This window comes from Cryptomeria japonica, chromosome 9 (assembly GCF_030272615.1).
Source record: "Cryptomeria japonica chromosome 9, Sugi_1.0, whole genome shotgun sequence".
Lineage (NCBI taxonomy): Eukaryota > Viridiplantae > Streptophyta > Pinopsida > Cupressales > Cupressaceae > Cryptomeria > Cryptomeria japonica.
In genome coordinates, this window is record NC_081413.1 from 510,258,744 (window position 1) to 510,330,832 (window position 72,089).

Below are 72,089 nucleotides of genomic sequence, written 5' to 3' on the forward strand. Positions count from 1 at the left end.
ATATGATCTTGTTGATGTTGAAACTTGACTTTGTTGAGGGGTTTGATCTTGTTGATATTCATGTTGCAAAGACATAGTATCAAGCAAAGAAAACAATCTAAATTAAACAAAGAGAGCACTTGTTTAAAGGACTTTTTCAAATCCTCATGAATGTTGAGATCTTTTTCAAGACCCCATTTTGTTTTCGCTAGTATTTTGGCAATTCGATAACACATCAAGAAGACTCTCCTAAGGTCAAAAGGTCACAAGTATTATCACAACCCATAGCTTGATACTCCATCAGCTCAAACAACCCCATCACACCCTAGGGTGTGCTTGATTTTTTGCTTTTTAGGGGAAATTAGACCAAAGAAGATCGCTCCTCAATTTGCCAGTTATCCAGGGAGATATATGGTGAGTTTCTTAGGGGTGGATTCTTCCCCACCCTTGCACTATGATAATTCAAGTGTTTGGTTACTGACTCGGTTTGGCCTCTAGATCCTAAGGTTTTTAATCAAGCTTTCGTTCAAGTGGGCATAGATCCGGCAAATTTAATCATCGCTATGCCATTCCAGTACCCATTGCTTACAATTTTTATTACAAACACATTTATTTTAGATTGGCTCAGATTACTTGGCCTTATCCATTGCCACTTAAGGTCGTTCCCTCTCACTTGGTCTTATGGGAGCTACTTGGGAGGCAGGCCTTCTAAGGGTTTTATCCTAATGCAGAAAATGAAATAAAGCATAAAGAGGTGGGTCTAGCTTTTTTATCACCCAAAAGATGGGAGAAAATATACCTATTACCTCACAAACACGCAAAACAATGTTCTTTTTAACCCTAATTGCAAAATTGTCTAGTCTAAATGGAGATTTTGCTCCATAAAAACATGGTGTTAATTTTATCCTTCATAAAAATCGCGAAGCAAAAAGAAGATTTTTGTGGTTTATTTTATTTACACCAAGTTGAAGTGTTTCTAAGCTACCCCTGCAAGAAAATCAGAAAATGTTAGTTGATACATGGTGGGCTATACAACTTTTTTTTTTTTTTTTTTGGTTACAAATTTCAAAAATATCAAAAATATAATTTTCGGTATTTTCTACATTTTAGTAAACTACATTTTTGAAGGCCTTCGAGGCATTTTTAGCCCTCAAAACTTTGAATAGTCCTTTAAAGACATTGTCATAGGCTTGTCCAAAATGGATTGAAACTAGAGCTCTTGGAGATCTTTCCAATGGTGTAAGCAGTTTTCAATTTCGAGTTAGGAGTGAAAAGTTATGACTCTTCAAAGATGGTTACAGATTTGACCTCTTTGTTTTCAAAAATAGAGGCAATTATTGACAAAGAAAATAAATCAATTGAAACATAAGCATTTTACTCTATTCCTGCAAATGTGAATTACTATCTAATCAATTGTAAACTAATATAACATCAGTTGTGAACTAATAACTAATCAATTGCAAATTTATGTCAACGCAATTGCAAATTTCTGACAGAGCAATTGCGCATCAGTTATGCTAATTTTTTTTTATTATTTTAGACAAAAGGAAAAGATAGAAGATAGAAGTTTTTGATTTCTTTGATTTTCTTTTTCCTCCATCTGGCACCTAAAATCTTCAAAATTACCCTTCCTACCATTGGATTAGAGACATTTTATGCAAAAAAGATGAATTTTTCAGAATTAGAAATTTTTTATGGGTTAGGTGTGCAAGACCAATTAATTGAGAAACGACAAACAAAAATTGAATTTTGACCCTTTCTGGCAATTGTGAAGTAGTTTCAGAAATTGTGAGACATTTTGAAGGCAATTACAAGACATTATAACATCAATTGTGAATTTCTACACTGTCAATTGTGGATCTGCAAAATCAAATAAATCAGAAAACGAAGGTTAAATTTGTTGCTTCATGTTGGGTTCACCATTGTTTCCATGCTTGAAAATGTGTTGAAAATTGATTAGTGAAAAAGATGATCATGAATCTATCTAATCAAAACATACAAACATGTGCAATGAAAATAAATCTTAATGGAAATGGAAGAAATTAAACTAAATTAAGAAACTCCCTATTCCAAATGTTGCTTTCATTTTTCTTCTCCAAGTCGCTTTTTGATGGCTCTCAAGTATTGCACTGGGATTTCCTGCATAGATTAGCAACTATTTTGAAGACTGTGATTATCTTGAAAATGAGAAAAGAGATTGAATTTATAGATTTTCAACACAAAAAGGGGTGAGAATTTGAACTTAAGTGTTGAATGATAGATAGCTAAAATTGATTGATTAGTGAAATCAATAGATTGATCTGTTAACATAGTTGATTGATTTGTTAACTCATTTGATTAAAGAGTGAACTCAATTGATTAACTAGTTGACTGGACTGATTGGGGAGATGACTGATTAGATGGATTAGAAGATTGAATTGATTGATTAGTCAGAAAAAGTTCATTTTGAGTGAAAATGGGTGATTGAAGAGTTAACTGATTTGATTGATCGGTTTGATTTTCAACATGTGGTGTAACATTTTGAAGTTGAATTTGATTTTCATTTTCAATTTGGATTTGAATTTGGACTTTTGAATGCTGAAATGCACATGAAATTAATTGAAATTCAGATTTGGTGAAATGTGAATTTGATGATTTAGAATTAGATGAAATTAATTAAAATGAAGTGAAATTCAAATTTAGGGAAATATGAATTTGAGAGAAGTGATTAGATGAAATTATTTGAAATTCAAATTTGGGGAATGGGAGGAATAAGTTAATTAATTTAAATAATTTAAATTAAATTATTTAAACATTAAAAATAAAATTTAATTAAATAATAAAGATTATTTAACTAAGGAAAATGTCACAATTAATTAAATAATTAATATGTAGAAAAGTATTAACTGATTAAATTGATTTGATAATAGAAATTGAATAATTAGAAATGTTGAATGTGATGATCAGAAGAAATAATTAGTTTAATCAAATAATTAAAGAATTACTTAATTAATTAGATGAATAATTAGTGTGTGATTAATGACACATTTTTAGGTGTCTACAAGAAGCTAATCGATACTATAAAGGAGAAAATTCAATAATTTTGGCACTCTAACTCTAGAGTATCTTCCAATGTAAGGGATGCTTTAAAGTTAAGAATTGGCAATCGAGGCCAAACACCACATCCTAAACATTTATTGGATCTAAAACAAATATTGTTAAACATTTTTTTTGTAAAACACATCCAAATTTTCAAATCCCACAAAGGGCATTTGAATCTTGTAAGCCATTTTATTGTGTACCTATTAAAATCTACAATACTTGTTGCATGCTAAGTTTTCAATGCATCATGAACTTTTATGCTATATTTTTTCTACTTTACATACTAATGAAATGTTGCAAGAGTGTGGTACAATGCAATTTTCAAACTCATCTAGGGACTTGTTAGTTCTATTTTTATTTATTAGAGATGATGGATGCTCTAATGATTGTTTAAATAAGAAGTGTTCACAATGTGGTGTCTTGTCAAAGTTTGTTTCATGTTTTCATGAGAGTAGAAAATAGGAATTTGGAAATAAAATTATTGATAAAAAGAGATATGAAATGGTAAAATATAGTTTGATAAGTGGATGTGAAGGTTTTAGATGTGAGTTGGTTACAAGAGAAGTCAACGTTGCTAATTTTATTATAGATTTTAAGGAAAATATTTTCTACAAGTATGCACAATGCATAGCCACAAATCTTAGTGGTTGGATCAACAATTTAGGATGTGGAAGGACTCTTTCTCGATTGGCACTATTATATTAGTGGTTGATTTTGGAAAAAACTACACATTGAAACCACAAAATGAGATACAATCTCAGTATTACAATTCCATTTTGATTGTTATTTTACTCCACATCACATATAGACATGCCCTTGATAATACAGAAGAGGAGAGGAAGATAATCAGGGAGTAGAATTTTTACATGAGTGATGATATATCTCACTTTTTGGAGTATATGCAACATTGTTTTGATTTTTTTTTTTGAGTTCTTATAGGAAAAAGATATTGAATGGGTCGACATCTCATTTGGTTGAATAACTGCACGAGTCAATTCAATAATGCTCATATTTTTTATTAGTCGATTATAATGAATACAAAAATGAGTGTACCTCATATTTGGAGTTGTTTGAAGCTGGGCATGGGAAAGGGGAGCATGATGGAGAAGGTGCTTGTGTGAAGAGAGCTCTAGCTAAGGAGAAATTGAGGATTTCAGGTGCTACCTTCAGTGATGCATGTTCTATTATTGATTGGTGTACTATTTGAACATTGTCACAAGGAGGGACACTTGATTCAGAAGAGTGTAGGTTCTTTTGGTTGGGTGATGAGGGCTCAATAAGAGATAGGTTGGGTTGTCAGATAATAAAAGAATATTCAAAGATGCATTCATTTCAAAGCTCATATGCAAGTACATGAACCATTTGGACATGAGAGTTGGTTTGTTTTTGTTAGAATTGTATTTAGTGTGATTGAGATCAATGCAAGTCAAGTGAGTGGGTAGATACTTGGATTCCATAGTCTCTAACTTCTTTATCTCAAGAAATATCCTCTTTACATGTTGAGATGGAAAGTTCACTTAACTACAACTATCTTTCAGATCTTCTACAATCAAGACATATTTTTGTAGGTGTTGCACCACAGGGCAATGAAGAGATGCTAGGCTACTAGTTGGCACAATGTGTACAAGGAAAGAAAAATCTAACATAGATGATGATAGGTGATGATGGGTTCATGTATCTTATAGTTTTAGTTGTTGTTTTTGGAACTCGGTTACAAACATATATGATTAGAAAGCATACATATAGACATTTGAAGACTAAGAGAAACACAAAACTATCATGTATTTGCACCTTGTTATAACAACAAATGTTAAGTTATTGAAGCATCATGCTAAACCAAGGACAAAAGATCTATGCATAGTTAACAATGTTAATCATGAAATAATACTAGATACTCTCAAGCTAAGAGGTGACCCTTTAGGGACACTTGACTATCATATCTAGCTCATACCAAATGGGTCAAGTATGACAATTTTCACATGTAATGCCTTGCTAAGGAGCCCTAGAGGACAAAATCTAACTAAATAATTAAACATAGAAATAATTTTTAAAAAATTAAAAAATTACATAACATTATAAATTTAGCATGAAAATAAATATAGCATTTATCTAGGCAATAATGCAACAAACTAAGAGTGGGGGTGAATCAGTTTGCTCACAAACTCAGCACAATACAAACTTAAATTTAGATCTGATTATTTGCAATGAAAACATAAACCATCACCACATCAATAACACACATAACACTAATATTTTTGACGTGGAAAACCTGGTTAAGGGAAAAACAATAGTGTGAACCTACCCACTATGAGATAATGCCCTGTTAGGAGTAAATATAAATATTACAATGGGGAATGCACATGTATTTAGGCACATTGCCTAGATCTCACTGCTCAAATACAAGAAGGGCTACAACCCTGAGGAAGACAGACAACAATCCGGATTACATAAACTATGAAAATAACATCTCCATATGCCTGGTTACAGTTTCGGTTAAGCACATATACTCAAACTCTACTCTTTCCACTTCTTCACTCTTTTGCACTCTTTCACACTTCTCCTCTTCTACTAAAAGATCAAATCATTATTCACACTTGTAGATGCATCTCTCACATGAATATTACATTTATTTATATGAATCATCAACCTATATTTCAAGGTTGACGAAACCATCAACACAAATTACAAAATAATAACCTCACACGCTACAACAATACATGTGGACCAAAACAATGTCATCTAAGACATGGTTTGGACCCAAATCAATACCACAAATATGCAACACCTCCAACAATTATGCCTCAATCATCCACAACACGCCACAACCACCAAGAATGTCACATAACATGGAGAACACCACTAGATCAAGAAAATGATCAATAACACACACAAGGATCAATGTAGACCATCAACATAGATAGAACACGATCTAGAAACATCCACAAGAAACATGAATCGCACCAGAAATAAGTGCAATATCACCACTCACTAGAATCTCCACCATCATTATATCAAACCTCAAGAACACACGCTAGACTGACTAATAAATTGAAATATTCACTTGCGGACTTCCAAATCATGAACCATCTGAATTGAGGACACATGTGAATGTCCCAAATACTCTGCCTAATTTGCAAACTAAGATAATGCAATTCTAGAGCAATGCGGAGCACAAACCAGAATACCAAATAACATGAACAACTGAATAACCAACCATAATAACTAACCTCATAACTTGATCAATTCATCATGTGGATCACTGAAACTTCTACTAGATCAACTATAAATAAGTATCTCTAAACCCATTAAACCGCAACAACTCAACTGAAACACACTAACCAAACCAAGTCATTTAATCTGACTGCAACACAAGAATACACAGAAGAATATGTTGACATCAATGACAACACATCTATCTAGAAAACTTCTTAACAATATCCAACAATTTACACATGCAGAAGCTAATAATTCCCCTAACTTAGTCCTCTTGTGAGTTCTCTAACGTCACAACCTAAGCAACACTCTAAACAACATTAAAGAATCTAACATTATAATAAAATAACATAACATTACGAAATGCACATGAACGTAAATAAATGTCTCAAGATTCATTTTAAACACCAACCTAAGTGTTCCTATGTTAACCTTACATAGGACATAATGATAGATTGCATCAGGGGAAAAAAACTTCACATTCGGACACCTATTACTGCTAAATTGTAAGGAATTTGTAGATGACGTGAGCTAGTGATTTGTGGCATTTTGTGTTTCGATTCTAAATATATTTTTTTGAAATTTTTTGGAATCAATTTGTATCCATTTTTCTATCTCCCTCAAAAACTAGTTTTTTATAGTAAAAAACATTTTTAAAGAGTGATACTCATTTGGTAAGGCATAACTTTTATTCTAAAATAGATATGAATGTGATTCTTTCGAATTTAGATTTTTAGCATCCATATCTAATGTTTGAAATTGGTTTCATAACATTATCTTCAATAATTTATATTTTATTAAGTTTTGAAGTTGAGATAATTATAATTTTGACATATGTTCATTTGGTAGCTTGTAACTTGTTGTGTATGTATCAATTTTTTATTTTTTTTTGCCGGATAATTTTTAGAATTTTTTTTCACTTGTTTAAGTAGATATTTTTAGAATTTTTGGTCACTTGTTTACCATTTTTTCATAAGTGTTGAGCACAAAAGTTGATGTTCGATGTGAAACCTATGTTTAGTTAATCTAAAAACAATCATAATAAACTCAATATATATTAAAATAATAATAATTTGAAAGATTGCTTCCAGTACTACTATCATACATTTGGGTTTGTCAAGATTGACCCATTTGAGCCCCCAATTTGAGATTTGAAGGCTAAAAAATTTGTAGAAACTAGGAGAGTTTGGGGGGAGACCTCTAAAAAGGAGGTTCAATAGAACATATGTTTTATCGAAAGGGGTTCGATAGAATCTCCTAGGGTTTGATCGAACCCATATTGTATCGAAACCCATTGGCCCAAATTTTGTTGTAATGACCATGTTCTATCGAACATAGGCTATTTTAACTGCAAAAGTTCAATAGAAACCCATGTCAGCCAATTCTAATTATTTTTTTGCTATGGACAATTTCATATAAATATCACATTTGACGTATTTAAAGCATGTTTTTCACAAAGAAGGTATTTTGAAGTGAATTTTGTTTGGTGTGGAATTTTTTCAAAGGAAGGAGATGGAAAATAAAAGGACAAGGGTAGATAAGACTATGTGAAAGTATTCACCTGAAATGGTAAGAAGATGTTGTGAGTACTCTCTCTCTCTCTCCCCTTTTCTAAGACTTCAATCTAGGTGATTATTAATGATTTTTAGGATGTTTCTATCTCTTACTCTCCTACTCTCTTTATAGGTATTTTTAGTCTCTCCTCTTAATACTTTCTCTCTCTCTCTAGATCCTTTTAGTCCTCTTAGGTGATTAAATCTCTCCTTCTCTCTCTCTCTCTCTCTCTCTCTCTCTCTCTCTCTCTCTCTCTCTCTCTCTCCTTTTAGTCTTCTTAAAGGTTATTAAATATTTTTTGGATCTCTCTCTCTCCCCCCTTTTATTCAAGTCTTATGTGATTCAATATTTTCAGGATCTCTCTCTCTTACTTTCCTACTCTCTTTAGTTGTTTCTAGTATAGATACCCTTAAGGCTCTCTCTCTCTCTCTCTCTCTCTCTCTCTCTCTCCCCCTATACCCTATAATCTTCTTAGGTGATTTAAAAGTATGTTTAGTCTCTATATCTCTCTTCTTAATCACCTTAGTACTTTTAATATCTCCCCTTTAGACTCTCTCTCTCTTAAATCTAGGTGATTATTAAAGATTTTTAGGATCTTTCTCTCTTTTACTCTCCTACTCTATTTATAGGTCTTTATACTCTCTCTCTCTCTCTCTCTCTCTCTCTCTCTCTCTCTCTCTCTCTCTCCTCTTTTATTCAAGTCATGTGATTAAAGATTTTTATGGTCTCTCTCTATTATTCTCCTACTCTCTTTAGTTGTTTCTAGTATGTTGAATATCTGGGCAAATGAGAGGGGGGTGAATCAATTGACAACTTTAATAATTTTTTCAATGCTTTAACACATCCGAATTAACCAACAGACTTAATTAAAGTAGGTATAACATGAAGAACACATACACACAACACATCACAAAATGAACACAAGAGATGATGTGGAAAACCCAAGATGGGAAAAGCCACAAAGAATGTTAGTTCTTAAAATAAAACACAGGTTAAGGTGACACCAGTTAAGGTGATTTTTACAAAGGGTGGCTCACTACTAGAATGCTCACCACAAGAGAGCTCAGTGCCTACAAAAATGTTCACCGATGAAAAAAGAAAGAAAGAAAGAAAGGTAATCCACCACTGTAACACACACTGCAAAATCGGAACTGCTTCTGGTGCCTCAACATCAACATAGTTTGGACAACATCAATAATTAGATCCTTCATTCTCAATCTTGCATATCTTTAAGAACAATTCCACACTTTTTCCATACTAACACAATCAAATCATCCTCATATATATACTATCTTTTGGGAAGCATAATCTTCTAAGTCAGCCAAGATAGAGATCTAAAATAGGTCAACACTAAACATTCTGGTGGTGGGAAGTGTAGTATCCTAAATTGTACTCCCTTGCAATTTGGATTGCATTTAGGGCTCTCACCTTAGCGCCTGTATCTCTGCACTTTACAAAGATCTATTTATGCCCCCACCATGCAATAATGGTCATATTATATAATTTTATCTTACTAGACCCTTAACCTTGGCCCAATTATAGGGTAGGACCAGGGCGTGGCACCTTGGTCCTCACTAGTACCATGGCACCATGCCATGGTCCTCCCCAATTGGGGCCCATTTTGAACCCTTTGTCCTACCCAAATTTTGGGTAGGAATTCCCTCCCCATGTCGGCCTATGTCAGAAAATTAACATAATTAATGACGGGCAATTGCATAAAGAGGTCTTCCCCTCTTATTTGGATACAAAAGGCACAAGCGAATAATTGGGAGCATTATTTTAAATAATCTTTCTCCATTTAATTGAATCTAAAGTGTTCTTTTATTATTTCACAATTGGGCCCTTTATCCTAAGTGTGCCCCTTTTATTCCTTCAATTAATTAATACATCAAAAGCTCTAGTTATGTCCTATTTCGACCCTCAAGGCCTGATTTTGCATACCTAAACATCTTTACTCATTGCACCCACTTGGGAATCACCTTATAATCACAATCCCTTGCATCCCTAAAAATTTGGAAAAAATTTGGTCCAAAAGATGTGAATCACATCGGTCCCTACTTTTTCTCCCCAAATTTTGAGATCGTGATTTGGCGATATTATAATGTTCAAACCCGACTTGGTGTAAAAATATATCATTTCTAGGTTGTCCTATGATCAAAAGACAATGTTAGTATTTCATATATATAGCCTTTCCTTTCCTCATTTGAGGGACCCCAACAACTCTATCAAGAAAAGGAGCCTCTTGTGAAGTGAAAGTGCAAATTATGCGAAGTATTCTCAAGCATTCATCTCTAGTCTACATCAACCATTGTGGAGAAAAAATATGAATTTAATTTGCAAGCATGTGTGTGTGTTAGGGTTTTGTCATATTTATGCCATTTCATACAACATATGTGATTATATTCAAGAAGCAAAGCATCATTATCAATCATTGCAGATCTGAGGTATACCTTTCCATTATTTATTTCAAGCATTTGCAATATTTCATTCAAGGTTGTTTTCAAATTGGGGTTTTACTTAGACAACCCCCTATTCCCAACCCCTTTTCTCTTCTTTTTGTGTTCAGGAAACATGTATGAAGTTGTACTCTTCAAATTGAGCTTTATTCACAGAGATGAATCATCCCCCCCTTTGGTGTGTGAAAATTTTGGAGGACCAATGTGATGTGCCACGGTCCTGACACTTTTTGGACAATTTTGGGGAGAAGGTCCGATTCAGCTTATATTACTCAGTTCCAAGTGCATGCAAAAATCCTACTTCTGTAGCTCATTGTTTTCATGCTTTTTAGCTCAATTTTTCAGCATTTTACCTAGTTTCAGCATTTCAATTCACAAAAGAGGATACCTTTATCAACCCAAATTCACTTAGAATTCAATCTTCATTTGATTTATGATTGGATCTAGTGAATTTCTCATCAGCTTTTGAATGTAATGTGCCTAAGGGAAAAATCTAGCAGCTTCCATTCCTTTGGTGGAAACCCTAGAAAAATTTTCCACATTACATTTTGTTGAACCTGACTCCTTACACCTTTAATTATGATTTTTGTTCTCAGATCTATTTGTTTATGCAATTTAAAATTCAAATTTTCATTTGCAAGTTTGATTTCCATGCAAATTTCAAATATTTAGAGGTTAAATTCATTAAAACTCTAATTTTTATTCAAAATTAAATTTGTGAAAACTTTCTTTTCATTGTTTTTGGTTCTACTCCCTCTGTGGCGAGGAGGAAGAAGTAGAGATACAATAGCAGAAGCAAAGGTGGTGGAAGAAAGAGAGAAAATTCTAATTTCACCTACTTCATTGTTTAGTTGTATGCAACAATTGAAGTTAGATTTGGGAGAAGAAGCAGTGAGCGCACTGGAGCCAAAATTTTGGATTGCGATTTGAGAGAATTGGGAGCCTCGTGCAGCGGCATATTGCGATCGACATTGCAAACTCCATAGAGGCCTTTCACATTTTGAAGAATCCATTGAAGTAGCTCCAAATGCCCTTCCTTTGCAGCAAGTTTTCTGCTCATACAATCAAAACGCGAAGGAGGGGAAGATCATGCATTCAAATTTTAGCATCATCAAAAACCCTAATTTGACTATGAAATATATTTGGACTGCGAAATTTCGGACTGTGAATTCTGGAGCAGATTTTGGAGCGATATTTGGAGCAATTTTTTTTTCGAGCATTTGTTGTAGACTGTGTGCTCTCCAACATCACCAGTGTTGTCTGACATAGCCAACTCTGCGAGGATGTGGAGGAGTTAATCTCCTCCATGTGGTTTGCATCTTCTCTCTGTGCCCTTATTACTGTTTTGCATTTACTTTCTGCTCGGCACTTAATGTATTTTTTTTGCACGTTTACCTAACCATTAATCACACCTCTCGTCGCTCATGTGACTCCTTCATAACTCCCAATAGAGCCTAAGTCTAATGGCATTGCCATTAGTTCTCCTCAACCCACCAAGCAGGCTCATTCAAGCCAAACAAAAACATTTGCCGAGACTACTAAACCTTCTGAGCAGGCTCACTCAAACCGAAAGAAAACCTTTGTTGAGACCATTGCTCCATCTGCCCATGGAGTCCACCCTAGTGTGAGATTTTTTAAGACTCCTAGAGGTGAACAACTTGGTGAGGAAGGTAAGAGCCCTACCGTTCCCTTGAATTATTTCTGCATTTCACCAAATGATGAAATGTTGAAAGAAATTGTTTCCGAAAAAGCTAGGTTAAGCAATACTGCAATTTTTTTCACTTGTGTTAATATTGAGAAATACCCACCTAGGAAATTCCTAGATGATTGGTCTCATAATCTTTGGAATTTGAAGTTAGGGCTTAAGATTTCATTCTATAGGCAAGTCCAGAAAGGTCTTTATATTATCTTTTTTAATAATCATGAATCCCAAGTTGAAATTCTTAAAAGACAATACTGAACTATTGGGAACACCTCCTTTCATTCCCTAGCCTAATCTTCAAAGGCTGTCAATGAGGAAGTTTGTACGCTCTCAAGCCCTAGATGGGTCATCCTTAAGGATGTCCCTCCCTTCCTATGGCGTTTTCTTCCCTAGGTACTAGAAACATTTAGGAGAATAATTTGGGTTGATGAAACACACGTTTAGTCCCTAACCTTGATGCAAGAATACTTATATCCATTAAACCTAGGGTCGACATCCCTCCTCTGCTAAACCTTAACATTGGTGATGAAACATTTGTTTGCCCTATTGAAATACTTGGAGGATTGAACACCTATTTTTTGTGCAAAAAAGAAGGGCATCTTCCGAAGAACTGCCCTATCATCAACCGCAGGAAACAAAAAAATAACACTAACCTAGCAAGAACATCTGAAAACCCTAGCTCCAATAAGGAGCCAATCCCTAATCCAAGAAAAATTCATTCTATTGGAAACAATACCAACCCTAAAGATGATCCCTCCCTATGCTCGACTCCTAGTCTCATCCCTGTTGAATTAAATCTAAAGATTGTTGACACCACTACCGAACCCCTCAACCCTACTTTCGTTCCCTCCAAAATTTTTGAGGATTTTCCTTTTGATTGTTTTCAAATAGTCACATCAAGAAAGTGGAGATGAAAGAATGCCCAACAACTCGCCTTAAATCAAATTTGAGCTGGTGATCAAACTGCTAATCAGTTGACTACCAGTAGCAAATACCCATCACTATGAATGATGACATACTAAAAGCTTCACAAACTTCTACCACCTCCTTGGTTAAAAATATGGTTAAAAATTTAGAGAAGCTTGATCATAGTGCTGGTGATGCTAGCATGAGTGATAACCCTACAAAAATGGTGCTTAGGTCTAGGACCCCCAAACGATCTAAATTCACATTATTTGCAGAGGCTATCCCTGATGTTAACATCTCCAACCCCACGACTACATCTCTGCTAAATGAAATAGAGGACAACCATATTATTGAAGTCATTTATACTAATAAGGGACTAGAGGACATAAAGTCTAGCTCAATGCTCCTTGGCTTTCCAGGCTCCCAAGTGCCTGGGTCGAACATTGTAGAAACTGCAGATGGTAAAACTGAGCTAACTAAGCTTAGTGAGGAAGAGGATGACCTCATGAAAGGTTCCTCCATGACTAAAAAGAAAGGCAGGCCTTTTGGCTCCAAAAATAAGAAAAATTCTAGAGATCAAAATGGTCTCCCAAACAGTCTCTCTTAATCCCTTTTTCTCATGAAATACATCTCATGGAATATTAGAGGCTTGGAGTTGCCTGATAGAAATTTTGTTATTAAGAGGTTTCTGAATTGTCATAAACATCTAGATTTCTTTATGCTTCAAGAGCTTAAATCTATTGAGTTCTCCCTTGACACTGTGCTTGATTTTATTTGGAGAGATGCGATCAAAATATGCACCAATCATCCTAAGGGAAAGGGTGGAGTTGGTCTCCTCGTTAACCCTAAGTGGGCAAATCACATTAGGGATAGGGGCGTCTCCCCTTGTAATAGAGTGGCTTGGGCCTCCCTAGATATCAGAGGCTCCTATTTTGGGGTATGTTCTATATATGCACCTAATGATCATAGGGAAAGAGTGTCCCTCTGGAATTGGCTGGCAGCCCTTCCAAGTATCCCTTGGGTCATGGTTGGAGACTTTAACATGATTGAAAACCAAGATGATAAGACTGGGGGTATCCCTTTCGAATGGAAGTGCCAAGAGAAACCTCACTGGGATAGATTTAAACAACACATGTAGCTATTTGACCCCCTTGAGGGCAGAAAATTTGAATCCTCTGCGCTATGGTACACTTGGTGCAACTTTCAGCAAGGCCCCAGCCGAATTTACTCTAGATTAGATAGGTTCTATGATAATAAAAATTTCTTCTCCTTCTCCCCTAACCACTTGGGGAACTCGGTGGTTATTCTGCCAGTAACCTTTTCTGACCATTTCCCTATCATTATTGTCATCAATACTAGGAACTCCATCCCTAACAACAATCCTCTCAATAAGAAGTTTATCCTTAATACCTCCCTGCTAAACGATAAGGATGCCCTAACTGCCATTAAAATGGTTAGACTCTTTAACATGCACTCTCAACATCCCCAATCCCACACCCTCAGATGGAACAAAAATGTCTCCTCTTGGCAAAAAATATTCCAAACTATAGGCCAGAAGAAAGCCAAGGATCTCAGGCTTGTGGAAAAAACTCTCACTAATCAACTCCACTCCTTGGAGCATGAAATAAAATTACATCCTTCCTCCTCTGTCTTGGTGGAATGGGTAGCTTAGGCTAAAGACATTCTTAGGAAACATCAACAGGTCAAAATCAAGGGTGCCCTCATCAGACCACGTAATCATTGGCTCAAATTCGGAGATAAAGGCTCTAAAGTCTTCTTCAATCTCCTTAAACAAAAACAAAATAGAGAAAAAATTGATAGAATCATAGTTGAGGATAAGGAACTCCTCAACATCAATGAGATCAAAGATTCTTTTGAAATGTTTTATAAAACCCTATTTACCTCGAAAGATAGTGAAGCCTCAAAAGAGGCTAGAAATAGGTGCAGTAACATTATCCCAAAAACAATCTCGGAGGCTGAAGCTCTTCCTCTCAAGAACAAAATCTGTATGATAGAAATTGTTGATGCCATTAAAGCCCTCAAGGATGATAAGGCCCTAGGCCTTGATGGACTTCCTACTGAGTTTTACAAAACCAATATTGAGTGGGTCACCAAAGACCTTTATGACATATACATCGAAGCATTTGATAGTGGCACCCTTGGGGAGTCAATCAATAGGGGCATTGTTAAACTTATCCCAAAAGATGGGGACAAAGCCCAAATAAAAAACTAGAGGCAAATTACTCTCCTTAATGTTTCTTATAAAATCCTAGCCAAAGCCCTAGCCTCTCGCCTTGAGAAGATCCATCCCAAGTTCATCTGCTCTACCCAAACAGGATTCATTAAAGGAAGGTATATCTTGGAGAACCTTGTCACTAGCTCGGAATCTATGGAATGGGCCAAAACTTCAAATCAAGATACTGTCATGTTCCTTGTAGACTTTGAGAAGGCCTATGATAGGGTGGAATGGGACTTCATCCTCATGATGCTGAAAGCCTTTGGTTTCCCTAGCGAGTTCTATAAATATGTCCAAATTCTCCTCAAAGATGCCTCCGCCCTGGTTGAAGTTAATGGATCACTTTCCCAGTCTATTCCTCTTGCTAGATCCATTAGATAGGGCTGCCCCCTTGCCCTTGCTCTATTTGTCATTGCCTCAGATGCCCTCTTTTACCTCCTAAGAGATGATACCCTATCCCCTAAAGTTCATGGCATTAAGATGCCAATTGACTTTGAATTGCTCAACATACAATTTGTTGATGACACTGCGCTCTTCTTGGAGTTCTCTAGGCATAACATTGACTCCCTCAATCAAAAGCTTGCAACCTTTGGCAGAGCCTCTAGTGCTCGTATCTCCAATTCCAAGTCTATCCTGCTTGGGTGGAATGAGGAACCCTTAGACTAGATTCAGCAGGTTGGATACTCATGGGGAGGACCCAATAAAATAGTCAGGTACCTTGGTATACCTTTTTCTGTCTCTCCCTCTCTCAAGGATATGTGGATTTGGGTCAAAGAAAAGATTGACAAAAAACTTAATAAATGGGACAATAGGATTCTATCCCTGGCTGGTAGGATCCAAGTCTACCAAAAAATCCTCTCCTCCTATAGTTTGTACTACTCCTCTATCTGGATGTTCAATAATTACCAAGTTTATGAGATCCAAAAATCTATTAGGCACTTCCTTTGGTCTAATGGTAAGGGTAAAAGAAAGGCCCACACGGTCAAATGGCTCTGGTGCCACATAGATAAGAAACTTGGTGGGCTAGGACTTAAGGATCTCAGAATGCAAGGAGTTTCCCTGGCTGCCAAGTGGATATTTCATGCCCTGGAAGGACAAGAACCCTGGAAGATCCTTGTCAGAAATAACATACAAAACGGTGTCCCCAAGTCTGCCAAATCTTGGAAAGCCCCCCCCTTTAGTGATCTGATAGCAGGTGGATTCATTGTGTCTGTTTAGAGCACTTGGGTGTTTAAATCCATCTAGAAAGCCTGGGAGCATGTGCGTAAACTTATTACCAACTTTAATATTGGCTATAATAATACTCTGCATGGGGAAAGGTCAATATGGTGGAATCTCTACCATAACTCTAAACCCCTCACTTTAACCCAAGGCTGCTCTACTAGGAATTGGTATAATAAAGGCATTGAATAACTCATGGACATCTTGGAACATGATAATCTCATCAGTTGGGAGGACCTTAGCAATAAGTTTGGCCTCCCTACCTCCCATAAGAGAACCTACAATATGATTAAAAATGTTTGTGCTTGTCTAGATCTTCCTAGGAACACTGATGTAGATGCTCACAGATGCCTCTCATTCTGATGGAAGGATGGCTCCCTCCTCTCCAAGGTCAAAGCCAAGTCTATCTACAAACTGCTCACTCATGATACCATGGTGATCGATCATATTAACTCCCTCTGGTATGTTGACCTTAATACATCTTCCTGGCAGAAAACATTTGAGAAACTATGGAAGTACCCCATCCCCCCTAAAATCAAATGCTTTAGGTGGCAACTAATGTTGGATAGACTACCTATTAGGAATAACATTGCTGCCTTCGACCTATGCTCTGTATGTAGGAAGCCTGAGACTATGCAACACATCATTTTTGCCAGAGAGGTCTAGCTGACGTTTGGAATTTCCATTACTGAACATGTTTGTACTCTTGATATTATTGTTGGATTCATTCATGGCCTCAAGAAGGATGTTAACTTGTTTTGGCAAATTCTCTCTTCTTTCATACTTTGGTTTATTTGGAAGCTTAGAAATGAAGAAAAATTCCAAGGTACTGATAGGACTCTTACTGGGTTTTTTAAGAAACTCACACGTTATAAAATTGTTGTGCAGGTATTTTTTTTTATGAATGTTGAGAGGGAGAAGCTGTTGCATTTCCTCAGGGATGGTTGGGAAACCATATTCATAGATGAGATGAAGGATGGATTTGAATGGGCTAGAATTGTGGAGAACCAGAATTCATTCAATGAGGCTCTAAAGAAACTGATCAAGGAACTCAGGGACAAAAGAGGTCCCTACTTTGATAAGCTCGAAATGTTTACCCAGGTCCTGGAGCGGAAGAAGGTGGTGTGGATGGAAGGGCCACAAGGATGGACAACATGGATGGAAAACCAGGATGAGATTCTGCAATAGGTGTCCAGTAGCCTCTAGTTGATGTATATGGTTCACTATATATACTCTCTCTTGTAACTCTTTTTTTTGTAGGAGGTTGTCTTTATTCAGTCAGATAATCCCATTGGTTAATGGCCAAGGCTTTTCCTCCCATCCTCGTTTTTATATAACCTTATTTTGGTCTGTCGATATTTAATATTAAAAAAAAATTAAATTTTTGTTTTGCTTAATTTAGAATAATGATTTCAGATCTGAGTGCTTTTCATATTTCAAAATTCAAAATTTCATTTGCAAGTTTAATCTTCCAATTAAATTTTAAAATTAAGCTGTTTATTTCAAAAACCCTAGTTTTTAAATTTAAAATTAAGCTTGTGGGTTGTTTAAATTTTGAATTAATTATTTCAGATTTGGTGGTAATCCAAATTCAAAATTACAATCATAGATCTCATTACAAATTAAATTTTAAAATTAAGTGGTTAATTAAAAAGAGCCTAATTTTTAAATTTAAATAAATCTTGCGCATTTCCCAATTTTGCATTATTTACTTCAATTTTGAAAATTTCAACCTTAGATCTATTTTAATTTTTTATTTTAAAATTAATAGGTTCTTTTCACAAGACCCTAATTTTAAATTTCCTAAGAGTTTGCATAATTTTTCATAATTATTCTCTAATTTTTCAACAAAAAAAAATCAAATTTGTGGCATTATCAATTTATATAAATTAAGAGGTTATATTTATAAAATCATAATTTATTTAAATTTAAATATTCATCATGGTAATCAATGGATTTGATTTATTTTCTATTTCACATGTGATTACTTTTCTTTTTACTTACATTTATTATAATCACGTGTTGGATAATGGCTTCTTTCACTTCATGTTACTTCTTTTTATTCATAGCACTTGGACGTATTACAGTTTTAGGATTTCCAGGTTACATCCTTTTCATAAACTAGATCTCAAAGCTTTTATTTATTATATAAGTTATTTTATGGTGACATTTTTAAAACAATTCATTTCCTATGTAGATCATTTAAAAGCTTTTGTAGATCCCAATCCTAGAGATGGTAATGGAAAATTTAGTACTTGTACCTCTCCTAGGGTATTCAATGAGAATGAGGAACAAGCTAATACTCCTATCAATTATCTCCCTAATGGAGATAAATCATTGAAGATCAACATGGATCCATCTTCTTCTCATACACATGCCCTAGCGCAAGGGGGACAAAATCAAAATATTGGTGTTTGCATCTCTCTAGATCCCCCTTATTCTCCTAGAGCCTATCTTAGTCATCAAAACATTTGTAGAGAAGATGATGTTATGCATTTAATTCATGACCTATCTCTACATATAACATTAAGAAAATATGAGGCCTCAGATGATAAGGATCTTCCTTCCAAAGAGGACATGCATGATGATAGAAAGGAAAAATCTCCTTTACAAGATATTCCTTCCTCATCTAATAATCCTTATGTTCCCCCTAAAAACTCTTACATTACAAATTTCAAAGAAATTTATTATAATGTTCCTCTTCCATCTCAATTAAAAAATTCTTATATGAGTGGCTTTAACATAATATCAAAACAAGGTTTTAGAGGATCAGGACTTGAGAAATTTGAGCAAGGAATTAGAGTCCCTATAAACCCTCCTACACAAATTAGCATAGAAGGCCTAGGACATCATCACGATGCTCCTATGGATGATCTTCTTAGGATTCAAGACTTCAAAGATGATCTTGCAAGACAAAGGATGCATCAAGAGGCTAAGAGGGCTTCTTCTTCAAAGACTCATTTTTGTTCATTTCATCAAACTCATGATCATGATGCTAATGATTGTCAGGATTTTCAAGAAGGTATAAAAAAATTAGTTGATAATGTAACTATTAAAATCATAGAAGACAATCCTTCTTCTTCTAACAACTCTTGTCCTAAATCTCAAAAGTCTAAATCTACACCTATTGATGACCATGAGAAATTACCAACTAGAATATTTTGGAAATTGAAGTATGATAAGAATGATTTTTTTCCTAAGTGAAACGGTAGTTCCTTATAACTTCTCTCACCTTCATGTTTCTCCTCACCCTATGACATAAGTAGTTAACTTAATTGGGGGATCTTTTTCATTAGAGGTGGTGATATTTTAATCTTAAACATCTTGGGGTAGAAACATGGTTCTCTTTCACACCTATCTTATCTCTCATCTTTAAGGTTTCACCATTTCCTTTATGGAGTTTATTTTTCATAAATTGATGTCCTTTCTTGCATAGAGTTATCCTTCATGTGAGTGCATGTGTGTTCCTTGAATAGGACTTATTCTTGGCTTGAAATGGCACATCTCTTGGGGATAATCTCTCCTAAGGAAATGTGTGATCCTTCCCCCTAATCTATCCTTATCTTCTTTCTTGGGGGGCAAGAATGGCTTCCCCCTTTCTCGCTCCCTCTCTAAAGTTTCATTATTCCATTTATGTCTTGAATTTATCATGTTTTGATATCATTTCTCATATGACATGGTATATATTTTATGATTGGTATCTCCTTAAGTGGAATATGTAAGCTTTTCCTTTCCCTTTCTCCCTTTAAATATTTTCTCTTCTATGGAGACACATTTTACATATAATGTATTTTCTTACATTGGATATTTATCTATGTGAGTATATTATGCATTTATTCATGTCCAATATCTTCTTAGAAGGGTTTGTCATTCTTTTTCTCACTCTCCCTCTTCGAAGATTACCTCTTCCTTTAAAGTTCCAGCATTCATAACTTGATATCTTGTCTTGCATGGGATTATCGTCCATGTGAGCACATATTTGTTCCTTGGTTAGGATCTATTATTTGGTTGAGATGGTATGTTTTTATGAATAATATTTATTTGGAATCTATTTAATTATTCTCATTGTCCTTGCTCTTAGGGAGCAATGATCTCTCTCTCTTACCTTCTCTAAGGATTTACTTTTCCTTTGTTGAGCAGTGTTTTCTTATAGTTTGGTGCATTCCTTATGTGAAGTTGTTCTTTTCTCAAGGATTCTCTCTTATACAAGAGGTGTAAGTCTTTGGCTTCAACCTCTTCTTCACTAGGAAATGTATACCTATCATAAACTTACCCTCTCACATTGGGTCAAAAGCGTGTCATCCTTCATCATGAATCTCTTTCACCTAGCAATAGGGGGAAGGTATGAATTCTTGTTCTCCTTCTTTTCTTTTGGTAGAAGATGTTATATTTATTCAAGAAACTCCTCTTGGAGGTAGATTTATTTTGAGAAAAAATCTCTTCTCCTCCAAGGATCCTCTTTACACTTGTGGCAAGATATCTCCTTTTCAACTATCTTACCCTTGCTTGAAGAGTATTCCCTCTCTAGCTTGGATTTATGATATTGTTGCCTAAAGGATATTTCCTTGGTGTTGAAAATTGGTATCATTGTTTCTAGATTCCTTAAGACATCAACATAGGAATATGTTAACATCTTAAGGGGGGGCACCCATAACACTCCCTTTGTACCATATTGTACTGTATTTTTGCATATCATTTTTGCATGTCTTAAATGGGGTGTTCATTTTCAAAACCAGAGGACACAAACTCTTATACAAGATGCTTCATTCTCGAAACCAGAGGACACAAACTCTTAGACAAGATTCTTCATGCCCAAAACCAGACACAACATTTGATATATATCTTAGATGGGGATACACATCACTGAAACCAAAGAAAAACTCTTACACGAGATGTCCTCGAAACCAAGCATGTATTTGTCATACACCTCTTGGCATTTGCATTTACACATTCACCTCTTGGCATTTGCACACACAGTCGCCTCTTGGCATTTGCATTTACATTAAATGTCTTATATAGGTTGATGCATGCTCAAAACTAGAGGACACAAACTCTTATACAGGGTGCTATATATTTGAAACCAGAAATCACTTGCACACATGCACAAAGATGAGTGGAACTAGCAGAATAGGGTTAGACTATTCCTACTCTCCTCCCCAACATGGATCACCTAAATGCAAACATCTAGGGGTGAGGTATCTATGTTATCTCTTTGTCACCATTCTTCTTACGAGTCACCTAGATAAACACATCTAGTGTGTATTCATTCTCTCTCTCTCCTTCTTCTCATGAGCTCATAGCTTAGCTACTTGTAATTCATAGATGATGCTTTCTTTTCTCTTTTATGTGATCAATTATGCTCATGAGATGGCATTTTACAAGAATGATATTAGTTGTTGAGATATTTTGATATCGAGGTCTCTTTGACTAGATGACTTGAGGTCTTGTTTTTAGTTATTAGCTTTTGTGTCTTGTGTGTCTTGTGTGTCTTGTTGTCTTTATGTTGTCTTTTTTCCATTTTCTTGTTGTCTTGTTTCTGTGCCCTTGCATATGTTTTATTGAGTTAAGTGTTAGAGTAAAGTAATTAATTAACTTTTCTCTCCTCTTAAGATTTCTCTTTATGCATACATTAGTCATTTAATAATTAATATTTAATTATTAAATGCTCACACCTTAGGGTTAGGTTTTCCTTTTGGTGTTGATCTCCTTTATAAGGATTGATCTCTTGTATTATTCATATTCTTAATTCATTTTTTCTCTGATAATACATCTTTTCTCTTTGTCAGAGTCAAAACCCTTGTATTCGTTCTCTCTCTTTCTCTGTGACAGGTTTCTTGCATGCAGGTTTCTTTTGGGTTCTGTGGATTTGTATTTCTCAAATCCTACATGGTATCAGAGCTAGATCTGCTGCAGCTTGTTCAGACTTTTGAAAGATTTTGAGATCCAGGTTTTGGTTGCATCAGATCTGTGTTTGTCGTCTGTTTTTTATTTTGGAATAGGGGGTTTTTTTTCGGTGCACTTTGAGCCCAAACGGACCTCACCGTTCAGCTCGTAGTGCCCAAAAACCCCTATTTCCATATAAAATTCATCCAATTTGGACACAGTTGCACCAGGAGGCAAATTTTTTTGGCCCCAAGGCTGTATGGCCCTAGGGCACGAAAACCGAGGCAAAAATTCAAAAAAAAATCAAAAAAAAAATACAAAAACCATGGTTTTTTCAAAAAAACCAGGCGCAGCCAATGTAAACCGCCGCGCCGCCGGTAAGCAGCCCAGCGGCCACCCGACGTCCACCGCCGCCGGCGGTATCCCGTCCACGCGCCGCCTGCCGCTTGTGCGCAACCAGCCGCCCACCCCCAGCCCGCGCCCGACCCGCGCTCAGCCCGTGCCCAGCCAACACCGCCCCCATGCCGCCGCCCCCCTACGCCAACCCCTGGTCGCCCAGAGGACCAGGGGCTTATTTTTTTAAGCCCTTGAGGGCTTAAAGGCCCATCTGGGTCCCTTTAGGAGCAGTTTTACAAAATCGGGCATAACTTGGGCGTCCAATCTCCATTTTTCAAAAACGAATATGCGTTGGAAAGCTGGTTCCGAGGACTTTTTTTTTGATTTTTCCATTTTGTAGTGTTTTTTGTCAGTCAAAGTCAGAACAAGTTTTTTGCACTCCAGGAGCCATATCTTTTGCATACGGACTCCATTTTTTGCAAGCAAATTGGCGTCGGAAAGGTGGTTTGTGCTCTTTCCAGATCTAAAGTCTATTTCATCAAAAAATTCTTCAGGTGCTCCAAATTTTGTCTCAACCCGTTATTGCTTTCTATCATTTTCTGGCTTTCAGTTTGTACTGGGGATTAGTTTTTTGCATTGTGGGGGGGTGTTTTCTCTTGCTTTCTGTTATTTACATCAGAAAACCAGAATTTACAAACACCAATACAAAAAAATCAAACCCCCTTCTGCATCTTCTGTCTAGTTCTGAAAGACCACTTAATAATAATTAAAAATTCAGACCAGTTGAGGCACAGTTCACAGGATGGCAGACAGACCTATTGAATCTCTCACACCGCATAATTACCACACTTGGAAGGGTCGCATGATGACTCTTCTCCAGTCAAAAGGGTTATGGTCCTATTTGGATGAGATTCAGCCTCAGTTGACATGTCCTTTTGAGATTATGCAGCACAGGAACAATATGGATTAGGCTATGGGATTGATGGCTTTACACATTTCCGACAGTCTCCAGTTTCATCTTGAGGGTTGTATCACTCCTCGAGCCATTTGGACCAAGTTTGAGGGACTTTTTGGTACTATCAATGAGTTCAGAGCTTTGCAGCTTGAGGTAGAGTTAACTTCCTTAGTACCCGATTCATTTCTTTCTATTGAGGACTTTTTGATGAAGTTCAAACAGCAAAGATCTATCTTGCAGGGTTGTGGTAAGACTAAGACTGATACAGAGTGCATTTTCCTGATTCTCTCCAAGCTTCGAGGTCCATTTCAGATCTTCTCTTCGACCTTCTATTCCACCATGGATGCCTTGGGTGCTCGACATGTCATGCCTTCTTTTGAGGTCTTTTGTGATCGTCTGACTCATGAGCAAAGCTAAGCTTAAGCAGTTGGATTCACTTTCAGGTTCACAGAACCAAGCATTGGTAGCCCAGTCCTCCAAAGGAAAACATAAGCAGAAAATGAAGCCTAAGAAAGATTCAGAGGCTAGTGAGAATCCCTCCAAGCCACCACCTAAGTCTGATTCAAAACCACAATTCAATTCTAAACAGGGCAAATCTTCAAAGTCTAGTGAGTCTTCCTCCAAGACTAAGAAGAAATCAGGTGATCCTTGCAGTTTTTGTGGCAAGGAAAGACATCCTGTTTCCAGGTGTTGGAAACGTTTAGAGGCTTTGGAGGAAGCCATGCAGCAGCATAATATCAGTGCACCACAGCCTCCTTCACAGCCCATAGGGAAAGGTCATGCTCTTTCTGCACGAGCATTGTCCTCAGCGTCCACTTGGATTCTAGATTCTGGTGCCTCTCACCATATGACACACACACAGGATTTGGTCACCGCTCTTGCTCCTATAGGCACTAGACATATTGCAGTTGGTGACTCAGCACAACTTTCTGTTCAGGGTTCTGGTACTGTTTCATTGGATGGTGGTTGTCTTCAGGATGTGCTTTTGGTTCCTGACATTTCGACAAACCTTCTATCCGTTTATCAGATTTGCCACTCTGGCTCTGGTAAGATAGTTGAGTTCTCTCCACATGATGTGGTTATTCGAGATCTTCATGATCTTGACTTGGTTGTGGCTACTGGGAGTGTGGATTCTGCATCTCACTTATATAGTTTTGATGGCTTTGAGAGTTCAGACACTGTTGGTTCCTCTCTTATAGCACATGCAGATTCAGTGAGCAGGCTTTGGCATGAGCGTTTTGGTCATGTCAATTACAGATATCTACAGCAGATGAGTACATAGGCACTTGTGATTGGACTTCCACAGATTTCTTGTACAGATGGTGTATGTCATGGTTGTGTCCTTGGTAAACATCATCAAGATCCTTTTCCTAAGGGTCGAGCCTCTCGTGCTAGGGCAGCCCTAGAGTTGGTACACAGTGATCTTATGTCCTTTCCGACTCCTTCTTTTTCAAGGGCCCGTTATGTACTCACTTTTATTGATGACTTCTCCAGACATACATGGGTGTACTTTTTTAAGTACAAGTCTGATGTCTTTGACTCTTTCAGGAAGTTTAAGACATTTGTGGAGAAGCAATCTGGACTTTCTATCAGGAGGATACGCACAGATAATGGGGGGGAGTATGTAAATCAGGCTTTCAAAGATTTTTGCACTGAGCATGGTTTACAGCATCAGTTTACAGTTCCTTATTACCCTCAACAGAATGGTGTTGCTGAGAGAAAGAACAGAACCTTACGGGAGATGGCAAATTGTATGATACAGTCTCGAGCTATGAGTTCTTCATTTTGGGCTGAGGCAGTCAATTGTGCCAATTATATTCAGAATCGGATGCCCCATAAGGCATTATGACATATGACTCCTGAGGAGGCTTGGACCCATGTCAAACCTGATGTTTCTACATTCTGAGTTTTTGGTAGTGAGGCTTGGGTATTTATTCCTGATGCTCAGTGGAACGCCATGGAGAGGAAGAGCCGACCACTCATATTTGTTGGCTACTGTGAGGATGTTAAGGCATACAGGTTGTTTGATCCTAATTCCAGAGAGGTCTTGTTTTGGCGGGATGTCCAGTTTGATGAGTGCTATCCTCAGATGGATTCTCCATCACCAGCTTCTCCCTCATTGCCTACTCCTTCCTCTTCATCTCTTGAGGATTACTTATCTCTTGAGGATGATGTAGATCATGATCCACCATCTCCACCACCACCAGTTGCTCCATCTTTGCCGAAGTGGGCACGTGATACTGTTGAAGCAGCTGGTTCTTTGGCAGGTGATCCTTTAGATACTTGTCGCACTCGTGCTCAAACATCTGGTTCTAGTCTTTTGAGTCATACCCTTTCAGATGATCCTCAAAAGTTTTCAGAGGCGACAGAACACCTAGAGTGGGATAGGGCCATGGATGACGAGTATTCTTCTTTGATGAAGAATCATACTTGGGATCTTTGTCCTCTTCCTAAGGGAAGAAAGTTGGTTCGGTGCAAGTGGGTGTATCGTACCAAGTATGCTACAGATGGTTCTATTGATAAGTATAAGGCCCGTCTTGTTGCGAAGGGGTTTTCTCAGGTAGAGGGTATTGACTACTCTGAGACCTTTGCTCCTGTCGCCAAGATGAATTCTATACGCCTGGTACTTTCACTTGCAGCTTCACAGGGATGGACAGTGTTTCAGATGGATGTGAAGAGTGCCTTCTTGCATGGAGACCTACATGAGGAGATCTATATGGAGCAGCCTCAGGGTTTTGTGTAGGACACTTCTTTGGTTTGCAGACTTCGACGTTCATTGTATGGTCTCAAACAAGCCCCCAGGGCTTGGTATGAGAAGATGGACCCCTTCTTTCTTTCCTCGCACTTCACACGCTGTCATTCCAATCACATAGTCTATATTCAGCGTCAAGAGGGTGATCTTTTGATTCTAGTGCTATATGTAGATGATCTCATCATTACAGGTAGCTCATCCTCCATGATTCAAAGTGTTCAGAGAGCTTTGATGGAGTAGTTTGAGATGACAGATCTTGGTCTCTTGCACTTCTTTCTAGGTCTACAGGTTATTCAGTCTTTGGATGGGATTTCCATTTTTCAGGAGAAGTATGCTCTTGATATGCTTCAGCGATTTGGCATGCTTGATTGCAAGTCTGCCCCCACTCCATTTCAGTCAGGTGTTGTTTTGTCTTCCACTTGCTCTACTCCTTCAGTAGACCCCACTTTATACAAGCAGTTGGTTGGCAGTCTGGTGTACCTGACACATTCTCATCCTGATCTTTCCTTTGCGGTTGGCCTTGTCTCTCGGTTCTCCCATGATCCTCATGAGAGCCATTGGCAAGCAGCCAAACGTATTTTGAGATATATTCGGGGCACCACACATTATGGCATTCACTACTCTTCAGGATCCCCTCATATCATTGGCTTCACTGACTCCGATTGGGCTGGTGATGTCAATGATCGGAAGTCTACTTCTGGCTTCATTTTTTGCCTTGGTTTTGGTCCTATTACATGGTCTTGCAAGAAGCAGTCTGCTATTGCATTATCATCTACAAAGGCTGAGTACCGAGCAGCAGTGTTAGCCAGTCAGGAGGTTTTATGGCTTCGGCAGTCAATGACAGAGTTTGGGTTTCCTCCAGATTGTCCCACTATTCTTTGGTGTGACAACCAGAGTGCCATTCACATTTCTCGCAACCCAGTGGAGCATCAGCGGACAAAGCATATTGAAATCCACATGCACTTCATCATGCAGTTGATTTAGGATGGTTCTCTCATCTTGGAGTATATTCCTATAGAGGAGCAAGTTGCAGACATCTTCACTAAACCTTTGGCATCTCCGTGCTATCTTCAGTGCGCTCAATGCTTGGGGTGAAGGAAGTTGTCCTTGGGGGGTCTCAGTGAGGCCTTCCTTCCTTCATGTTTTCTTTTCAGCATGATTCTTTATCTCTTTTTAGAGAGGAGTTTTTTTCCACTGGGTTTTCTCCTTTACTCCACTTTATAGAGATTTTCTTGTATTTGGGTACCTCATCAAGCCTTGTTGTCGGGACCCTCCTTTGCATTGTAGTTCCTTTGCTTTCTTCTGCATTGTAGCTCATCTTAAGGGGGGGTGTTAGAGTAAAGTAATTAATTAACTTTTCTCTCCTCTTAAGATTTCTCTTTATGCATACATTAGTCTTTTAATAATTAATATTTAATTATTAAATGCTCACACCTTAGGGTTAGGTTTTCCTTTTGGTGTTGATCTCCTTTATAAGGATTGATCTCTTGTATTATTCATATTCTTGATTCATTTTTTCTCTGATAATACATCTTTTCTCTTTGTCAAAGCCAAAACCCTTGTATTCATTCTCTCTCTTTCTCTGTGACAGGTTTCTTGCATGCAGGTTTCTTTTGGGTTCTGTGGATTTGTATTTCTCAAATCCTACATTAAGATCCTAAGATTGGGGCCTTGGTTCCTCAAAATTAGTGATGTCTTATACTCCTTGTGATCTTGCTCCACATTACTCTCTTCTTCATCTCTCTTTCATCTACTTCACCATGAGTATTTAAGTAAGGTCATACTCCCGCTAAAGTGGGGGATAAATGTAGTGTCCTAAATTGTACTCCCTTAAAATTTGAACCATCTTTAGGTCTCTCGCCTTAGCTCCTACATCTCTATTCTTAACAAAGACATATTTATGCCCCCACCATGCAATAATGGCCATATTATATCATTTTTTCTTGTTGGACCCTTAACCCAGGCCCAATTATGGGGTAGGATCAAGGTGTGGCTCCTTGGTCCTCACTATGACCATGGCACCACACCATGGTACTCCCTAATTGGGGCCCATTTTGAACCCTTTGCCCTATCCAAATTTTGGGCAAGAATCCCCTTCCCATGTCGGCCTATGTTGAAAAATTAACATAATTGACGATAGGAAAGTGCATAAGGAGATCTTCCCCTCTCATTTGGATACAAGAGGCATGAGTGGATAATTGGGAGCATTATTATAAATCCTCTTTATGTAGTTAATTGAATCTAAAGTCTTCTTTTATCATTCCACAATTGGATCCTTTATCCTAAGTGTCCCCCTTTTATTCCTTCAATTAATTAATTCATCAAAAGCCCTAATTATGTTCTATTTTGACCCTCAAGGCCTGATTTTGCATACCTAAACATCTTTAATCATTGCACCCACTTGGGAATCACCTTATAATCACAATACCTTGCATCCCTAAAAAATTGGAAAAAAGTTTGTCGGACTAATGTGAATTACATCGGTCCCTACTTTTTCTCCTCGAATTTCGAGATCATGATTTGGCGGTATTATAATGTTCAAACCCGACTTGGTGTGAAAATATATCATTTCTAGGTCATCCTATGATCAAAAGATAATGTCAGGGTTTCATATATATAGCATTTCCCTTTCCTCATTTGAGGGACCCCGACAACCTATCAAGAAAAGGAGCCTCTTGTGAAGTGAAAGTGCAGATTATGTGAAGTATTCTCAAGCATTCATTAAGTCTATATCAACCATTTTTATTCAAAAATTATTGAGCAACTTTACATCTTTCATTTGCAAGCATGTGTGTGTGTTAGGTTTTTGTCATGTTCATGCCATTTCATACAAAATATGTGATTACATTCAAGAAGCAAAGCATCATTATCAATCATTACAGATTTGAGGTATACCTTTCCATTATTTATTTCAAGCATTTGCAATATTTCATTCAAGGTTGATTCCAAACTTGGGTTTGACTTAGGCAAACTCTTATTCCCAACCCCTTCTCTCTTCTTTTTGTGTGCAGGAAACAAGTACGAAGTTGTACTCTTCAAATTAAGCTTTATTTATAGAGATGAATCATCCCCACCTTTGGCATCCAAAAATTTCAGAGGATCGATGTGATGCACCACGGTCCCGACACTTTTTAGGTAATTTTGGGGAGTAGGTTCGATTCAACTTACATTACTTAGATCCAGGTGTGTGTGAAAATCCCGTATCTATAGCTCATTGTTTTCATGCTTTTTACCTCCATTTTTCAGCATTTTAATTAATTTCAGCATTTCAACTCACAAAAGAGGAAACCTTTATCAACCCAAATTCACTTAGCATTCAGTCTTCATCTGATTTATGACTAGATCTAATGAACTCCTCATCCTCTTTTGAATGTATTGTCCTTAAGTGAAAAATCTAGCGGCTTCTATTCCTTGGGTGGAAACCATAGAAATTTTTTCCACATTACAGGAAGTAATGATAAGTAGACCATACCACAACACAAATAATTGGTCAGATTAACACATTACATCCATTACAAATTCTGGACCCAAATCATGACTCACACATTGTACCAATGCCTCTACACATCCTCAAATTTTGGACATAACTGAGACCCAAAAACCATTGCCCAATACAACAAAAATAAGAATGAAATCAAGATATACATGAATACAATCAATCAACACTATATCTGATAAACACAAATATCCGAATCACCATCAACTCAACTAATCCATACTAAAACACATCTTCTAGAGCACCAACACCAAGAACAAATGTTGACACTAATGACAAGCATTATGTTGACATCAATGAAAACCAATCATACTCATCAACAACACATTTACAATAGTCTCCCCCTTTTTCATTGATGGAAACATCCATCAACAACAACAACAAAACTCTCTCTTCACCTCTGCACCTCTACATCATCAGATAAAAAATTCTACATCTCTTTGAATATCTCCCCCTTTGACATCAAGGACAAAGGTGGGCAACCCTTCCCCTTTAAAACTCCTCTTCTCCCCTAAGAGGAAGAACCTTGACATCAATCCAAATAAAGATATACATGTAGTTCACTGGACCAATGCACATCCAAATGTACATCAGTTTAAACTAGAAAGGAGTAATACCCCTAACTTGTACTGAAGATACTCAAAAGTATCCTTACACAATGATTTTGTGAAGATATCTACAATCTACTCTTTAGTAGGTACATGCTCAAGCTTTACTTCATTATCAAACACCTTTTTCCTCAAGAAGTGGTACCAAATTGATATATGCTTTGTTCTAGAATGCTATACTGAATTCTTAGAAATGTTTATTGCACTAATGTTATCACACATAATAGAGATGGGTTCATTGAAACATTACACCAATATCCTTCAAAGTCTACTTTATCCATATAATCTATGTGCAGCATGAAGATGTTGCAATTTAATCTGCTTCATCTGTAGATAAAGAGACATAATTATTCTTCTTACTTGATCAAGCAACTAATTGAGAGCCAAGAAAGAATGCTCCACCACTTTTAGTTTTCATGTCATCAACACTTCCTGCCCAATTTGAATTAGTATAAGTTGTTAGAGTGAAATCTGAATTTCTAGGATACCATAAGATAAACTATTATGTTCCTTTTAGATATCTAAAAAATTCTTTTTATCACCACAACATGTGATTGCTTCAGATATTACTGAAATATAGCCACCAAACAAATTTCATACATGATATCTGGTCTAGTAGTAGTCAAATATAATAATCCTCCAATCATTGATCTGAATTGACTTGCATCTTCTTTAGGGAACTTGTCATCTTTTGTTAATTTGCATCTGATGGTCATAGGTGTACACACCAATTTGGAGTTCTCCAACCCAAACTTCCTCAACAATTCCTTAATGTATTTAAACTGACAAATGAAAATTCCTTTATTATCTGATTTACTTGCAAATTGAGAAAGAAATTTAACTCACCAACCATGGACATCTCAAATTCCTTTTGTATTTCATTAGCAAATTTTCTGCACATGCCTTCATTTTCTCCAAATTTTAATCATTAACATACACTATAACAATTAAGATTTTACCTAAATCATATTTGAAGTATAAATTACTATCATTCAATCCCTTCTGAAATCCTTGATCAATCAAATACTTATCTAGCCTTCCATACCAAGCTCTAGGATCTTGTTTCAATCCATATAGGGCCTTCTTCAATCTACAAATAATATTTGGATGATCTTTCAACTTAAATCCTTCCAGTTGTTCAATGCAAACTTCTTTTTTTATCTCTCTATTTATAAATTCTGATTTTATATCCATCTAATAAACCTTGAAATCCTTAAAAGATGCAAAAGCAAGAAACATCTTGATTGCCTCCATCTGAGCAACTAGGGCATAAGTATACTCAAAGTCAATGCCTTCAACCTAAGTGTAACCTTTACAAACCAACCTCACTTTATTTCTCACAAACTATCCATCTTCATCCAACTTGTTTAGGAATACCCATTTTGTTCCAATCACATTCTTATCTTCTAGTCTGTGAACTAATTCCTATGTGTAATTCTTCTCAATATGATCTATCCTCTCATTTCTTTTATCCAATTTTGATCATTTCATGCTTCTTCTACCATTTTTGATTCAATCTCTGAAAGTAAACATAACGGAACTTGTTCTTGAGCTGCTTTGCTTCTTGTGACAATTCCTTTATTCTTATCTCCAATAATGTAATATGTTGAATGATTCCTCTGAACATTTCTTGGGGTCTTAGATGTAGATGTTGGAGCTTCTTGAGGTTCCTTTTCTCCTTCTCCTTTGATTTTCTCTTCCCTTTTTATGTCATCTGATTCATTAGACTCACATCCTATCAATTTGTCAGACTCTTTAGAAGTATCTTCATCAATGTTCACATTTGCACTTTCAATAATCTTGTTCAGCCTTTTATTGAAACATAGGTATTCCTTGCTCCTTGCAGAATATCCTAGGAATATGCCTTTATCTACTCTTCTATCAAACTTTCCAAGATTATCTTCATCTCTGTGGATATAGAACTTGCTTCCAAATACCTTGAAGTATTTTATTGTTGGAGTTCTACCATGCCATAGCTCATATGGTGTCTTTCCATGTTTTCTTCTATATAAAATTCTATTAAGAGTGTAGACTGCAATATGATTTGCTTCTTTGCAATATACTTCTGGGAGTTTTTCTCCTTTGATTATTGTTTTGGTTGCCTCTTGTATAGTTTAGTTCATCCTTTCTACTACACCATTCTACTAAGGTGTTCTAGGGGTAGGCAATTGTCTTCTAATACCATGTTTCTCACAAAAATTGTTAAACTCATTAGAATTAAATTCTCTTCCTATGTCAGACCTCAAACACTTAATCTTTCTATCAACTTCATTTTCTACTTTAGCCTTCAATATCTTGAATTTTTCTAATGCTTATGACTTCTCTCTCAAAAATTGAACCCATGAAATTCAATAATGATCATCAATCAACAACATGAAATACTTCTCACTTTGTATACTCCTTGTTCTGGTAGGACTGCATAGGTCTATGTGCACTAAATCTAACAATCCAATGGATGAATGCTCCTTTACTTTGTAATTTCCTTTTTATCTACTTTCCAACTTGACATCTCTACAAATGTTGTTATCTAGTTTGGTCAGGTTAGGCAAATCTCTCACTACACTTGATGAGCTAATCTTCACCAAGTTGTCAAAATTGATATGACACATCCTCTGATGCCAGAGCCATCTATCATTGATCTAAGATAACAAATAATTCTTTGTATCTCCTTCTAGAAGATACTTGTTTCTAGCAGTCTTTTTCACTACTCCAATAGCAATGTCAGATCCCTTTCAGATCTCACAACCATCATCCTGAAAGTATAGTAACCATTTTTGCACGTCTTTCCAACACTCACAATATTATGATGCAAACCATTCACATTGTAAACATTGTTAGTATTATGGTTTCCATCAAATAAATAGAACCAATTCCCACAATCTATGTTGTTTGATCATCTCTGAACCTAACAGAACCTCCATCATACTTTTCAAGTTTTACAAATTTACTTTTATCACCAATCATATGATTTGAAAATCCACTATCAATCAGCCATTCATTTCTATCTCTTCTAACAAGTAAAGAAGTAGCAACAATCTTAAGAATATCAAAATACTAAAAATCCTATATGTCTAGATTCGTGACTTAGAGTTCTACAAAAGGGTTTTTTTTTTATTTTTGTAAAAAAATATTCTACCTAAAGAAAAAATGAGTAGAAGTGAAAAGTTTCATAAATATAGACAAAATAGGTGATTTGGTTGCCACATCACCTGCCACATAGGTGAGTCCGATCAAAATCAGTCTAACCAGACTCAGTTCGATTGGACTAAGTTCAACCAAACTATTTTGATTTTTTTAAAAAAATTCTAAGCTCAAGCACTCACAATTTGCGCCTAAATGGTGCTAAGAGTCTAGCCAAACTGAGTTCTGCCAAACTCTTGGTGCCATTTAGGCACCACACCAGCAGCACAAAGTGCCATGTGGTAGGGTGGTAGTCTAATCGAATTACCCCTAGCTAGCCCCAAGTGCAACAAAACTTCATGCTTTTGCCCCTTTGTATTTGTTGGTGCCTTTCTTTAGTTTCCTCACAAAGTTTTCTTTCATCTCATCTAACTAACACACATCATCAGTCAAATCAACACGTTACATCCATTACAAATTTTGGACCCAAATCATGACTCACACACTGTACCAATGCTACTACACATCCTCAAATTTCGTACTTAATACAGACCCAAAAACCATTACCCAATACAACAAAAATAAGAATGAAATCAAGATATACATGAATACAATCGAACAACACCATATCTGATAAAAATAAATATATGGATCACCATCAACTCAACTAATCCATACTTAAACACATCTTTCAAAGTGCCAACACCAGGAACACATGTTGACACTAATGACAACCATTATGTTGACATCAATGACAACCAATCATACTCATAAAAAACACATTTGCAACATAGTATAGATCCCCTTAAGACTCTCTCTCCCTCTCTCTCCCTCTCCCTTTAGTCTTCTTAGGTGATTAAATATGTTTAGTCTCTCTCTCTCGCTTTAATCACCTTAGTACTTTTAATCTCTATCCTTAAGAATCTCCCTCTCTCCCCTTAATCACCTTAGTACCCTTAAGAATCTCTCTCTCTCTCTCTCTCTCTCTCCTTTTCTAAGTCTTCAATATAGGTGATTATTAAGGATTTTTAGGATCTTTCTCTCTCTTACTCTCCTACACTCTTCATAGGTCATTTTAGTCTCTCCCCTTAAGACTCTCTCTCTCTCTCTCCCCCCTTTTATTCAAGTCACATGATTAAATACTTTTAGGATCTCTCTCTCTCTCTTACTCTCCTACTCTCTTTAGTTTTTGTAGTATAGATCCCCTTAAGATTCACTCTCTCTAGTCTTCTTAGGTGATTTAAAAATATATTTACTCTCTCTCTCTCTCTAGTCCTTTTAGTATTCTTATGTGATTAATTATGTTTACGCTCTTTCTCTTTCTCCCCTTAATCACCTTAGAACTTTTAATATCTCCCCTTAAGACTCTCTCTCTCTATCTCTATCTCTCCTTTTCTAAGTCTTCAATCTAGGTAATTATTAAGGATTTTTAGGATCTTTCTCTCTCTTACTCTCCTACTCTCTTTATAGTTTTTTTTAGTCTCTCCCATTAACTCTCTCTCTCTCTCTCTCTCTCTCTCTCTCTCTCTCTCTCCTTTTAGTATTCTTAAAGGTTATTAAATATTTTTAGGATCTCTCTCTACCCTTTTATTCAAGTCTTATGTGATTCAAGATTTTTAGGATCTTTCTCTCTCTTACTCTCCTACTCTCTTTAGTTATTTCTAGTATAGATCCCCTTAATAATCTCTTTCTCTCTCTCCCTTTAGTATTCTTAGGTGATTTAAAAGTATGTTTACTCTCTCTAGATCCTTTTAGTCTTCTTAGGTGATTAAATATGTTTACTCTCTCTCTCTCTCCCCTTAATATGTTTAAATACTAATAGGAGGACACTGAATAAAAAATCAAAGAAAATAATTGCTCAATTTGAGAATCTTGATACGCTTGAAAAAGCCCAAACATTATCAATTCAACTTCTTAATAATGAGTTAAAAGAGCCATTACATTGTTGTTGCATTGATGTTTTGTCATTGATGGCAACACCAGCTGTTTTGGTTGGATTATGATATTGATTGGGTATGCTTTGGTTTATGGAATTGATTTGGATCTATCATTCATGCTATTCTGATGCATATCATGATCAGTTGGTTTGGGAATTGATGACTCAGATACTATCATTTGTTCTAGTAAGCCTTTTGGTCACTGATAAGGGTTTTACCTACAGAGCTTTGTTGAAGATATTTTGATGCACTCGATAAGTGGTGTTGGTGTGGCTTCTAGATAGTTCTCAAGATGCTGGTGGTTATCATGTTCATGTTCCAATTCATCAGTGGCATTGCATTTGGTTTATGGCGACCTATTTTGGGTCTGGTGTTATCTAGGTTATGGACCGGTTTATGTAACGTGTTGGAGGATGTTCCTAATGTGTTACCAATGGGATTTAATGATTGGTTTACATTGTTTTCAGCCTAAGCCGACTTGGTTGTTCATTGGATTGCAGGTTTATGTTATGAATTTATTGTATTATCTTTTAGGTGGTCGACCTAATTGTTTAGGTCTCAGGTTGGTATATATATGATGTAAGATCCTTTTGTAGATCATGGGCATATGGGATTATGGTTATAGGATTATCTGTGTGTGAATAATGTTGTGATCATATGCAGAGGTTTTGGTCGATTATAGGTGATCAAATTAGGTTTGTAAGAGAGGTTTAAGACCTCCGGTATAGAGCTTAACCAAAATTGTACTCAGGCATAGAAGATATTATCTTTGCAGTTCACTCTTATTTCCTGATTGTAGTCTGGATTTATTTTGTAGTCAGTGAGGTTCCTTTTATGATGAGCAGTGTGCTCTAGGTTGTTAGCCTTCATGCATGTGCAAGCCCCTCATTTTGTAATCACATACTTATTGCAGAAGTATTATCTGACTGTGGGTAGGCTTCCCACCATCGTTTTTCCCTTTACCTAGGTTTCCACATATAAATCTTGGTGTCATGTATCCTGGATGGATGCTGACTGTTCTGTGATTTATGTTTATGTTTAATTGCTATATCAGTTATTCTAGTATTTGGTTTATGCATTCTAGTATTGGGTTTATGTGTTTTGGTAATAAGGATTTGAATGCTTAAATTTTTATAATCTAGTGACAACTGATTCACCCCCCCTCTCAGTTGTCCTCTGGTTATCTGAGCTGTCTAACAGATACAACATTGAAAAAGAGGAAATTTTATAACCTACAAAATGATATTTTTGAAAATGCTAAGGATAGTTTGGGTTCAATTTGGAAACAATCTAGACCTGTGGATAAGTTTGTTTCAAGAAGAGTGATATTAACATCTAGTTTAAATAAAAACATGTCCTAAAAAAGATAAATCTCCTTTCTTTTATATGAGATTGGATATAGTAGGAAGACAATATCACATTATGTGAAAAGGGGAATGAATTTAGATGATAGTACATTGGAAGGAAATTGGACAATAATGTGTAGAGCTCCTCATTCTGAAAGGATTGAAGATGGAGCTAGGAACTTGATCACTACATTTTGGAATGAACTCGTCCTTCATCAAATAGTAGAGATATTATCAAATATAGGATTGGGCCTAATGAATATGTGCTACATACAAAACATTAGTTGGACACCACGCAACATGAATATAATTGTATTTGTTATTTTGTAATTCAAATCCCAACATAAAGATTGGACAAACAATGTTTAAAAGATTAAAGGTATATTATGTGAATATAAAGAAAGCTTTTGAAACTTGTTGTTTTCATTACCATATTGAATTTGATCTCTACTATCAATTGTTTCAAAAAATGATAGAAGAAAGTGATGGTTATCAAAATGTTCCCCCTAAATGGCCAAGTTAGTTCATAGCATCAATTTTATGTGACAAATCAGATGATAATGCAATAGGTCAAATAGATTGTATAAACAAAAATTGTGAAACTTGTGATAATTTGGCTAAATTCCCTTTGAGAAATGAAGATACTAACATGATAAGGATGGTAAAATGTAAGAGTTACAAATAGATAAAATCTGAAACAAAATTTGTGAAAGAATCCACAAGTTTAGAATATGTAGAAGAGAAGATACCTGTTGGAAACTTTACGGATAATTTTCATAAATTGATTCAACCCTATATACATCATACTTTTTTTGCTAAGTGGCAAGCAAAATAGTTCCAAACACTAAGAGACACTTTCTCACCTAGAACAATTTTATCAATTGTCGACTTTGTAGAAAATTACTCTTTTGTTCATCAAAAACAGATTCAATTAGAATACTACTTTTTAGAGAAGATCACTCTTATGGTCTAAATGTGTTATCGGCATGCACAGTTAAATGTGGTTGGTGTTGAAAGTACATTTGAAGCATGGGTCATTAAGAAATAATATTACTTTTACGTTAGTGATGATAAAGAGCATGACACATATTTTGTGGAATGTTGCTTTAAGAAGTTTTTTGCATATTTGGAAAATAAGGGCATAAAAATTGAAAAGCATTTTGTTTGGTCAGATGGATGTGCGACACAATTCAAATCATCAAGGCCATTTTATGCACTATGTAGATATCATTAAAACCAAAAGATACCACATGTTTGGAGTTTCTTTGAGAGTGGACATGAAAAGGGTGAGCATGATGGTGCAGGAGCTTGCATCAAACGTGCTTTAAGAAAGTATCAAATGAATTATTAGGGATTTCATATAAAAGATGCACATGATGTAGTTGAATAGTGCAAGATGCACTTTGCACCAAATGAGGCTAGTACATCATCAGGATCAGATCGAGTCATACCATACAGAGTCTTCTGGGAGATATCAGGTATGCAAGAACTTTCAAAATTTTATTTTATTTCAAGTTTTCAAAATTTTCTAAAATTTAAATACTTAATATTGAATTGAACATTTATGTGTAGATTATTTTTTATGTTTCGAAGATGTGGATAGAATATCAATGCATGGATGCAACAGGGTAGAGAAAACAAGATCCTTGCATTATGTCATGAGTATGAATAGTCACATGTGGTCATTGTACACTAGGGATTACTCATGCTTTTGTTTTGATTGTATTTTTGGAAACTCTAATGAATGCAACAACTAGGAATGTGGATACTTCAATGCATGAAAATTGGTGCCACTAGATGTTACTAATACAAATGATGGAGATGAGGATAAAAGCTTCAATGACATTCCATTGATTTTCTACAGATTATGACCTATATATATATATATATATATATCAAACTCTTTGAAGTAAATTGACCAGGAAATTTATTGTAGGACATGTTTTTGCAATCATAGCAGAGTCTGAAAATGTAGAAGGTGTTAGTTACTATTTATTACGTTGCACAGAGGAGTGGAAGAAGTTAACAAAACAAGATACAAGTGATGTAATGTTGTTTCCCATAGGTTCAATGCACTTTATTTTAAATTTATTTTTGAAACTTAATTTAATATAGTATCTTACATTCACAAGAGCTAGAATTCATTGTTTGAAATATAAATTTTTATATAAATTATTATACAAATTATTTAATAGGTTCAGAATGTTGTTTTCTGTGTCTAGGTTCAGTTGTTGTGCAAAGAACGTACTTGAAGAAAATCAAAATAGTTAAGCATGGGATTCACTTTATTAATTATCAACGTGACAACAAGGTCTATCTGTATAGCCACCTTGTAATTGCTAGCACTCTACCTTTTCATCTAGTTGTTGGATGTGGCATTCGAAAGTGGAGACTAGAAACTAATGATCATGAGAGAATATTACATGTTATCCAAGAGTGGGCTAAACCACTTGACGTGGCCTAAAAATAATGTGTATGTTTGCAACTTGTGTCAAGGTTGAACAATTAAAATTTATAAATGTCTTAAGCGGATGTAGTTACGACATGGCTCAAGGGGATGATTTAAACTCTTATGTTGCATGTATGTGATATTGTTCAAAGTTTTATGAAATATTCATCGTTGTTAAATGGACCTTGAGTAAGGGGATGTAATTACCTAGAAATTATTTTTAAATGCCTTAAGGGGATGTTTAATTAAGACATGGCTTAAGGGGGGATTTAAATTCTTATGCATGATATTGTTAAAAATGAAGTTTAATGAAATTTTCATTGTGCAATAAATTAATATGTTGTTCATTTGTTTCAAAATTATAATCATGTACATCTTAACTATAACATTATTTTTAAATGGACCTTAAGGGGGTGTAATTATTTGAACATGGCTTAAGGGGATGATTTAAATTCTTATGCACATGTACATGATATTGTTTAAAGTTATATGAAACTTTCATACAGTTTTTAAATGGAAAAAGTACTCGGGGATGTCATTACCTAGACATGATTTTTAAATGTTATATATATATAGGTCATGGTTGTAAATGCATGCATGTACATACATGTATATATGTATGAATGTACATATGATCATCAATGCATATATTTATCAAAAAACATGTCAAACATATAAATTATATCATCAAATGTATATAGATCATCAAACATGTCAAACATATAAAGTAGATCATCAAATGTACATGTATAAAATCAAAATACATGTCAAACAAATAAATAAGATAATCAAATATATATAAATCATCAAACATGTCAAATGTATATAAAGTAGATCATCAAATATATATATATATATATATATATATATATATATATATATATATATATATATATATATATATATATATATATATATATATATATATATATATATATATATATATATATATATATATATATATATATATATATATATATATCAAATAACATGTCAAACATATAAATTCTAGATCATCAAATGTCTAGCTAGATGGTCTAGCACCTAAGTTACCATGATGACTTATATTGGAGTGATCCTTTGATTGACTATCCTACTATGAAGGATGTACTGATCCCTATAGATAAAGCAATATATACACATGCTAAATAAAAATTATTATTAAATATATAAATTATAATCTTTGAAAAGAATGTATGTATGTGTATAAATTTAAAACTCACGTGTCCACTAGTGGTCGCATCATCAACTAAGTTTCGTCAATGTGCATGATTAGACCTCAAGGCAAGAGTAACAAGAGGCATCTCCACCTACAAAAATTATATATATCTACATGGTTGAATTTGAATTTATTTTAAACTTATTTAAATTATAAATTCAAAATTTGCAGCTCATGAGCATGATGTTAAATAAAATTTACTTGTGTAGAAGGAGGCACATGATAGCACTCAGACTCTCTTGCCATGATCATGTCCATTAAAATGTCAAGATATTGCTCAGTCTCATCTAGGCTCAAATCTACATCTGCATCATGAGCAAACATCACGTGTCCCAATAATGATGAATATAGGGGGTTGTGCAATTGAGGTGGCATCGATGACAACTTTGAACATGTCAACAAATCCATATAACCAGTCGTCATCATGCTGAAGTCAACATCCTCCAAGCCAAGATTAGATGTATGATGCACTACACTCATTGAAGGATCTGCACCTTGTGCCTCTCCCTCTACAACAACAAAATGATTTGTGGGTGGATCTTGGTGTGCATTACTACTAGGGCCACCTAGGTGGTAAGAATAATGAGACCCTAAATGCGGCTCATGAGAGATGGAACCCATGCAACCTCTAACCTCTGCTATAGGCATATGTGATGAAAACTAAGAGGGGGGGGTGAATTAGTATTCCAAAAATCTTTGCACTTAAACACTTTACAAGACTGACAGTAAACCGGTAAAATAGTTTAGTAGACAAACCGATTAACACACATGCAAACCAAATAGCAAATAATGCATTCACCCATAGAAGCACAAACACCATAACACATGATATTTTGACGTAGAAACCCAAATGGGAAAAACCACGGTGAGATGGAATTCACAAGTAACTATCTGCAGAATAGGAACCAAACCGGTTAAGGTCTTACAATGTTCTTTACCAGAATAGATCCTGTTAGGAATCTCAATCTCTGCTAGGAGATAAGTCCGATTAAAGACTACCTTGCTAGAGGATTTTAGATCCATAGATGTGAACCACCTTGTTAGAGGATTTCCAAAAGGCTTTTGGGCCTACCCAGTTAAGGGCTATAGACTTGTCAAAGATGTGAGTAATCAACAAGTGTTTGATCTAGCTAGTAGCATAGACTGCTTGGTTAGATCCTTGGTAGCTCATTCCTAATGCACTCCAGCATTACTTCAGTCTTCTACACATTCATATTCTCTCCAACTCCTCAATCACCTTAAACCCTAGCAACAACATAAACTTCCACTATTTCCACATCAACAACCTAAAACCCTAGACATGATGTCCTTATAAAGGAATCTGATTTCATGTCGATCCAATAGGATTACATAACAATTTCCTAGGTTCAATGAACCTGGACATACTTGGTACCACGACACAAAAAAAAGGCACCGTTTAGGTGTTGGCACCGTCAAACAATTGGTGGATGGTAACTCATCACAAAATGTTAGTTGGTAACTCATCACAGAGTATTACCGGTTCATACAAAATGCCGGTTACCGATTTGACAAAAATGAAGACTGGTAAAAATGTGTTATGCCACTTTAGTCCCTCGTACCGCTTGGGATCTACGAACCGCTTGGGGTCAACATGCCGCTTCAGACCAGGAAACACATTTTGCAAAACACAAATAGTCTAAAGACTATAATACAACATACCAGTTGGAACAAATACCAGTTGTGCTCAAACTCATACATATAAATGAGATCTCAATGCATGTGTGTGCCGATCAATGACAATCACAACATAAACATAAAAAATGCCAACAATCTTCCCCTTTGGCATTGATGGCAACACTTAGGAAAATAAAATTTTGACATCTAAGTGTTTTACAACAAAATCATGCCATTAGCAAAATTGCTCCCCCTAAGCATATACACTATCCCTTTGGCAATACAATGTATAACAATTTGGCATAAAGAGCATAAACATTGAGATATTCAGAGCATATATCAAAATTTTGATAACCAGATGCTTTTCTCAAATAGAATTCTTCTCCCCCTTTGCCAACAATGACAAAGTACAGCTGAACAATCCTGTTTTCAAAATAATAAAAGTTTATGACAATAAGGAATAATACTTGTAAAAAATAGATTTAAAATCCTGCAAGAATTGTTTCATCGATAAAGACCAGGACTCAAGTAGGGAGGTGGCTACTTCCTTTTCTGTCTACATCTAGGAGACCTGTTCTTCCATGGCATCAATTATGCTCATCTCCTATGTAACTATTAAGGCATCTAGGTTCAGATAGCACTTCTGAAGAATTTGCAATTGTGGGAGTAGAACCAGATGTACCTCCTGCAAATCTCTAGACCGGGTGCTAATCTCTTGCTCCATTTTTGCTGACTGGATGTGAAACTAGTGAATGATTTGCCCATAAGTTGTAAAGGAGTCATAAGGTGGCTTGAATGTGCTCATGTAGGACTGCAAGTCCGTTTGAAGCTTTTGCTTCTGAGCTAGCACATCATCATAGAAAAGATGGGGTTGGCAGATCTTGTTGAGTAGTAGATTCCCCTCATCCAGAGTGTCCCTTATATCCTTTTTTTCTTTCTTCAGTTCAGATCAGAGCTCATTCAACTTCTTCACTAGAGCTATATTAAGAGCTTTTTGATGCTCCTTTTTGACATTTGCCTCTACTGCCTCTTCTAGGCTCTGCACCTGATCATCCACTACTGTGCATAGGAGCTTAAGTTTAGCTAGTGATGAATCGGTGTTGGGAAGATTTGTACCGGTATCAAACCGGTAAGAGTGTCCACAACCACTTCAATTACATCCCACTCCTTCTTCCTTTGAATAATTTCAAGGCACTCTTGAGCAATCTTGATGCTCTGCATTAGCTTTGTTTCACTTGCAAACTGGAGATCGATAGGACTGGTGAGATCAGCCGGTTTGGCTTGACTCTCGGTTGCCTTCAAAGTTTCCATCTAGGTTCTCTTCTCTGCTTCTCCTACCTTGTCCTCTTCTACTTTCTTCTTCTTCGCTTCTCTCCTCTTCTCTGCTTCCTTGTTCTCCTCAACCTTTTTCTTTTCTGCTTCCTTCTTCTTCTCCTGTTCCTTATCTTCCTCTTCCTTCTTCTTCCTCTCTGCTTCCTTCTTTTTCTCCTGTTCCTTCTCTTCCTCTTCCTTCTTCTTCCTCTCATCTTCTTGCTTCTTTTTCTCTTCTTCATCCTTCTTCTTCTTCTCCTCTTCATCTTTCTTCTTCTTCTCCTCTTCATCCTTTTTCTTCTTCTCTTCTTCTTCCTTTTTCTGCTTCTCTTCTTCATCCTTTTTCCTCTGCTCGGCCTCTTCCTTTGCTGCTTCTTGTCTATCCTCGGCTTGCTTATCAACTTGTTTAGCCTATTTCTCCTATCTTGTTGCCTTAGATGGTGTTTCCTAAGTAACATCCTCTACGTCCAGAGCATCGACATCAATGGTGTCGATCAGTTCAACAACCAGATTTCCTTCATCATCAAATACTTCATCTGGTTTGGATATAACCGGTTCTTTTTCAACTTGTTGGTTGGCTAGATGCACTTTGTGAGACTGGACAACAGTTGTCATATAGTGATGAGTGTATTTTTCTACATCATCAACTCTACCTTCTAACAAATAGATTCTTCTTCTTCTAGTGAAGAAGAGTCCTTTATTTTGGTCAGTAACATCAAATAATTCAGAATTTGACAGGTCGGGAAAGTATTGTGCAAACACTTTCTCCCTAATTTCCTGTTCCTTTTCTATGGCAATGCGCCATCTATTATCTAATGACATATATAAAGAATCTAGTGTATGAGATTTAATCTCCAAGGGCGACCGGTCATTAACACATAAATACTGAATTATTACCTTTTCAATCGCTTCCTTTTCATCATCATTAAAGTCATCAAAACACTCAATTAAGTCATGTAGCACTTTTCTCCTAATATTCTTTATTGTTCTTTGACAATGTGTCAAAGGTTTATAGGAAGAGATATCTATATTTACTAGTGTAGATGATGTTGGTTCATTCTTTGTCTTTCTCTTTGCTTGACGTGTTTTCTTTGGCTTTTCCTCAGACATAGTTTCTTCTAAGTCTAGAGAGGTATTCCTTATCTTCCTCTTTCTCTCAAACACTTTAGCCGGTGCCGCTTCCAGTTTCTTCTTGGCTGGTGACCGCTTGGTCACTTTTGGAGTTGCAGTAGTAACCGGTGCTGATGCTGCAGGCACTGTCTTTGCCTTCTTCACTGCAGATTCTTTTCCTTTCTTTGTAGAGGGTTCCTCGATCGATGTAACCCTTTCCAGATAGGTTCTAGTCCTCTTTGCCTTAGGATCAAGAGGTGAGGCAATAAGGGTAGAGGCATACCCTTCTAGCATATTGTACATCACCTCATAGCCCATTGGCTCCACTTCTTCCTGTCTAGGCTCAACAACCTCCATTATGCATTGATCCACCTTGATGGTGAAACAGATATCGTCCTCATATTTCCTGATGATGTCACTAGATATTCTCATTCTTTGGCTCATTTTCTGTCTGAACTCATCAAAATACTTGTTTAGAACGTCAGGGTAACTGGTTCCAATTGCTTCAATGCTTTCCTTGATTTGCTTGGTCACCAGTTGGTCAGCAGACCACTGGACATCTCCTACTCCTGGAAAGTAGCCTTGGAAATAGAAGAATAACCCAACCAGTAGTTTCCCAAACCTGAACCTTACTGCATTATCCTGTTTGATTGACTTCAGATTCAACAAGAGTTGTCTCTACATACCAGTGCATAGATCAAATTGTGCATCCTCCTTTATCATCCGGTAGCAACATTTACCGCTACAACAGATACAGAGTTAATTCTGCTAGCTGAGAATGTTTGGTATCCAATCACCATACATGCATACTTAACTAGATCATCCTTGATAGAATTGACTGTCATGCCTTGTGAGTCGCTCACTGAACTGGTGAGCTTTGGACATTTTAGTTTTGCTTACCGTCCTTAGGGTTGGCACTTCCCCTATGTTGTAGAATCCAGTGACTGCATGAATTGCCTCTAGCATGATGTCATGTGTTCTCTCCAGGTACATCTTATCACCATGGACTCTACTTAGTATGATCTTTATAAGATCCTCTATGAAATCCTCCAGGAAGTAAACAACATTGTGGAGCTTCTTCTTCTCCAAAATATTATACTCTGGCTTGATCTTCTTATCCTTTCCACAAAATAAACCTAATTGGGAGTGGATGGCTAGAGACCCTAGGTCTTCAATCTTGCAATCTATGTAGTCAGAAATTCCCTCTTCTACTATCACACCAGTCGGGACTTGTGATAGGGCATTATACTTAGACTTTCCTTGAATAAAACTTGCAGACTTGACAAATGCACTAGAACTGGTATGAGATGCGGAAGCCATGATAGAAATTTCAAGAACTCAAGAAATACCTTTTGAAACACGTGAATTTAGGGCTTGCCGATTCTCCTTCACTTCACACTCCATCGGTTGCTAAATCACTGCTTTGTGTTCTCCACTTGACCATTTGTAGTTTGAATTGGAATCTCCTTTGTGGTTTCTCAATTTCTCAAAATCTCAGCTCAAATTGCTTTTTTGTCGCTCTGCTCTTTGAAAAACTTTTCTTCGCTTGAAAACTGATAGTGAAAAATGATTTGAAAAATCCTTTTAAACATATTTCTCACCTACCACAATTAATGCTCCTCAATTAGGGCGTAAACCCTAATTTGCCTTTTTACCATTTTTGGTCTTCTGCCAGATGACAGGTATCACATACCGGTTAAGGTCTTTTACCGGTGTAAACTGGGGGTTTGAAACATTTTGCCATTTGCTCCCCCTAAGATTTTTTGAAGCTTAGTTTGTTGGTTCTGTGATTTCCACACTAGGTGCAAAAACTGGTTCTATGATGATATACCGGTATATCATCAGATATGTCCTTTCTTGATCTACAAAATTTGGCAATGTGACTCGGTTTGTTGCAGTGATAGCAGACCAATCTAGGTGCTCTCCAAGGTCCATTGTTCATGTTTCCATTCTTCCTTCTGCATGTTGCAGCAGTGTGACCATGACCATGACATACCATACAGTTTTCTCTCCATCTGGTTGCCGCTTGATAGCCACTGCTTCTTTACTGATGATTGAAGACATTAAACCGGTTGTGATTCTGGTTCACAAAAGGTTCAGGACCAACTCCTTGGGTCCTCTGAAGATATCTTCCAGTGTTATTCATAACAGACCTGCATTTAGATGCTCTATGCCCATACTTGTTGCATGCATAACAGTTAACATCAAATCTATAGGATCTAGGCTTATCATTTAGGAAATAAGGAAAATTGTTGTAAGCCTTACTCCTACACACATTTGCAGTATGTCCTTCTTTAAGACAGTTAAAGCAAACAGGTTTAAACTTTTGCTTACCTTTATCCTTTGATGCCAGTTGTTTCTTTGATGTTCCAGCATTTGTACCAGAGGTCTCACCTTCCTCATGACTAGAATAACCAAGTCCATTGGCATTCTTGACCAGTTTGGCAGATTCAAGCTTTTGCTCTAGCTTGAGAGTGCTCTTGTTGAACTTAGCAAGTATTTCCTTTGACTTAGAGAGTTCTTTGGAAATGGCAACATTTGTTTCCAACAGGTTTTCATTCTCAGAGATGGCAATGTTCAGTTCTCCTTGCATGTCTTCCTTTTCCACTTTGCTTGCATGGAGTTGAGCAGTTAGGGCACTGATCTCTTGTTTCAGCTTAAAGATCTCATGATCTCTTTCTCTCACTAGATCTTCAGCTTTCCTCTAGTTCTCAAGCTCTTGACACATCTAGATAGTCAGTCCTTCCAATTCCTTTCTTAGGTTGGAGTTTGATTCATTCAACTTATTTACTTCTACAATTAGGGCTTCCATGTCTACTTCATCTGAAGAACTATTTTCAGATAGCTCCATCAACTTTTCTGCATGTTTTCTCCTTTTTTCTTGAGATGCCTTGTATTTGACCATAAGATCATCATAGGCTTGCTCAGACTAAGTGAGTCGAAGAGTAAGTTCCCTTATAGAGTATTCCCCCATATCTCTTTCCAAGTGGTTAAACTTATAGAAAGGTAGGCTCTGACACCAATTGATGAACACTAAGAGGGGGGCTAAATTAGCATTCCAAAAATCTTTGCACTTAAACACTTTACAAGATTGACAGTAAACCAGTAAAACAGTTTAGCAGACAAACCGGTTAACATACATGCAAACCAAATAGCAAATAATGCATTCACCCATAGAAGCACAAACACCATAACACATGAGATTTTGAGGTGGAAACCCAAATGGGAAAAACCACGGTGAGATGGAACTCACAAGTAACTATCTGCAGAATAGGAACCAGACTCGTTAAGGTCTTACAATGTTCTTTACTAGAACAGATCCTGTTAGGAATCTCAATCTCTGTTAGGAGATAAGTCCAATTAAAGACTACCTTGCTAGAGGAAATTAGATCCATAGATGTGAACCACCTTGTTAGAGGATTTACAAAAGGATTTTGGGCCTACTCGGTTAAGGGCTATAGACTTGTCAAAGATGTGAGTAATCAACAAGTGTTTGATCTAGCTAGTAGCATAGATTGCTTGGTTAGATCCTTGGTAGCTCATTCCTAATGCACTCTAGCATTACTTCAGTCTTCTACACATTCATATTCTCTCCAACTCCTCAATCACCTTAAACCCTAGCAACAACATAAACTTCCGCTATTTCCACATCAACAACCTAAAACCCTAGACATGATGTCCTTATAAAGGAATCTGATTTCATGTCGATCCAATAGGATTGCATAACAATTTCCTAGGTTCAATGAACCTAGACATACTTGGTACCACAACACACAAAAAAAGGCACCGTTTAGATGTCAACACCGTCAAACAATTGGTGGATGGTAACTCATCACAAAGTATTATCGGTTCATACAAAATGCCGGTTGCCAGTTTGACAAAAATGAAGACTGGTAAAAATGTGTTATGCCGCTTTAGTCCTCGTACCGCTTGGGATCTATGAACCGCTTGGGGTCAACATGTCGCTTCAGACTGGGAAACACATTCTGCAAAACACCAATAGTCTAAAGACTATAATACAACATACTAGTTGGAACAAATACCGGTTGTGCTCAAACCCATACATATAAATGAGATCTCAATGCAAGTGTGTGTCCATCAATGACAATCACAACATAAACATCAAAAATGCCAACAATATGATGCTATGATGCAATAAATGCATATGCATTCAAAATATCCTCAGCAAAACTAATATAAGTAACACGTGTCATGTCTTCTATAAGACCCTCCAAGTTAGCAAGTGAAGGGATGCCCACTACACCATAAGGATTATTTGAGCTATTGCTAGGGTGTGCTACACATGAAGATCTAGAGCATCAATGACTTATCAAATATTAGCTTACTGGATCACTGGATATCGAAGTGGTCGTAGCTGCAATGTCACCAACTCTATCAAAGGCCTCTCAAAGTTGGGTACTACAAACAACCCATCTACTTTAAGACCTAACGAAGGGCCAATAATAGTTGTCCTCTGACCAATGATGGTCATATGTGCTAGAATTTGGGTACCTTCTTAGCAATAAAGGTCTCTGTCAGCAAGCCTACCATGAACTTGATCCAAATATGGTGGCAAATCAATGTAGTTGACATCCATTTGCAAATTAATGTTAGCATACAACTATAGTGCAAAATAGAGTGGAATTTGGTCATTATTTGAATAACGACCATGTGCAACAAGAAAGCATGGGTATATCAAAGTAGCCATTGCAACATCTTTGCATCTAGTGACCTGATATCCCTTCACCATATTTTTTTCCCAATTATGATGGAAAACAATGCTCTTTCAGAGTTTCCTTGGACATTAAACTTTGAACCTCAGAAAGGGACAAACCCTTACAAACCTCTTGCTACTTCTTGGCAAGGATACCTATATAGCATCTACAAAATAGGCAACTTGAATGTCATCCTTAATTTTCACAAGGCTATCATGAATACTCTAACTATAAGGAAGTTAAGTAGCGGAACAACTTCCTACACTAACCTTGAGAGGAGGATAATGTAAAAACTTTTACAAATCACTACAAAAGTTACAGAAACTTAACATAAATAAACATAATATCATGAATACCACAACACAATGATTTATGTGGGGAAAACCCTTTCAAGAGAAAAACCCACACTCTGAAAGCGGCTCAATATATTATTCAACAATCAATAACATATTACAATATACTTGCAGAGAAAGCTCTTCACAAAAGTACCACTAATAAGAGATTCAAAGGTAACTCAGTAGCCATAAGACTCTTACACACAAACTCTATCTCATGTACCTCATACTAGCATGTTATATATCAAAATTTTGAAAAGGTGGTAGCATTGTTAAATGCATGTATGAATTAAATGAGAAAAGACCCTCAGGAGCCATCATTAAGTCCCATTAATAGTTGATTTGTGCTCGAAATTTTCAATCTAAGCTAGAGAATTGAATAGAGTGAGCTCTATGATAGAGGATAACGGACTAGAATCACTTGAAAAAACTTATAAGTATTCTATTACTCCCCAAGCTGTGTAATTTAAAAAACACAGTAGAATTTCTAGTAAGAAGCATAAAGTTAAAATGCCTAGGAAGAAGAGTCTAAAGAGGGTGAGGGTTCTAAAAGGGGCAAGAGTTCTGAAAAGAAACCTAGGGTATCCAATCCAGTGAAGAGATCCATGCAAAAATATTTACTAGATACCCTGCCTGGCTCAGCTAATTCCAGAGATAAGAATGTGTATAAGGATGGGTTTGATGGGTATAGGGATGCCTCAATTCCCATAGTAGGAAAAGATTTGTTCAAGTATTTTTATAAAACCAAGCTGGGAAGGTCCCTATGTCAAACCCTTGGACTTTTGATATGGAAAAGCTAAATGTGCTCAATTTTTTCATTGATATGGTGTTAATTCAAATATTGGTAAACAGATATCACCCTGTAACTTGAACCATTAGGATGCCTAACAAAAACCCTTTGCTGGTGGTTAGGAAGTCTATCATTATTGACTGCTTTATGTTGAATAAGAAAGATTTGACAAAAGTTGAACTTGAATAATTTCAAATGGATTATGATAGATTTCACAAAACATTCAAGAATAATGATCTCTCACATTATAGAAGGAGGGGTATAAACAATAAACCCATGATAATTACAAGCAACAAGCCATTCCCTGTGGATGATTTTCTTAAGTAATTTCAAAGAGCATATTTCTCCTTGTGTCAAATACTAGGAGAGGATGTCAAAGTGAAAATTCCAATATCATTAATGTACATGGCTATGAGAATTTAAAATTCTGGAGTGAACCTTGAGTTTGACTTTGCCTTTGAATTAGAAAGAAAAATCCATACTCAATTTGTGGAGTGGAAAGAGAAAAAGAGTCGTGACTTCCACCATTATTCTTTACTGTGTTATCTAATCATGTATCAAAACAGACAAGCTTTCAGTAAATAGTTAGAGCTGGGGATGGTGGATGACAATGGGATTAGGCTACTAGTGCAATTGTGGTGTTATTTATGGGATAATAGGTGCAAAGATTACAATTACATAATATAATAACTCAATGATGAACGAATAGTACAAAACCTGTACTGATTCAACCCCCCTCTCAGTACCGGTTTGGTACTATTCATTCATCATTGAGTTATCAATTGGTATCAGAGAATCCTCCAGGTCCTCTATGTTATAAGATTAACTACTTGAGGTAAAGATCCCAGTCTAATGATGAAGAGGGAAGGTCCAAAGTTTAACTGATAAAATTTTAGTATATGGAAAGACAGAATGAAGATATACATATAAGAAACTAGATCAACATGATTCACCGCTTGATAGAAAACAACATAGCATCACATGAAGAAGACATCACACATGACACACATATTTTTCACATGGAAACCCAACTGGGAAAAACCACGATGGGGATGAATACCCACAAGCTTGTTTTTGAACTCTTTAGAAGTCTGCTCTATTAGGAGCCTTGTCCGATTAAAGACTGATACAATAGGTTCTGTTAGGAACCAATCCTGTTAGGGATCACCTAGTTAAGGGATGGCTAGAATACCTAGTTAAGGGTTAAACTCTGTTAAAGGTTACCTTGTTAGAGGATTTCAAGAACTCAATGTTAAACTTTGGACCTTCCCTCTTCATCATTAGATTGGGATCTTTACCTCAAGCGGCTAAGCTTATAACATAGAGGACCTGGAGGATGCTCTGATACCAATTGATAACTCAATGATGAACGAATAGTACCAAACCAGTACTGAGAGGGGGGTGAATCAGTATAGACAAAAACACACTCTTAAACCAGTTTGTCAGTAGACATTGTGCATTGACAAACAAATAGTAACACCAGTCCTTAAATAGAGTACAACCAACAAAACCCAAAATAACTAAGACAAGCATAAACCGGTTGACACTTATCTTCTCATACAATCTAACACTTCATTTCCATTTCACCCTAATGCATGAACAAGTAATCTACCATCAAAGATATACATATAAGCAACTAGATCAACATGATTCACCGCTTGACAGAAAACAACATAGCATCACATGAAGAAGACATCACACATGACACACATATTTTTCACATGGAAACCCAACTGGGAAAAACACGGTGGGGATGAATACCCACAAGCTTGTTTTTGAACTCTTTAGAAGTCCGCTCTATTAGGAGCCTTGTCTGGTTAAAGACTGACAATAGGTTCTATTAGGAACCGATCCTGTTAGGAATCACCGAGTTAAGGGATGGCTAGAATACTTGGTTAAGGGTTAAACCCTGTTAAAGGTTACCTTATTAGAGGATTTCAAGAACTCAATGGTTTTGAGTCACCCTATTAAAGGATTTACAGCAAGCCAGTTAAAGCTACCCTATTAAGGAATTTTCCAACTATTGAGGTGGTTAGAGATCAAGAAGTATTACAATGATCTGGTAACATAACTCAATGCCAATGCAGATCTGCTTAAGCTCCTCTTCACCTTCTGCACTTACACTCTGCAGGTATCACTTCTCTCCTCTGGTCTGGAAAGAATCATGTATCTCTTCTCTTGGATACACACACACAAATTTTACCAACAACCTCAGAAAGAATCACAACATCGACCTTATAGGAAAATAGATAGGTCAGTAGCATAAACCCTAAACCCTAAACCTGTTAGGTTAAGGAATTCAAATGGTTCAATCCTGACCATTGAGCACATTGCATTAAATATGATAGTCTTGATCCAATCTCAAGACATTCTCCATTATTTATTTTCCACTGATTTCTTGGTGGCTAATAACCCATCACATGTTATCACCGTTTACAGACTTCACACATTCCCAAGGTAGATAGGAACAATCTCCTTAATGCAAGATCCTTTACGCACACAAGGCTTACATGGAAACACGATCTGTTCTGCGTTATCATGCTAACTCATCACACAAAGTCATTGGTTGAGCCACACAGGCTTGAAGCACTTCAACCAAAAACCTTGAAGTTGAGACTACCAACTGGTAGTCATACAAAGCTTCCATGTGCTGGTTCCCATAATCATATGCCAGTTCACCTTGAACAAACACACCGCTTCACTTTGGCACAAATGCTGGTTCACAGTGATACTAGTTCTCACATATGTTGGTTCTCTCCTCTTCAGCATATTGACATCAATGACAACATACAATGTCATCATGTCCACATGTCAGTTCACATAATGCCAACATAATATTTCATTATTCATTTATTGTTGCAATTTTCAGATCTTTGAATCATCAGGTTGCAAGAGTATCATTGGACATGAGGAAAGTATTGAGGCCACTTGCTCTCAATTCAAAAAAGGGTCACACACACAACTTTGCAGATTGGTTTTATATGACAAAACACACCATCATCAGGGTGTATGGGTGTCCTTAGGCTCCCCATTTCTTACCCATGTTTGTATCGGACAAGCTTGTGTTCTTAGAGTTTATGTGGTAGATGTTGTGGATTTAGAAGGAATTTATTGAGAAAAGAAAGAAGGGGAAATTCTTGCCCCATGTCACCAAGTGTGTAGACTTTTCTATTGGATCAAATGTTTTAGAAAATTTGTAAACATATTTAAAACAAAATTACCTTTTGAAGTCAGGCCAAGAAAGAATGTGTGACCTGGAAGGCCATATTTATTTTAAATTGTTAAAATAGTCTCTCATGAGGTATTGGTAGAGGAAGATTTAATAAGAAATTATATATCATTACAAGAGATAGTGCAAAGGAGAAAGAAGTGGCACATCCTGATGAGATTAGAGGAAGAAAAAAGGAAAAGAGTTCCTACTTTTCCTAGGTTTTTTAATGGTGAGAGTGATGAATTGAAGAAAATTAATCTATATTTAGATAAATTTGAAAAAATCTATGGAAAATCAATAGGTGGTGGATCCCCACCCAAAAGGCCAAAATTCCACCAAGGAAACCTCATGGGGTTGTTATTCTTGATCTGATTGATGAGGAATTTTCTCAGGAACTTTCACCTACTTCACCCCCACATAAAAAATAGAAGATAAATGATCCTGATCTATTAGTGCCTTATGAAGACTTCGAAGGACAAGGTGACACTAATGAATTTATCAGTGCATTAAAATCTTTAAAGGGCGATGAAGGTGCAGAGCAGTCATAGATGGCTCCACCAAGGTACATTGTCACAATCATAGAGACGGGAACAACATTAAAGAGCCAAATTTAGTCGATGGTAGATTACAACAGGGATGCACATACAATCAAAACAATTTCCTCAAAATGAAATTGTAGTTTGATGTATCTTGATGGATGATGTGAGCCTTATTTGCATTGTGCATCTTTTGAATTACCTTGATGAATTTTTTCTTCACCTCAATATCTATCGTATGAATAACTTTATCAATCCTTTGCACATATCACTTTAGGTTCAATGCATAGGCAATCATATGTAAGGGAGTGTTGATCTTAATGTGCTCATTAGTAACTAAATGGTGAGGTCTCTTATTTGTACAAGTTTCATTTGGCCAAGAATTCATATAGTTCCTCAATACTTAAGAGTGTTAAAATCCCCATATATAATAACTCTAAAAATTGGAGATATGAAATCAAAAAATGTTCCTCTTCATCATCTTATGTTACACTCCTTTGGAATAGGTCTAGCTAGTCCACTTAGGTTTCATGACTATTATAAATTAATTAACTTATCCAATAGAATGAGGTATGAGGCATATCTAATCTCAATGAGTTTGGGAAATTCCTTTTTGAAGAAAATAGTGCATATGATATGTGGACATTAACATCTTGACATCTCTTACATTGAGTACAACTAATTTGATTTATTTAATTTTTCCTATGACCTTTAATCAATTTTTCATGGCATGCACACACAAGGGGTCCAAAAAATATATTTATTGGTAGCTTCAATCAACTTTCATGTTGCCCCACTCATATAGAAAACATCTAAAATGACCTGCATTGTATTCCCAAGGCCCACCTCCTCAATACCATCTCTAAGAAGTTGAAACTAAAATTTTACATCCTTGTAGTGCCTAAAACAACCAATATCCCTAAGGAGTTAAGGGTCTTGTACACATGTAACTATTAAAGTAATTATGTAATATTTCTATAATGGTCATTTGGTTAGTTAGTTTAGGATATTTACTTTTCATAGTTTGTTCTTATTTAGAATGTTTCTTTTCTATCTTTCATTTCTATTTTAGAAACTTTGCTTGTGTTGCAGGGGGCATGGGTTAACCTATGATGACAAACTCAATAGTAAGGTTTCTACAACACAATTTTTTGACTACTTTTTTGTTCACACCTCCTACACTCCACCATAGGCCTCTACAAGACTTGGATATTCATGAGGATTGAGTTTCAAGATTGGAGAGTGTGTTCATATTATTTTGAGGACTATGATATTACAACCAAATCAACTTCGTGGTCTCTAATGTCTCCACTTTTAAGTTTCCCTTGACACAGTTCAGTCCTTAGCACTTAGGATTATCTTATTGGTGGACAAAGGGATCAAACTCTCTATCCTTTGTTAGCAGCAATCAAGAAGGAAGACTGAGAGGTGGGGGTGAATCAGTCTTCACTGAATGCAGAAAATTAAACTCCAAATCATAAATTGATAAACTACAACAATAAACAGATAAGAAAATTAATAGCACAACACACAACACCAATATTTTTGACATGGAAAACCCAGTTAAGGGAAAAACCATGGTGGGAACCTACCCATGGTAAGATGATACTCTGTAGTAGTATGTGAAAATATTACAAATGGGAATGCACATGCATTCAGGCACACTGCCTAGATCTCACTGCTCAAAAGATATTTGTCTGGAAGGCTACACCCCTCAGGGAAGTCTTGCTAAATTACAACATGAATCAGACTACAATCTGAAAGAAATAAATTGAAATAATAGCATCTCCAAATGCCTGATTACAGTTCTAGTTAAGCACATATGTCTATTCTGCAACACCAATCTCACCACAAACTAAACACCAAAGGATAAATCTCTTGTTCACACATTCACCTCTCTCTGATAATGCAGACACAATACTGACACACAAATTACATAAGCATATCACCTATATATACAAATCATCAACCTTGATAATAAGGTCGGCTAAACCCTCAACCCTCAACTTACAATTACAAAATTACATTGCACAATACAAAGATCGACCAACGGACCAATATTATGATTTACATTACATAGCATGGACCTAATTCAAATTCCCAAATGATCACATCCACTGGAAATCCTACTAAGACCAATAGAAACACGCTTCATTACCAGAAATATCCCATAACACAAAAATCATCACCAGTTCATAAAAAATCACCAAAACTCGCACAACGATCAATTTAGATCACCAAAACAAATAGGACATGACTAGGAAACACCAGCAAATACGTTAGAATCATTCGGAATAGCTACACCAACACCATTTTTTAAATCTTCATTGATCAACATCTAGAAGCTCAAGAACACAACCAATCAACAACTGCTACGAGGAAAGATAACTTGTGAAGCACCTAATCACGAACCATCTGAAAAGAAGATTCACAAGATCTGATAATACCAAAATATATCAGAGAAAATACCAGATTCTGTAAAATATTGATCAGCAAAACCAAACTATAAAACCAGATCAAAAAATCTTTCCAAAATCTTTCCAACAACATATCCTAGCAGCAATGATCAACTAAATCCAATAATTTCCCCAATAACCCAACATCCTTAAGGCCTAAACTCACTTGGGCTCAGTTAGGAGAACCCTACACAAAGTTCACATGCATTCTATAGGTCTTGCAACAATGGAAGCCTTCCTTTATATCTTTGTTTAGAACATATGGTTGATTGATTACCATTACTGTAAAAGTCAAATATTCTAGGACAATCATCAATATGTGATTGAATTCTCTAGCTTATGTCTTCTAAACACTTCTATGAGGTATATAGGATCCTTCCACTCCTTCCTTTTTCACCATACATAAAACAAATCATTCCCCTTGGTCTTACAAGGTAATTTTTCATACTTCACTGATTTGCCTATGATTGTCACATACACTATCTTGGGATAGTCATGACATTTAAGTGTTTGGTTATCACAAAGGTGTACAACACATTGGGACAGGTCTACACCATCCCCTACACTCCTTCACTTCCTTCTCCAAGCCCCCAAAAGGGTTACCTTGCACTTATACATTTAAATCCACCCCTCACTACTTCATCAGTCTGATACATCATAAATATCAGACCAATCAGTCTAACATTGCATGTGCCACCTTCATTATGGAGACCTACAAGACTAGAACATGAAAATACATATTTACAAGGGTCATCCTACTCAATTGTATGATTTTTTAACATCGGAATGACCAGGTTTACATTTTTTTAATACCACTAGATACCCTTATCTAGGGTTTTGGCAAATTTAACAAAAAATGATTGTAACTTTATAAAAACACAAAGGATTTCAATGAAACCAAAAGTAAAATTTAGTAGATTTGTATCCCTTTCACATCCAATAGGTTTTAGATGAAGGCATGAAAGATTTCAAAATGAACAAATAGTAAGAACAATCTGCAACATGTTTGGAATGCATGAAAACTCCACTTTCATTAAGAAAAAGTCTCCAAAATTCAAAATCCAACCCTTGGATGGTGTTCCACAAGACTATTCATTCCCATCCAAGTGGTTTTCAACAACCAATTACCAAAAACCAACTAACAACCATATTTTCAAAAAGTTGTTACAAGAATGCAAAAATTGTCATAACAATGACAACCTTTTGCAACTTTTACATTTTTTGACCAATTGACCCCAAATTTGCACAAATAGGTCCATATACAACATAATGGCCCAAAATAGACTTATTACCATGAAATAACACAAAAACAAACAAAATATCAAATTTGTCCATGTTGACCACACATATGCTCCTGGCATGCTCCTACACTAGCTTGTAATTGCTTATTTAAGGAGTATTTGCCTACTTTGTTAGTCAAGCATTGATTTATCATTTTAGTAACGATATATATTGATGTGTGGATGTTTCCTAATGTTCATACACACTCCTATGATAATGTTACATTTTCTTGAGCTCAATGTGGCCTTAATCTTCTCCATCAGAATAATTATATTTTATATGCAAAGTGTACAATTGTTGGAGTCAATGAACACTGAGAAGGGGGTGAATCAGTGTTATGAAATTTATGTTTTTGACAATCTGATCTTTAAACCACTTAATGCATATGAAAAGAAGTGAAGTGTCGAAACACAAAGCAAAGATCAACAACACCATAACACCAAGATTTTTACGTGGAAACCTAGTTAAGGAAAAAACCATGGTGGGATTCAAACCTACAATATTAATATACTTTGCTAAAAGTATAGAAATATTACATAATGGGAATGCACTTGCATTCAAGCACACTACTAGATCTCATTGCTCAGTTTACAAATAAGGGCTACAACCCTGGAAGGCCTACTGCCTTACAAAATGTTTGTAAGAGATTATAATGTACTTTGCAAAATGTTTGTAAGAGATTACAATGTACTATGAACTATGAAATAGCATCAACAAATGCATGAGTATAGTTCAGGTTAAGCACAAAACACATATTTTTACACTGCTCTGCAACTATGCTTTGTTCTGATAATATGTATTATACTGGAGCTCTGATCTTTATCATTCGCATGAGAAGCTGATCAAAATAACTCATACACACTACACACACATCCTTTGATCTAAAAAAAGATCGTATAAACCTATCTTATATATCTGCATCACCATTTTAGGTCATCACCATGTTGGCTTCAAGAACATGACACAAAATATGAAACATGTTCACAAGTCGGCTCAATTCTATCTCCTATGCACATGCAGACCAAAACAAAATGTCCACATGCTTCCCACATGACAAATCATCAACCTCAAACACATAATCAATTACCAAAATCAATCCACAAGAATTGTAAAATGAATTATCACACGTTATAGTTGATATGCACTATTCTTCCCAAAACATGATTACCGGATCTCATAACTTGCACAAAACTCATCATCGGAGGCCACAATCCTACTATAAGACATATTACATATCTACAAACTTTCCCCGAAATATGAAAAGAACAATACTCAACCAAAATAATCCACTGACCACCAAACTGTACACTTTGTCAAGCACTGTGTTCTACTTTCCAGACTTGAGAAAAATTAGACTTCAAACTTCTGGGAGAATGAATTCATATAGTTCGAATGAAATATCTGAGCTGGGTTGCTATCAATGACAACATCTCAATATGTATGCAGTGTCTCTAGCCAACAATCTCCCCCTTTGGCATTGATGGCAACAATTAGTGAAAAATGATTAAGTGTTGGATCAAAACCAAAGTATATACATTGCAACAAAATATTTGATCATCAGAATTCAAAGAATCAAATAATTAAGGAACTCCCCCTTAGATCAACATTTTTCACTCCTATACACTCCTTCCTTGACATCAATGACAAAGGTAAGATAACAGGACCCAAAATTCATGCCAAATAATGTCATACACATTTATAGACCTAATTCATAAAAACTTAAAGACTCTGCATAGGAATTCTTTAATATGTTCAAGTGATTTACCCAATCCTTTTGCAGATTCTCAAAAACTGTTATAAATCCACTAAAAAGGTAAGATTGTGCTTCTAAAATTTTCAGGTCTTTCGGTTCATCTGCCTTGAGAGTATTCTGAGCATCTAAAAGAGAAGTAAGTATTACATCCAATTTAGGAGTAATGAGACTCCTAGTTTCTCCAATTCTGCTTATTATGTGCTCCTTATCATGATTCAAACTTCTGATTTTCTCAAGGAGTGATATCACCTGATTTTCAAGACTGCTCAAAGAATTTATCAAAGGATCAACTTGCTGAGATATGCTTTCCAACTGATCCTTGAACTCTAAGAGCCTATTTCTCAATATCAGCACACTAGTAGAAATATGGCAAATAAATGACTAAGTGAACAAAAATTTAGTCACGACATGTAAAATTGACCAAATTTTAGTCATTTTTTACAACAAAGCTATAAATGACTAAATGCATGACTAATTTGGTCATCGGGTGAGATCACACAAATAAAAATGACTAAATAAATGACTAATTTGATATATGATAGAGAAATGACTAAATAAATGACTAGATAATTGTCTGGCTCTTCTCTTAAAGAAATTAGGTACTTGTGGAAATAATATTAAAAATTTATCCTAATATTTTTGTTTGTAAATTATTTATTATTTAAATATTATTTTTATTTATAATTAATAAATTATTTAATTAGCGGATGTATTATATTATATTTTTTATTTCTATTAAAAATATAATAAGAATAAAAGTATAACAATTTCACTTGGATTTAAACAATTTTTTAAGATAATAAATATTTTACCTTAAATATTTAATTTATTATTTATATTATCTTAAATTAAAAATTAAAAATATTCTAATTGTATATATATATATATATATTAATAAATATATATGTATATATACATATATAATAATAAATATATATGTATATATATATATTAATAAATATATATGTATATATATATTAATAAATATATATGTATATATATATATTAATAAATATATATGTATATATACATCTTACTATTTATCAAAATTGCATTATATTTTTTATTGCAGATTACCCCTTTTTATTGTCACCCATTTTTCATCTATCTAGATTAAAAATAGCCTATATAAATTTCAAGGTCATAATTGAAATTTTAAAAGGTTTTGAATTCTTTAAAGAATAAATAAAAAAATTACCTCCAAAGCTTAAGACCTCCAAAGGCTAATTTGTTTCCAAAAAAAATGACTCCCGCCAAGGAAAAAATTAGCACGAAATCAAAATTTCGATTGACAGCTGGAGTAAGACGAGCTATGGAAACGATACCAATGGATGGAATGTTGTAATCAAAACTTTGCTATGGAAAAAATAGGGAAGAAGAAAGTGGTCTTTATCTACACTCTGCAGGTTGTGCATAGTAGAAGAAGACCAAAGGAAGACATTGACAAACACAGGTACCGTACATTTCTGTGTTTTTGAACTATAAAACTTTGAATAAATTTTTTGTATCTTTTACTTGTATGCAATATGAAATTTTTGTATCAGGTAAACTACCCACCTAGAGAGAAGATTGATCATTGTCACACCCTCCTATATCAATTTGGTTCTCTTGATTTCAATCTATCTAGCAGGGAGTCAAGGTCTTGGGAGAGAGGAATCAGGGAAGGATATTTAAATCCACCCACCCCTATCCATAGTCGATAGTAGGGCAACAACAAACCACAAAAATAATACCATCATAAAAATAATAATAATTACTCATTTATGTTTTCTCTTTATCTAACCATGACATGAAATAGCTATATGGCCATGAATGCTCTTGTTATTGACAAGAAGAACCATTATATCTATAGTTTATGAAGGCTCTATTTATATGTGTTAGACTATCCTTTGGGCCACTATCTTGGTATGTATGACTCTTTATGTAAATATCAAACTGATGGGATGGGGTTAGGGATAGACTAGCCTAGTCTATGCTCTTGGATCCTTCTCTTGGATCACCTGGTGTTCTCCTTACACCCTAGGGTCTCTAGGAATTCCTTTTCTTGAGGAATCCCTTGACCTTGCCCAGTCCACCCACCAATGAGTTGCAATGCTACTCCTAAGGTCTCACCTACTCATGAGACTCAAAACCCCTTACTATGGCTAATAAGGGCTAAGCTTGTTCCACACCTTCCAAGGTCTTAGCAAGGTTGTTTTAGGTCAACTTCATAGTTTTTTCACCCATTCATGTGCCCCCAAGAGGTTTCAAGATTCCAACCCCTTACCGATTTCACTATTTTGTGTTTTTGCCTTCAAATAGGGCTACAAGGATTAGGACCAATTAGGCCTCCTACCTGGTCCTTTAGGGCTCCCTCTCACAAATGATGCACAAACAAACCAAACTCCCAAAATGGCATGCCATTCATTTGGCAAGGACTCAAGGATTTTCTAGGTTTTAGGCCTCCAAGTGTCTGTACACTATCCTTGGTGGATTTTAAGGTTTTCTAGGGTTTTTGTGAGGGGTTTTAGGGTTTGCTTGGGTCACAGTGAGTGTTTTGAGTTTTAGCCACCTTGTTTGGATTTGTGGAGGCTCCTCCTTCACACCAATGATGCTTCACTCACTCCTCTGCACCTCCTCCAAACGGTGCACTCTCCACTAACCAACCTTGCTCTCCAAGACCTCTACACCAACAACCATTCCTAACTGGGCACTGTCCAGTCTCACCTAGGAATGGGTCTTCAAATGACTTCCTTGCATTTTCAAGGGCCTTTCTTTCTTGGGACTATAGTTCAGGGTCTTCACTTCCATTCCCCATGGTTTCATGGTGATTCCACAATGGGGAATGGAGTTATGACTTCATTTGCACAAACCAGTCTAAAACTGGACAAAGAAAAGACAGTTTACAACTATTTACAAACACACTCAACCTGCAAATAAAAACCTAATCTAATTGCTCACAAAGAAGATATTTACACCATAGAAGACATTCCACACAATCTTACATGAAAATCAATCAATTAGCTTGCTTGGTAGCTTCGTTCAAAACTGACTGGTAACCAACAAACAGTCATAGTCAAGCTTTTCTTGCTTGGGCCGTACAATTTCTGACATCCAACCCATTAACTTAGGGTTTTCAAATACTTATATCACCTTTGCCTCAGTTTGTGTGCCCATATTAGGGTTTTCCATGCCAAACTAAGGATTTAGACCTCCTGGTGGAAAAGTTGCTTGACAACTTTTAAAAGTTGTCATGCAACTTTTGAGCAACTTTCTCAATGTTGCTTTTCATGACTCCTAAACCCACATTGGGCCAACCTAAGGACACCACCATGTTATTAAGGACCCCTAAACACCACAAAGACACACATACCTTCCATTTTCAAGAAATAAAATCTCAATCTTGACTTATGACCCCTAAGATCTCCTCTAGGACCCTAACTAGGACCTATGAGCACTTGACTCATTATTTTATATACAATGGATTCATAAGAAGCATAATACCAACAAAACAAGAAGGAGGGAGAGCTTGGAAGGTTTCTCCTGCACCATACTCCCCCTCTGCACACAATTAAGAAATAGAAGAAGAGATGAGAGCTGGGTCTATTCCAAGTGTCTTGAACCTGCTCTCCTCCAACCAAGTAGCTTCAGATACTGGTTGATCTGCCCATTTCACTAAGTGCTCCATGTAGACCTGGTGTCTGGTAGGCTTCTTCACTCTTGACTCCAAAATCTCCTCTGCTATAGGCTTCTTCACTTGAGGTAATGTATTCACATCCAAGTCTTGTAGTACCTTTGCTTGGTTCTCAGTCTACCCTACTATCTCTCCCTTGTACATGATCAGATCAGCTACATTAAAGACTGGTGATATAGCTAAATCTAAAGGTAAATCCACTTTATAGGCATTCTCACCATATTTTGCCAAAATTTTACAAGGTCCTACCCTCTTCATTTGCAGCTTGGTAGGCTTACCACTTTGCATCCTAGCTTTGCTCAAATGGACCATCACATAGTCACCCACCTTGAACTGAACTTCTCTCCTTTTCTCATCCACTTTGGCCATCAGTTTTTGAGTGGATTCAAGGATGGCCTTCTTAACCTGCTCTTGGACTTCCTTGATGGTTTGAGTGAAGTCCTCTTCTTGCCCACTCTTCATTTCCAAGGTACCAAGGTCTCTTAACTCACATACTCCTCTTGGATGTCTACCATAGACAACCTCAAAAGGACTTCTACCAGTGGTCCTATTCACACTATCATTATATGCATACTCTTCTTCAGGAATGATAAGGTCCCATGTCTGACTATACTCCTTAGTTAAACACCTCAATAAACTGCCTAACACCCTATTGATGACTTTAGTTTGACCATCTGTTTGTGGATGGTAAGCTGAGCTAAATGACAAGTTAGTTCCTAGTCTCCTCCATAATGTTTGCCAAAAATGACCCATGAACTTGTTGTCCCTGTCTGAAACAATGCTTAAAGGGAGTCCATGAATCCTAACAATCTCTTTGAAGAAGAGATGTGCAACATAGCTAGCATCATGTGTAGTCTTACATGGAATGAAATGACTCATCTTGGAAAATCTATCTACTACCACATAGATGTTGTCCATACCTGTTTTAGTCTTGGGAAGCCCTACTACAAAGTTCAAGCTTATACATTCCCAAGGTCTATTTGGGACCGGTAACAGTTGATAGAGACCAGCATTGCTTGATTCTCCTTTTGCTCTTTGGCATACACCACATTGTTCTACATATCTTTTCACATCTCTTGGCAACTTTGGCCAATAGTAGAACCTATGTACCAAATCCAAGGTTTTGTTGACTCCAAAGTGTCCACTTAAACTACCATTGTGTTTCTCTTGGATGAGGTTCTCCCTCATGGATCCTCTTGGTACACACAATTGATTACCCTTGAACAAGAGACCATTTTGGAGAGTGTAATCTGCATACTCACCATGGAAATGGTTCTTAAACTCCTTGCAAACCTTGTAAGCTGATGAGAAGTCTTCATCTCCTTCATAGAGGTCTTTGAAACCTTCTATTCCTATGCTCTGCAACTGTAACTCTTGAACTGTCAACAACTTCCTGCCTAAGGCATCTGTCACCTTGTTAAGTTGCCCCTTCTTATGCTTGATGGTGAAGGTGAAGGATTGGAGGTATTCCATCCATTTCAGATGTCTATTGCTAAGCTTCTCTTAAGTGTTGATGTAACTCAATGCCTAGTTGTCTGTGAACACCATAAATTCCTTTGGAAGTAAGTAATGCCTCCATTTTTTTAAGAGACTGCACTAATGCATACAACTCTAGGTCATAGGCCAAGTACTTCTTCTTTGCTTCATTAAGCTTCTCACTAAAAAATGCCATAGGTCTTCCCTCTTGACTCAATACACCACCTATTGCAATTCCACTTGCATCACACTCCAAAGTGAATAGATTATCAAACGTAGGTAGGAGAAGGATAGGTTTTGTGGCTACTTCTTGCTTCAACAATTGAAATGCTTTGTCAGCCTGCTCTATCCATTTAAACTTAGTTTTAAGGCCTCCCTTAATGGTATCAAGGACTAGTGCACATATACCACTAAAGTTCCTCACAAACTTCCTATAGAATTGAGCTAATCCATGGAAACTTCTAACTTCAGTCCCTGTTTTAGGTGTAGGCCAATTCAAGATTGCCTCCACTTTGCTTGGATCCATCTTCAAGGTTCCCTTAGACACCACAAATCCTAAGTAAACCAACTCTTGCTTCAAGAAGTCACACTTCTCTAGGTTGATGGATAAATTTTCCTCATGCAACCTCTCTAAAACTAACCTCAAATGCTCAAGGTGCTCCTCTTTGGTTCTGCTATAGATGAGAATGTCATCTAGGTACACCACCACAAATCTGCCTGTGAAGTCTTTCAATACCTCATTCATCAACCTCATGAAGGTGCTTGGGGTATTGGTGAGTCCAAATGGCATCACAATCCATTCATACAATCCCTCTGTGGTCTTGAAAGCAGTCTTCCACTCATCACCCTCCTTAATTCTTATCTAGTGATAACCACTTTTAAGGTCTAGCTTGGTAAAATACATAGCCCCTCCTAAACAGTCCATTAGATCCTCTATTCTAGGAATAGGAAACCTATACCTTATGGTGATCCTATTGATTGCTCTTGAGTTAGTGCAAAGTCTCCACTTGCCTCCCTTCTTTGATGCTAGCACTACCGGGACTGCACATGGGTTGATGCTCTTCTTAATCAGTCCTTGTTCCAATAACTCCTGCACTTGCCTTGCTACCTCCTTGTTCTGATTAGGTGAAAGCTTGTTTGCAGCTTTGTTAGGTAGGGAAGCTCCTAGAACAAAGTCTATTTGATGGCTTATAGACCTTCTAGGTGGGAGTGTTGCAGGTGTTCCATCACTCACTATATCCTTACGCTCTTGCAACATTTTCTTCACCTCCTTGGGTACTTCTGCCTGCAACTTGTCTTCTTCCTCCTTTGGCTTCACAAAGATGGTACACTTCACTATCTCTTCCTCATGTAGCAAGTTTAAAAACTCTTTACCAGTAACCATTAAGACACTAGGTGTCTTTGAAGTTCCTTCTTCATTCTCTGTCAACGACTGAATTTTGAAGGTCTTGCTATCCTTCTTAAAGGAAATGGAGTTCTCCTCTCCATCATAGATCACCTTCCTATCAAATTGCTAGGGTCTTCCTAGCAGCAGATGAAAAGCATCCATAGGAAACACATCACAAAGGATCTTATCCTTATATCCTCCAATATAAAACTCTACCCAAGTTTGTTCATTGACTAGCACACTCTGCTCATGATTCAACCATGTCACCTTGTATGGGTTAGTGTGGGGTATCCTTGTGAGTTTCAACTTCCTAACTACCTCTTCTGACATGATATTGTCAGTTGACCCTGAATCAACTATCACCTTGCAAACTTTACCAAGAATCTTGCATCTCACCCTAAACAATGCTCTCCTATGCTTAGGTTCATTCTTGACTGGCTGTCTTATCAAGACCCTGTTGAACATCAGATTTTCTCCAATCTCTGATTCAATATGGTCCACCTTAGGTGTCTTGCTGCTTGAAGAGTCTTCATGAGCATAGGCAACCCTCTTTCCACTGTTTGATGATGTAGGCTTGCCAGGGCATCTATATGTCAAGTGTCCCAATTGTCCATAATTGTAACACTTCATAGTTGCAAAGTAAGAGTTACCTCTGCCAGTACCTCTACCCCTATTTGGACCACCTTGTGCACCTCTTCCTCTAGAATGTCCTCCTCTAAGATTTGTTTCACTGCCATGTTCAGTCAACTTGGCTTCTCCTTGATTCCTCTGCTCAATTGACTTGCTTTGGTAACCACCTCGGTGGTTCATTTGATCTCTACCTCTGCCTCTACCCCTATTATTGGAGTCTCCTTTCCTTTTGTTCCTCTCTTCTACCTTGACTGCAAGCTGATGACATTTTTGAACAATAGTAAGAGTCCATAGGCTTATCTCCTCTTGAATGTTCCACTTTAGGCCAATTAGATACCTAGCCACCTTAATAGATTCATCTTCTTGAACTTTGGATCTAAGACATAGCTTTTGAAATTCTTCAGTGTAGGAGGTTACGTCAAGATATTTTTGCTTCAAACCCTATCTCTTCTTATGAAGTTGGACTTCATAATCCTCTGGTAAGTAATTCTCTTTGATCTTTCTCACCATGGCCTTCCAATTGGCAATAGGTAGCTTCCCCATGCTAACTCTTTCTTCTTGCAGGTACTTCCACCATGTCAAAGCTGCTCCCCTTAATCTGGATTTGGAAACTTTAACCTTTTGAGCCTCTATCACTCCCTCACACTCAAAGTGGTTTTCCATGTCCTCAATCCATTCCATAACAGTGTCTATATCCATTCTTTCATTGAAATGTGGCAATCCTTCAAAAGCCTTGGTGTTCAAAGCCTTAATAGCCTTTACAAATGGTTCTTCATTGAACAAGGGATCTGGTTCAAGGATAATGTCATCTATGTCTATAGTTTTCTTTCCTTTAACCTTGGTGTCTTCATCCCAAGGTCCTTGTGTCCTCTGATCCACCACTTCCTATAGTTTATCCCTTATCTCACTCATAGCTTCTTCAAGGGGTCTATTTTTTTCCTTCTGCTCTTCTACTTCTCTAGCCAGCTCTACATTAGTGACCATTCTTCTCTCCCCTACTGATTCACTAGTATATAGAGACATACACAGTCCTCCAAGTCTTTTACTAAGCTTTGATACCAATCTGATGGGATGGGGTTAGGGATAGACTAGCCTAGTCTATGCTCTTGGATCCTTCTCTTGGATCACCTGGTGTTATCCTTACACCCTAGGGTCTCTAGGAATTCCTTTGCTTGAGCAATCCCCTGAACTTTCCCAGTCCACCCACCAATGAGTTGCAATGCTACTCCTAAGGTCTCACCTACTCATGAGACTCAAAACCCCTTACTATGGCTAATAAGGGCTAATCTTGTTCCACACCTTCCAAGGTCTTAGCAAGGTTGTTTCAGGTCAACTTCATATTTTTTTCACCCATTCATGTGCCCCCAAGAGGTTTCAAGATTCCAACCCCTTACCGATTTCACTATTTTGTGTTTTTGCCTTCAAATAGGGCTACAAGGATTAGGACCAATTAGGCCTCCTACCCGGTCCTTTACGGCTCCCTCTCACAAATGATACACAAACAACCTAAACTCCCAAAGTGTTCTACCATTCATTTGGCAAGGACTCAAGGATTTTCTATGTTTTAGGCCTCCAAGTGTCTGTACACTGTCCTAGGTGGATTTTAAGGTTTTCAAGGGTTTTTGTGAGGGTTTTTAGGGTCTGCCTGGGTCATAGTGAGTGTTTTGAGTTTTAGCCACCTTTTTTGGATTTGTGGAGGCTCCTCCTCCACACAAATGATGCTTCACTCACTCCTCTACACCTCCTCTGAAGGGTGCACTCTCCACTAACCAACCTTTCTCTCCAAGACCTCTGCACCAACAACCATTCCTAACTGGGCACTGTCCAGTCTCGCCTAGGAATGGGTCTTCAAATGGATTCCTTGCATTTTCAAGGGCCGTGCTTGCTTGGGACTATAGTACAGGGTCCTCACTTCCATTCCCCATGGTTTCATGGTGATTCAACAATGGGGAATGGAGTTATGACTTCATTTACACAAACCAGTCTAAAACTGGACAAAGAAAAGATAGTTTACAACTATTTACAAACACACTCAACCTACAAATAAAAACCTAATATAAATTCTCACAAATAAGATATTTACACCATAGAAGACATTCCACACAATCTTGCATGCAAATCAATCCATTAGCTTTCTCGGTAGCTTCATTCAAAACTGACTGGTAACCAACAAACAGTCACAGTCAAGCTTTTCTTGCTTGGGCTGTACAATTTCTGACATCCAACCCATTAACTTAGGGTTTTCATATACTTATACCACCTTTTCCTTGGTTTGTGTGCCCATATTAGGGTTTTCCATGCCAAACTAAGGATTTAGACCTCCTGGTGGAAAAGTTGCTTGACAACTTTTAAAAGTTGTCATGCAACTTTTGAGCAACTTTCTCAATGTTGCTTTTCATGACTCCTAAACCCACATTGGGCCAACCTAAGGACACCACCATGTTATGAAGGACCCCTAAACACCACAAAGACACACATACCTTCCATTTTCATGAAAGAAAATTTCAATCTTGACTTATGACCCCTAAGATCTCGTCTAGGACCCTAACTAGGACCTATGAGCACTTGGCTCATTATTTTATATCCAATGGCTTCATAAGAAGCATAATACCAACAAAAAAAGAAGGAGGGAGAGCTTGGAAGGGTGCTCCTGCACCATAAACTCTTACTTAATTCTAGAAACTTTAGTGTGCTTCTCTCTTTGGGTTTGACAGTGTTGCTCTTTAAGGTTGAGAATCCCTTGTGACTTTGCACTGTTATTTTGTGCCTTGATTGAAAATAGTTGTCCTTTGCTATTGTCATTTTGGCTTCATGACTGTAAGATTACCAAGAGTCTTTTGTCCTAATGACTATTGAAATCCTTGTTCTAATGGCATTATTTCTCAATCTTGCTCTAGATTGTTTTAGTCTACCCTTCAAACAAAGAGACCTTACTTAAACATTCATATAAAAAATCAATAGACATTCTTTGTTGTTTACAACTATTCAATAACACTGATTGACTACTTTTATCTTGTAAACCTTTTAGACTTGTAAATCAATATAACATTACTACCGTGATTATATTAATTGTCCCTCTTGAGCAATCAGCTTAACTGCCCATGTATGCATTGCAACAGATATCTCTTTTATGCCTTTAGCTATTTTGCTCTTTAGTTGTGATTTCCATTGTAGATGCTTTAGGTCTGGACCTTCATTACTTGATCATTAACTCTTCTCTTCAATGTTTTGAGTGCCTTTGATCATACCTAAGTGTGTGCTACTCTATGACCTCTATTCTATAAACATAATGATCTCCTTTTTCTTGCTAACTGAGTGTTCTTCTCTTTGATATCTTGACTATTGTTGCTATGTCTCATGGGGTTGAGTGCTTCTTTTAAGTCATTAAATAAATCTCCCTTATGACCATTCTATGGCTGCTCTTACTGTCTTAATGGTTGTAACTTTGTCCTAATACTGTCTTAACCTTGTCTACACCTTGAGTAGACTTGATTATGACCTCATATATCTCTTTTGTCACCATTAGGTCTGTCTTGGAAGGACCATAATGATAGTCATAATAGGACTACATGTGACCCTTGTACATTTTAATGGTCTTTGGAAGCTCATTGATGGTGGCTTTGTGTTTCTTTGAATCTCTATTGCTCCTTTGGGTAATGGTTGTTATGACTATATTTTCCTTGCCCTTTTGAGCTTTAACCACTCTGTGTCTCAAGAATTTTTAATGACTACCATTCCTCTTGGGCTGTTCATGTCATGCTTTGACAAAGACTATCATTAAAGTCATTGTGATCTTTGAGCCTTAAGTTCTATCACATTGATGTTTGGCTATCATTTTGAATTTATGTTTACCAACAAGATCTTGGATCAATCTTCTCATATATTTTCCTTGACTTTCAACAATAAGGATTATCATTTAATTCCCCTAGATGCTACCTATTGATGACTGTCAAAACTGATTTTGATTGCTTCTTTGTGCTTAGAAAGTGTTTCTCTACAACATTATTTTTGAGGGAGGAAACTCTTCAAACCGTCATAACTATTCTTTAGCTTTTCTCCCTGTTTTGTATAGCCGCTTTTTAGCTGTGATCATTGATCATGTTGCTGCCCCATGTAATAATATATTGATTGCCTTGATTCTTATGTGAAGCATGACTAAATTTTTTGTATGTTGTCATGTTACTATGATATATCTCCTTTATAATTTCTAGCTTTCCATCATGTCTATCATAGCAAGTCTATTTATGATCTTTGTCACTGATTTTGTGTCATTTAAGACTTAAGCTCTCCATATTTTGAAATTGTAATATTTGTAGGTGAAACTACTTTATGGAATCTCTACATTTTTTTACAAGTTTAGATAAATTAATCAAGTTTGACAAAAAATGTGTCAAGAATGAAAGTAATAGTTAAGGGATGGAATTCTTTTAACGTGCATAGAATAGTCATCAAGAATCTTCCCATTCCCCAAAATGTACAATCTATTGATAAGTGCTCTCCTAAGTGTCAAACAAAAATCATTATATCTATTCAATATCCAAGTATACTTTCCAATCTCTACCACTTCTTTCACCTGACAACTGTAGTAGTAGTTCCCAAGTGCAATGACCTTCACATCTCCAATGCAGATGCATAGTTTTCAAATTTTGCCACATTTACTTTTATAATTTGGCTAATGCTTTTTGGCAGAATATTTGGATACTAAAAACCTTTTGGGAAAGAAAGACAATTATGAACAAAGAGCCCATAAAAACTACCCATGTATGAAAAATGTCATGTGGACACCCAAGGGCTACGATTTAACAAGAGCAATTACATGAAACAAAAGCACAAAAAAATTATGAATGGATCAAATTGTGTACCAGCCCAAGGAGAAAGAAACATTGAAGTGATTTCTTCATTGTTGTCAGACACTCTACAAGAAGGAACCCCAGTTTCACATGAAGGAACTACCATTCTTGCAGTAATGACACCGTGATTCGAATCTTGTCTAGCTATAGGATTATACCTTCCCTGCACCACATCTTGAGCTACAATTTCTAAGAACGATGGAAAGACTTGAAAACATCAACTTGTTTATATTTTTTGATAATCCTTTCTTGAAGCTTAGGATTGGAAGCAACCATAAGAAGCTCCATCTTTATGTCAATAAACATGTCGTCCATTTCTCTATCTCTCATTTCCTTGGCGTGATAAGTCCATAGCTTACATAAAGCATCATTATAACCATCCCAGTTGATTTCACAGGTTCCCTCAAAAATTTAATAATACACTACACAACTACTTTGCAACCCAATTCCTGCATAAATTTTTCACTGTTAGAATCTCTACATATTTGCTT